Raw genomic sequence first — 70,173 nt, forward strand, 5'->3', positions numbered from 1 at the left:
TTGGTTTGTTTACTGAATTCCTATCTGTCTTTATGGAAGAGATTTCAGCACAGTTTACAACACAATAAAATCAAAGCAAACAACAGAACACTCTCAATAAAAGCCCAAATCAACAAGAATAGCAAAATTGACAACAAAGAAAAAGCGGTAGCCGCTGAGGGCACACCTTGGCATCGAAGCGTCTCAGCTTGCTTGCAGAGAGGACCAAAAGGGATGGAGCCCAAGTATACAATGCATGGAGTGGCGTTCCAAAGGGCTGAAGTGTCAACTAAGAAGGCCCTGCTTCTTCTGGAGGACCATCCTGTCTCCAAATATGGTGGAACATGCCTCAAAAGAGCCTTGTTGTTCCCTGGAGAAACTGGGCTCTAGGCATTAATGTAAGGCAGGGTACACAACCTGTGGCCCTTGGCCTAATGTCATGCAGGTGGAGGGAGTCCATAGGGAGAGAAAGGGGGGGGGGAATGGCTGGGAAGCCAAAACAGGTGGAGCGGTGGAAGGAGGGGAGGGGTGCCCTCTGCATGCCATCAGTTCAGACTTCTGGAGAGGAGGGGAAACTGAAATGGACAGAGTGGTGGCAAGGAGGAAGCCCCCTGCAAGTGATCTGCGCAGACCTCAGATAAAACGTCGCCACACAGTGCCTTGATGGCCTTCTCGGTAGCACAGCCCTCCCTTGGGAAAACTCTCCCTCATGCAGTTGAGGGGGCAGGAAATGTGGCATCTTTGAAACACCTCCTGAAAATACACTTGTTCAGTGTGGCTTTCCCTGGGCTGTAATTAAATTCATCATGCTCCTCCATCTTACTGCTCCTTGTATTCTTTTATCGTAATGGTTCGTAATGTCGTGTTTTTAATACTGTATTTTAAATGTGATTTTATTATTAATATGAGAACCACGTAGGGATTTTATTATATTTAGTGGTATATAAATATCACAAATAAATAAATGAATAATAAGAGAAATCTGGCTCTCTCCAGGCAGCCTGCTGAGCAGGAAGGAAGAGGGGAAGACAGAGACAAAGGAAAGTGGGGGGGGGGGCAGAAGGAAGGAGAGAGTAAAGGGAATGGCAGCAATACATGTCACCATGTGAAGAAGCGAGGTGGCCTGTAAGACCCCTTAAATCCAGAGCAGTGGAGTCTGGTGGCTCTGATGTCAGTGCCACTCTGGGTTTCGGTCAGAGCCAGTCAGGACTCTACAGCAGCTATCCAAGGTGCTTCACACCCACTGACATCAGAGTCACCACTCTCCGCTGGTCCAGAGTCTGAAATTATCCAGCTGGTGTTAAAGGGCAGCTCCGTGGTCTGCCTCAAAAGTAGGAGGTGTGAATCAGCAACACTAGAGCTCGTTGAAGCTCTCTGAACTCCGCCTTGAATTGCGTGTCAACTCATGTCCATTTCAGATGATAAACTTGGCTTTTTTTCTTTTCGCATGAACATTCGCACATATTGTCATGCACGTTTTTCCAGATGTATGCATCCACTGTGCACATTTTTGAAATGTACACATTTTTCTCTCCCATGGATTAATGTGTGTTTGTGTGCATTTTCCAAAAATCCATATTTCTCAAAAGTACACATTTTCATGTGCTTTTTTGAAGTGAACGCATTCTCCAAATGTGGTCTGCGTGTTTTTTCAGCTTTTAGTTTTATTCCACAAATTGCATCGCAAGCTCAGAAAAGTACAAACCAACTGCAGATGGTATTCAGATCTGCGTTTCGTTCCAGGAAGTTCGAACTGGGAAAATTCCGGTAAAACAAACAAAAAAGAACTGAAATTAATTTCTCATTCATCCCGACTCAAAAGAGGGCACCCCAGTCAGTTCTTGTATTTCATTTGTCCATATGTCCAGCTAATCATGCAGATACAGGCCCGTGTGGGGCCCTCCTCTGCCTAGGCTTGAGCACCTTGATGGTTTATAAGAGGAGTCGTCAAGCTGCTCTCACAGCTGCCGGTTGTCATCTGTCTCTCCCCATAGCCAAGAGATGTGCAATCCAATCTCTTCCCTCCTTCTCTTGAATGTTTTGTTTAGGCTTTACAAAGCCCTGGAACTCATCCTGCACTTGATCCTTTGGGCAGCAGGGGCTGAGCCCATGCACCAAGTAAATGGGTGTCCTGTGATGGTAACCTGAATCCCAGACTCAGTTAATTTGTTTCCGAAGAATGGACAACTTAATGCTCCAGATTTATCCACCCTGGATGCCCCCCCATGCACCCCACCCACTCACCCCGAGCACCTGTTGGGAGCCAGAGAAGATGAAGCAGCCCCTCAGTGATTCCTGTTCCCTTTAAATACTCTCAGCAATGCCAGGAATCGTGGGGTCGGGAAAACGCAAACCTGAGTCTAGCATTTCAAAGCCACGCTTTGTTGAGGGGGTTGAACCTGCTGCCCTCAGGCAGAACTTCCACAGCCATTACAGCTGTTGCAAGGACAATAGGATTTCAACTTCTTCAAGGAGGAGGGAATAATGTATCCATAAGGCTATTATGCTACTGCAGGGATAGGCAACCTTTCTGCCTAGGGTGGCCACTTATTAATCCCCCCCCCCCGAGAAAACCCCTAACCAAAAAAGAGGACATCGATTTGCTTCTAACATGCATAAGCTAATTGGGATGTATAGATGGAAATCATTATTATAATTTCAACAGAAATACAGTAGATCTCAGCGTAGTGCAGAAGGCTATGACCAGTTCACCTGTGTGCTGGCCTGCCCAGTCTGCTGTTCAGGGGCTGAGTGTTCATGGGCAAGAGTCCCTCTTGAGGAGGGGCCATGGTTGAGTGGGTAGAGCCCCTGCTTTGCATGCAGAAGGTCCCAGGTTCGATCCCTGGCATCTGCAGGTAGGGCTGGAAAAAATCCTGCCTGAAACCCTGAAGAGTGCTGCTGCCGGTCCGTGTCGACAATACTGGTCTAGATGGACCCATGGTCTGACTCAGTATCAGGCAGCTTCCTATGTTCCTAACAATTCTTATGGTTCTTTATTTTTAAACAGGAATTGGCCAGGTCAGCCTTTCAAATAGAGGTTGCCTTCAAATAGAGGATGGTTCTCTGGCAGCCTTTCAAATAGAGGACTGTCCTCTGTAAAAGAGGGCACATGGCCACCTTATTTCTGCCCACAAGGGCTGCGTGTAGCAGTGGTTTGGGGCCGTGTGTCACTGGGTGGGACCTGGGCTGGTAGTAGGCATGGCCAGCGCAGCTGTCTCCCTCCCCTGTGACAAGTACACAGGTTTCCCCGGTTGGACAATAGGAGCAGAGCACAAAAAGAAGATGCAATAGATTGACAGCTATTAAATTAGTTGTTATTGTTCAGTCGTTAAGTCGTGTCCGACTCTTCGTGACCCCATGGACCATAGCACGCCAGGCCTTCCTATCCTCCGCTCTCTCTCAGAGTGTGCTTAAGTTCATATTCACTGCATCGGTGATGCTATCTAGCCATCTCATCCTCTGCCGTCCCCTTCTCCTTTTGCTTTCAATCTTTCCCAGCATCAGGGTCTTTTCCAGTGACTTTTATCTTCGCATTAGGTGGCCAAAATATTTCAGCTTCAGCTTCAGTATCTGTCCTTCCAATGAGCACTCAGGGTTGATTTCCTTTAGGATGGACTGATCTGACCTCCTCGCAGTCCAGGGGACTCATAAGAGTCTTCTCCAGCACCATAGTTCAAAAGCATCAATTATTTGGCACTCAGCCTTCTTTATAGTCCAGCTCTCACAGCCATACGTTACTACTGGGAAAACCATAGCTTTGATTATACAGACCTTTGTCGGCAAGGTGATGTCTCTGCTTCTTACTATGCTGTCTAGGTGTGCCATAGCTTTCCTCCCAAGGAGCAAGCGTCTTTTAATTTCATGGCTACAGTCACCATCTGCGGTGATCTTGGAGCCCAAGAAAGTAAAATCTGTCACTGCTTCCATTTCTTCCCCTTCTATATGCCAGGAAGTGATGGGGCCAGATGCCATGATCTTAGTTTTGTTTTGTTTTTTAATGTTGAGTTCAAACCAGATTTAATTAGTACATGTTTCCTTTTCAACATGAAATAACTAGGCATATTTTTAAGATGGTACATGAGAAGCTAGATTATCAGCTTGCTCAGAGGCTTAGCAAGGGCAGTAGGTCAGGCAGAGTAGTACTGCTGAAGCTTCATACTGGGGTCTCTACCAACCATAGTAAAACATTTCAACTACTAGACAGTATTGGTAGGGGAGGAGAACATTAGGAATTTCCATAGCCATTCCCTTAAACATGCACATCCATTCTGAACTCACCCCTGATCCTACCAGTCCCTAAATAGGTAACTCCTATTTTATATTTCAGTGCCTCTCCTGGCTCTAGGGTAATTTTGTGTCCTTCAACAGCACATCTGCATGGTTTGGACTGCTGGAAGAGAGATATGTGTGTGTATGATTCCAGCTAAAATTTGGCTCCTGTTGTCCTTTGTTGATATATTGTTGATGAATTTTATATTTTTGATGAAAGTTTATTTATATTTTATGGCATTTTTATTGTCACATATTCTTTCATATTGTTTGCTTGTCTTCTGAAATTACTATATTTGTTTTTGTATGGTAGTATTTGCCACTTCAGGCTTCCTTTTCGGAGGGAAATACAAGGTACAAATAAATAAAATGATATTACACATAAACTCACAGCTAATCATTTTGAATGTGTGTTGTGCCAGATGTGGCAAAGGGGGAGATAGAATTGGGAACTTGTTGTATGGTTATGTGAGCTAGATAGTTCTTTGTAGAATCTCATGGGGCTGAATCTACACATAGCAGTTATACCGTTGTCATAACTATTGGTGCCCATTGGTGTCATGTGTACCAATACTTATGATAACAGTATGATAACAGTATAACTGCTATGTGTAGATTCAGCCTCAATGTTTGAGTTCATCATTTGCTTAAACCAAGTTTCTAGACCTCATGGTTGTGGGGTTATTTTTGGAAAATGTGCAGAGAATGCACATAGATGAAATCCTTTTGTGTGCCAGGAGGAAAGAAAAAAGGGAAATAGCCTAAGGTGTTGTTGTTGTTTTAACTAAAAGCCTCCAGACAGCTGTGCCTGGTGTAGAAAAACATTTTGCACTGCCCTAGTATGGGGTACTACTAAGGAAGAGCAGGACAGAGTTGAGTCATTTGGTTTTACAGATCAGCAATGAATCACTTTACTCCAGCAGTAATTTGCAGAACACTGTTTTCTACAAATGCAACCCTAACAGTGCTGTAACCAGGGAAAAGATGGCAGGACAACTAAAAACATTTGGGGGATGCTGCCAAGTTCTCATTCCTCCTCACTGAGCCAGAGCAGTGGTTGCAGTGAGGGCAACTAAAAATGGGGGGGGTCAAGTCCTCCTCCTTCTCATGCAGCTAGAGCAGCTGCAGGAGCGAGGAGGAAAACAGCACTGGATTAGACAAGGAAAGTGTTAATCCAACCAATGCAATGCATGCACAGGAATGGCATTGTTTAGATACAGACTGCACATGCTCAGAAGCTTGCAATCAATTCTGAATTTGTAAACTGCCAGTCCAGCCTCATTAAAAAGTAAGCATTACAAATGGGCGAAGTTCAACCAGTGAACAGACTAATTCTGAAATTCGGCAGCATCACTAATCATTTCTACACCTTGGGCAGGTTCCAAACTCTGTGCCCTCAGAAAGACCTGGCACAACACAAATTCAAAATAAAAATCTGTGAGGTTATAGGTAATAAGTGATTAAGATAAAGGCAAAACACAGGGGTTAACCTTGAGAAGAGAATGGTAAAATCTTGGGTGAGTTAAAAATTGTTGTAGACATTTATGCACTACTGTGGAAATTTCAAGTATTTAGCAGCTGAATACTCTTTACACTTCTAGGCTGCAGGCACAGAGTCAATGAGAAACTGAAATGGTGCCATTCTACCTGTCCTGCTGCTCTTGTTAAGCCTCTAAATAGGTTTGTGTCTACATCTTGAAACATGCCTAATTGTTCCATACTGAAAGGAAAATATTGCATAGTTTAAACCAGAGGTGGGCTGAAAGTAGATGTCCAGATGTTTGGGACATCAACTCCCAGAAGCCTCCACCAGCATGGCCAATGGTCAGGAATGCTGGGAGTTGAAGTCCAACACTTCTGGAAGAACAAGCCATGGTTTGTTTGCACATCTGCAAGACAATCCATGGCTAAATCAGCAAACCAGGGTTAATATAAATGGTGGCGTAATGCTATATGTGAACACAGCGGGTCACTAATGCTCACTTTAAAGGGCCCCACTGACTCTGTGGCTCAAAGAATCTTCCACTCATTGATGCTGGTACATCAGCTATGTGACCCTTCCTGGATAAAGAATGCCTGGCCACAGCTATCTATGCACTAGTAACATCTCATTCAGATTATTGCAATGCTTTCTATGTGAGTCTGCTTTTTGAGACTGTTGGGGAACTATAGTAGCACAGGGATAGGCAACCTGCTGATCTCCAGGTGTTTTGGACTACAGCCCCCATAAGCCCCAGCCAGCATGGCCAATTGTCAGGGATTATGGGACTGATTACCCAAAACATCTCAAGGGCACCAGGTTCTTTTCCCCTGAGTTAGCATAACATTCAACAGTAAGGTTGTTAACTGGGAATGATTGTGTAGAGCAGATGTGATGGATTAAAACTCCAAACATCCCCAGCCAGCATGGGTTGCCTGGGCACAATTTAAAGTGGTGGATTTAAACTATAAAGCAGCCTTTAAGGTTGTCCTCTCTCTCTCTCTCTCTCCCTCTCTCTCTCTCTCACACACACACACACACACACATACACACACACACTTTGGAGTTGCATTTCCTCTTCTTTTGGGGGGTTGTGTAAGTGGCCGCCCTGTGAGAGCTATAGCTGAAGAGCAGCTAACAAATCCTTCTAATCAATTAAACAAATAAATAAGAGCAGATTAGAATTCTCCTTTCAGCTTTCATAAGAACATAAGAAGAGCTGTGCTGGATCAGACCAAAGGCCTATCAAGCCCAGCATTCTGTTCACAACGTGACCAACCACTGCCAAGACTGACTTGGGACTTCCAGTACTTCTACTCCACTGCCTCTATTGATGAGCTACACGGAGCTGCAGACCAAAAGGTTCTGAGGTTCATTAGGTCCTTGTTCTGGCCTCAACACATGCTGAGTTGTGTGTCTATCCAGGCAGCTAAACTCACATCCCAATCCACTTTCATATAACTCAAATCTCCATCTTTGTTGAAACACAACATAAACAGCAAACCATGAATAAATGCAGGATCAATACTTAGCTGTAGCAGGATGAGGAATGGATGAGGAAGATGAATGAGATGGATAGATATGTTGTTTGTTGTTTAGCTCTGTTCTTTTAAAACTGTTATTGTATTTTAAATCTCTGCATTGCTGCTAGGTTTTATTTTGGTTCGTACTTTTATACTGTAGTTTTAAACTTTTACATTTTATATTTTACAGTCAGGGCCAGAAATATTGGAACAAGAATAACTGTTTTGGCAGTTGGCCTCTGTACACCACCGCATTGAAGTTGAAAGGAAACACACCCAGATGGGAGCCAAGTCAGGACTTTCAGCTGTAACACAAGGGGTGTGACAAAAGTGGGGCACTAACCATTCAGGAAGGACAGCCAGTGGCATACACACACACCCATCGTTGGTGGCTCATAAGTAATGGAACAAACCAACATCATTTCAAACTGAAGGATCGCCTTTAATACCTGGATGAAAATCCTTTGCAGCCAATGACTGCCTGAAGTCTGGAACCCATGGACATGACCCAATGCTGAGCTTCCTCCCTCGAGATGCTTTGCCACACCTTTCCTGCAGCTGCCTTCAGCTGCTGCTTGTTTGTGGGTCTTTCTGCCTTCAGTCTTGTCTTCAGTAAGTGAAAAGCATGCTCTATTGGGTTGAGATCAGGTGACTGACTTGACCATTGAAGAACACCCCACTTCTTTGCCTGGAGAAAGCTCTTGGGTAGCTTTTGCTGTATGTTTTGGGTCATTATCCATCTGCAATATGAAGCGGCGTCCTATCAGTTTGGCAGCATTCAGCTGAATCTGAGCAGAAAGTATAGCCCTATACACTTCAGAATTCATCCTGCTGCTTTTATCAGCAGCCAGGTCATCAATAAACACCAGTGACCCGGTTCCATTGGCAGCCATACATGCCCATGCCATAACACTGCCTCCACCATGTTTGACAGATGATGTGGTATGCTTTGGATCATGAGCTGTTCCTTTCCTTCTCCATACTTTTCTCTTCCCGTCGTTCTGGTACAAGTTAATCTTGGTTTCATCAGTCCAAAGAATCTTATTCCAGAACTGGGCAGGCTTTTTTAGGTGTTTGCTGGCAAAGGCCAATCTGGCCCTTCTGTTCTTGAGGTTTACCAGTGGTTTGCACCTTGTTGTAAAGCTTCTGTATTTACATTCATAAAGCCATCTCTTGACTGTAGATGTTGACAATGACATGCCTACCTCCTCAAGAGTGTTCTTGACCTGGCTAGATGTTGTGAAAGGGTTCCTCTTCACCATGAGCAGAATTCTGCGGTCATCAACTTTACTTGTCTTCTGTGGTCTTCCAGGCTTTTGCTGTTGCTGAGCTTGCCAGTTAATCCCTTCTTTTTCAGGATGTTCCAAACTGTTGTGTTGGCCACTCCCACTGTTTTTGCTATCTCTCTGATGGGTTTATATTGTTTCCTCAGCCTAAGGATGGCCTCCTTCACTCGCATGGACACCTCTTTGGACCTCATGTTGGGAGTTCCAGTGAACAGCTACCAAATGCAAACGTAACACTCAGAACCACCTCCAGGCCTTTTATCTGTTTGATTGGTCATGGGGTACCCAGGAAACAGGCCATGCCTGGCCATGCAGCTGCTTGTCAGCCATTCATTCCATTACTTATGAGCCACCAATGATGGGGGGGGTATGCCACTGGCTGTCCTTCCTGGATGGTTAGTGCCCCACTTTTGTCACACCCCTTGCATTACAGCTGAAAGTCCTGACTTCACTCCCATTTGGGTGTGTTTCCTTTCAACTTCAATGTGAAGGTGTACAGAGGCCAACTGCCAAAACAGTTATCCTTGTTCCAATATTTCTGGCCCTGACTATATTTTATTATGTATTTTGTGGTTTTAATTGTTGTGAATCGCCCAGAGAGCTTTGACTATTCGGTGGTATAGAAATGTAATAAAAATAAACCATTTGGTTCCCTGCAAACACAGTTCACAGATAAAAACCAAATCTAACAAAAGTTTTAATTTAACTAACTGCATTCATTGAAACATTTAAAGTGTTGATATCTCTTAATCCCTTCATGATTGTTCAGAGGCTGAATGTTACTGGCATATCATTGTACTTTGGCCTGTACCTGTGTTTATGAAGGTGTACTGAGACTTTTTCTGTGTTCAAATTTCATTTTGCTCCAATTTGCAATTCATTATTTTTATTTAATTATACTTGACTTTTTGCTCTTAAAATAAAACTGTATTGTTATAGAAGAAAGTCTCATTCTTAAAATAATAATTTTTTAAAAAGCTTCATGGAAATAAATGGTCAGGCTTTCCAGTGAAGTGTGTTTCATGAGAATCAGTCAAGGCAGACAAAAAGGGATGGTGATCTAACTCCCAACTTTGAATTATATATATGACAGAAATATAGACCTGCCCAATCACTAAATTCAGACACCTTGATGGTTGTACTGCAACCTGCAGATTGCCATTTGGCGGCAATCTCTGTAGTAGCCCCCCTTTGTGGAATGCCTGCCCTCTTGGTATGTGGGGGGCACCAACAGTGACATGTTTTAGGTGCCAGTTAAAGACCTTTCACCAAGCCCTCCTTTATTGTGCTGTCCAGCTTGATTGTGAGTTCTTTGATGTGAATATTTTAACTGAGGACGTTTATCTTTTGTTTTTCAGTGTTTCTAACTGAGATGTTTTGTATTTTCTGTTTTTACATTTTTTTACTGTAGTTGCTTTGTATTTTAGACTTTTATGTTGTAAACCACTTTGAGATGTCTTTTTAGATATAGTCGAGTGGTCTATAAATGTAGATGATGATGATGGAGGAGGAGGTGAAAAAACAATGTCAAGTCAGGCCTTTGGGATGTAACCCAGAGCAATAAGGGAGAAGCAAGCCTGAGGGAGACTTCTTCTGAAGTGAGCAAGAGCAGTTGCAAACAGAATTTGAAGTTTTTCCTCAGGACAACTAACCAATTTTATTTATTTATTTTTAAAATTTCTTGACCATATTTCAGGGCAGAAACCTCCCAAGGCGGCTCACAGAAATAAAATACATAAAAACAGTTAAAATATTAAAAGTGATAAAAAAGAAACACAAAATAGCGATAAAAGCAGCAGCAAAACCAGCAACAACAGCAATCATATTAAGAGAAGGCCATGATATAATATACTGGTTTTTCCAAGCCTTCTTAAAAGTCTGCAGTGATGGAGTACGGCGGACCTCTGATGGCAACTTGTTCCAAAGGTGTGGGACCACTGCAGAGAAGGCCCTCTCACGTGTGGTCACCTACCTAACTGCTCTCATGGCTGGGCAGATGAGAAGGGCCTCTCTTTCTGATCTTACAGTGTGGGCAGGCTGATACGGGTGAAGGTGGCCCTTCAAGTAACTTGGTCCCAAACCATTTAAGGCTTTAAAGGTCAAAACCAGAACTTTAAATTGGGCTTGGAAACACTCTGGTAACCAGTGCAGTCTCATCAGTTAGTAACAGATTCACATAGAGAAAACTAAATCAGTTATCAGTGGAAAACCTGGGGGCAAAGTAACAAATAGCAGAGTGCCCAGTAGGGCAGAACAGGCCTACTGTGGTCCAGAGTCAGTCCATCTACCCAGGCAGGTCGTTGTTCCCCACCCACACACACCCAAACCTTGTAGGAGCTATAAAAGCTTCAGTGTCAGGCCCAGCCTTTGCTTCCTTAGATTCTTAGCCCTGTCAGCCAGCTATAATTCAGCTCAGGCCCTGGTCCCAGGGTAGTGGTGGAGTAGTCAGTTTCACAGTGCAGGCACTCATCATGACAGTCTCGATAGCCACACCTCCAAGAAGAGTTCAAAACTGCAGGCAGCTGTGTTGATCCTTATCTGTGGATAAAGATCCATCTATGGGCACACACAAACACATATAATGAACAGCAGTATATACCAGCCGAGGCTGGTGGCTCTGATGTCAGTGGGGCGGTGAATCCACTCTGGGTTTCAGTCCAAATCAGTCAGAACTCTGAAGCTCAGCACCTTGGATAGCTCCTTCAGAGTTCTGCCTGGTTCTCACTGAAACCTGGAGTGGATTCTCTGCCTCACTGACATCAGAGGCACGAGCCTTCATTGGTATATATGTGTGCATGGGATTGCTCACAACAACGTATTGGTGTTGTGAAAATCCATCCCCACCACCACCACCACCTAACAAGCCTATGTTTTTCACATTCAAAGGGTGAATTCTTCTTTGACATCCTAGTAGTGACTGTAGGTGTTTAGCGCATGCCTGTGGACTGGATAGCTAATCTGTGTGTTCCGCTAATCTGCACCAATGACATGAAAGCACAGAAATCTCCAAGAGGAGGGACAAGGGTCTGTGGCTAAGCCAGGCCGTCCGGAGATGGGATTTACCCAAGGATTTGCAGCTCCGCTTCCTTAAAGCATCAGCTGCTGCAGCCAGGGAAAGGTGCACTAGGAAGCCGGTGCAATATGATCCGCATTCTAGCATCCTGGAAGGCATGACTTCTGTGTCTGACCTTCACAGCACAGCGCTCCAGAGCCCAGCAAGGGGAACAGGCTGTCCTTTGCACTCCAGTGCATAGTTCTTGAAGTTGCTCAAGGGAAACAGCCTTTCAGGGTGATTTCCACACCTCTCCCAATGAGTTTTCGGGTTCATGGCATCTGGCACTGCACAAAACAGGGACAGGGTGACTCTCTGGTCCAGCCTTCCCCAACCTGGTGCCCTCCAGATGCTTTGACTTTGACTCCCATCAGCCCCAGCCAGCATGGCCAATGGCCAGGGATGCTGTGAGTTGGAGTACAAAACATCTGGAGGGCACCAGGTTGGGGAAGTCTGCTCTGGTCCCTCAGTGGCAGCTCATGGATGTGATGGCAGCCATTGCTTCCTACAATAATGCCTAATTCTCTCCCCCACCCCGGCCCCCCTCTCTCTCTGCCATCCCTTTTCTCTCTCTCTTTCTCCCTCTGATGTCTCATGGGGTCCACACTATTTATTATACAGTAAGACAAGTAGGGCTGCCAACAAGTTAAAGAGTTTTTAATCAATAAGCTCTCTGACTGTCAACCACTGAACCAATTAATAGGTCAATTGCATGTAATTAAATGTGTATTCCGTTTATTATGAATATATCGATATATGTCGATGCAGGTGCCTTCTTGAAGATCTTGAAGGAAGGGCAAGTTTTTTCTCAATGGGAAATCGCATTACGATTTCATGGATAAAAGCTACCACTCACTGTTAGTGTTGTCTTTTTCATCCACTTTGAGGAAATGAAATATTTCCTAGTATAGCAATACACATACTAGATCAAAAATGGCTTTAAAAAAAAAAAACAAGTTCACGGTCCATCAGCAGTACGGAAGATCCAGATCTAAGAGATGTACTGACATTGGTTTTAGCTGAACAATGCCAGCTTTGATAATGATCAAAGGAAAGTCAGAGGCCCTCATTCAGCTAAAATGAGCTGTGACCAGCTCCCATTGAAAGCAATGAGACTAAGGTTAGTGATGGCTCACTTCCTCCATTGGCTTGAGGGGAGCACAACTAATTTTAGCTGGGGTGAGGCTACCATCTTTTTCACCCCAAAGAGCAAACTATCTGCTAACTATCTGCTATCTGTAACTTTGGATACATACAAGCTGGAAGGAAACCCCATCCAAGTTTATTTTCTCTTTCATCAATACAAATGCACAGAGGACAGGAAGGCAGAGCAGAACAGCAGCAAGCATTTCCACGCTCTTGGTCCTTCGCTGTCATCATGCTCACAAGGCAATGAACCACGGGGCACATTTTAGCCTGAGTTACAATTACATCTTGAGTTGATTAATCTCACCAGTTAAAACTTGCAGCCCCTCAAAAGTGACTTGCTTTTTCTTTTCTTTTTTTAAGTGCAGCTTTCTTCAGCTGATGCTTCTCAAGCCTTCAATCCCCACCCCCCAAAAGATCTGGTAATAAACCACAAAGCATATGAACTGCTAGATGACTGGCAATCCTCAAATCCGTTCCGCTCTATTCTTTTTCAAAAGGCATGTCTCCAATCTGACGACACTCATTCCCCTGTTAACAGATGTTTCAGCTATGGGCTGCTGGTCCCTCTGGGAGCCAAGGCCTGGCTTGTCCTTTATTGACATCTTCTGTCAGAAGTCAATAAACTGTCATTGGGTCTTCAGTAGTCCCAAACAGGTGTTTTCTTCACCCCTCCGTCTGACTACCGAAATCTCTTAAGATCTGCCTATTGATAGTGCCCCTGTTACTGCTTACTGCTTCCACTGACAGGTGTTTCTCTCTATAAGCAGACGACAGGTGTTCCCTTTTTGTCTCCTGCCAAATACAAGGAAAGACTCCCTGGAAAACAAAGCCCATTTGCTAAAATGGATTGTTGTAATTAAAAGGTGCAGAAAATCCATATTGTGATGGGACCAGTGAGCATAAGCGAGGAGAGACTTATGGGCCCCAGATTGCATTGTAGTGCATTTTCCTTCCAAGGCAGTGAACATCCAGGCACAAACCTTCCTTTAATTTTAATGGATGTGTTCAAAGGAGGAAGAGACTCTTATTGTTTGAGTGTGTATGGGGCAGGGGGTGTCCCTCATGTCATAAAATGGAAACAGGCCTCATTTTCCATCTGTTCCATCTAGTGATCCTTTTTGCATGTCAGAAATTGCAACAGCAGCCCAGTTATTACAGGGTCTTCGCAGGGGTGATACCAGCCTGAAATTTTATCGACATGGAGCAGTCATGATGATTTCTTTTTTCCTGGAGAAATTACTCCCATGGTACATTTTGTAGGAAGTGCTGCTTATCTCTCAGTTTCATGAGGATGCTATAACTGCTAACTATTTATTATTAACTAGCTAAGGGCCTGGCAAGTTTGTCAAGAGTTGCCAACTTTGTTTATCACCATACCATGATAATTATCATTTCCATGCTGTGAAAAGCTTCACCTCCTGACTTGTGCAGATCAAACTTCTGTGAAAGGAAAAAGAGCCCACCTAAGGGAGGGAGTGTAGCTCAGTGCTGGAGCAAAATGCATTGCATGGATACGGTCCCAGATTCAACATCTGGCTTTGCCAGTTATTTTATTTTATTTCTTTATTTTTAAATGCATACTCTGATTTTTCTCAGAAATATGAAGTGACTTCTGACAAAAACATATATGAATTAAAATACAAAATTAATCCAACAATATAAATCAAATTAAAATTCAAGTCACAGTAAATGGATGCTGAGGTGAAATGTCAGAAAAGCTAGGTTCCAGGTTGGGTAGGAATGCAATGTGTCTTTGATGCATTACCTTATCCCTCCCCCAGACTTGTTGTTTGTCATATATTTATTTGACATGCACTTCAAAGCCTTGTGGGGTACATGAAGAAAATCCATTTTACAGATAGGTAAATGGGGCTAAGATTGCTGGGAGAATTATCAACAACCTCCGATATGCAGACGATACCACCCTAATGGCAGAAAGCGAAGAGGATCTAAAGAGCCTCTTGTTGAGGGTGAAAGAGGAGAGTGCAAAAGCTGGTTTGAAACTCAACATTAACAAAACTAAGATCATGGCATCTGGCCCCATCACTTCCTGGCATATAGAAGGGGAAGAAATGGAAGCAGTGACAGATTTTACTTTCTTGGGCTCCAAGATCACTGCAGACGGTGACTGTAGCCATGAAATTAAAAGACGCTTGCTCCTTGGGAGGAAAGCTATGGCCAACCTAGACAGCATAGTAAGAAGCAGAGACATCACCTTGCCAACAAAGGTCCGTCTAATCAAAGCTATGGTTTTCCCAGTAGTAATGTATGGCTGTGAGAGCTGGACTATAAGGAAGGCTGAGCGCCGAAGAATTGATGCTTTCGAACTGTGGTGCTGGAGAAGACACTTACGAGTGCCCTGGACTGCAAGGAGGTCAAATCAGTCCATCCTAAAGGAAATCAACCCTGAGTGCTCATTGGAAGGACAGATAATGGAGCTGAAGCTCCAATATTTTGGCCACCTAATGCGAAGAGAAAACTCCCTGGAAAAGACCCTGATGCTGGGAAAGACTGAAGGCAAAAGGAGAAGGGGACGGCAGAGGATGAGATGGCTAGATAGCATCACGGATGTAATGAATATGAACTTGAGCACGCTCCGGGAGAGAGCGCAGGACAGGAAGGCCTGGCGTGCTATGGTCCATGGGGTCACGAAGAGTCAGACACGACTGAACGACTGAACAACAACAACAAATGGGGCTAAGGATATTGACGTGCCTTGCTAGAACTTTGCTTGCTCATCACCCTATATACTGGGGCAGGGAACCTATGGCCATATATGTATGGAGAGAGAGAGAGAGAGAGAGAGAGAGAGACTAACAGTGCATTCACCAGGTGTGGGTCGGTGGGAGATTCAGGACAGATAAAAGGGAGTACTTCTTCACACAGCACAATTAAACTATGGAATTCGCTACCACAGCATATAGTGATGGCCACCAATTTGGATGGCTTTAAAAGGGGGTTGGACAAATTGCTGGAGGAGATGGCTATCAATGGCTACTAGGCTTGAGGGCTATGTGCTACCTCCAGAACCTAAGGTGGTATACCTATGTATACCAGATGCTGGGGAACATGGGTGGGAGGGTGCTGTTGCACTCATGTCCTGCTTATGGTTTTCCCATGGACAGCTGGTTGGCCAGTATGTGAACAGAATGCTCAACTAGGTGGACCCTTGGTCTGACCCAGCATGGCTCTTCTTATGTTCTGATTATCCTTATGTAGCCAAAATGGCACCATCCACACATAAGAGGGGGATATCAACAGGCTTGGGGAAACCCAAAGTTTTGCAGAAGCATATATAAAAAAACATTGGGGGGGAAACTCTAAGGAAATCCCCCAAACCAAACCAGTGATGACTGAAAATGCTTAGTGGCCATGGAGTGCTGATTGGTTGAGATGGGAATGGAAAAAATGGGAAGAGGGGGAGATGGAATGTATACTGGAAGATGACATGTCTTACAGGCTGGAACCAACAGAAGTACTCAGTACTGAAACATTTTGTTGCAGGTCCCATTTATTATTATGTATATAGTGCTGTCTATGTACATGGTGCTTTATAAAGAACAAGTTTGACCAGTCCTTTCCCCAAGAGTCTTACTCTGAGTTGTTTTGTCTCAGGGAAAAAAAACCCTCTGCAGATTAATTGCTCTTCATTTGCAGGTTGCTATAGGATACATTTCTACTGTTAGACATTTCTAATTAAGCTGGAATCTTTTTACTTAGCAGAGAGGCATATCATTTGTAAAATCATTTATAATCTTTTGGAACTTCATTTTAGAATCAGAAATGGGAGGGGAAAAAGTAGTTGGATAGCTCCTTTAGAGTCCTTACTGGTTCTGACTGAAACCCAGAGCGGATTCACTGCCCCAGTGATACCAGATAGCTCTTTTAGAGTTCTGACTGATTCTGACTGAAACCTGGAGCGGATTTACCACCCCACTAACATCGGAGCCACCAGCCTCCACTGGGAAAAAAAGGAGTGGGAAATGTCAGCCTCAAACATGAGAGGAAAGCAGGTGGTGTCCTGTAATTAGCACCCCTCCGACTGGAGCAGATTCTCAAGTGGAGGTTTAAAATGTAAATTGTAGCAATTCAGACACCCCAAATCCCTGTCAAACAGGAGTTTGGGCCTGGCTTGACAGGGGCTTGTTTTGGCCCCCCACTGTGTGCCCTCATGGCCACTGCAGCTTTCCATTTCCCTGTCCCCAAATTGTCTAACAGTAACAGGCTGAGCTCATGAAAGGCCTCCACCAGTGCAAGGCATTGCTGTGAGACTGGGCAGCACAGCATCCAAGGCCAGCAGGAACCACTAGGAACTATGTTTCCCATGGTTCCAAGTGGCCCAAGATACTGGTGCACATGCTCATAATGGTGCCATTTCCAGGAAAGATTAGGAAAGGAAGGAGGGTAGAAGAGTGCCATAATATAATTTGCCATAATAGAACTGAGAGCACGATAAGGCAGGGATTTGAAATGGGCTGTGAAAGCCAGCCAGGAGTGGATTCAGGGGCAGAGCAATATACAGAAGAAATCCCAAGATAAGGGAAAGGGGGCTGTGCTGGACATAGCCAAGGGCTAGTGAAGAAATTAGGAAAGGGTTAAGAATTGAAAGTGAGCTGGATGTGGGGTGGAGTCAGGAGACAGAGCATCTAAGATAGGGGTGCACAACATGGCCACACGCAGCCCACGAAGGCCATTTCTGCAGCCCCTCATGAGTGCCCTGATCCCTAAGGCTGGTGTCTAGGTAGGCATGGCTGGGCACCTAGCATGGGCCCAGTGACAAGAAGAGCCCCCTGGAGTTGTTCCTCTTCTTCACCATTGCAGCCTAGTGGATCCCCAACTCTGGCCCAGACAGCAGGGGCGGTGAGAAGGAGGAGCAGGAGATGCCATGGCCTTTGGTCCCTGGCTCTCTGCCCATCAAACAAGCAAGTGGCAGCAATGATGAGGAAGTGGAGGAGGAACAAGAGCGTCTGGCAACAACAGTGCTGAGAAGGGAGACTCACCGAGGGAGGGGAGCCCAGTGAAGGTGCCTCGTCCAAGGGACCTCAAGAACCTGGAGCCAGCACTGCTGATCCCCCCCGCCGCATCAAACTCCAGACACACACACTGATTTCCCTACCGCCTCTGCCCTCCACAGCTTCTCCCAGCGATCCTCATATGAATTGCTCTTTCCCCGCTGCAGGCAGTCATTTAAACGTGTGTCAAACACTACTTTTGAGAGTCATCCAAAGTGCATATTTTGGCTGCAGTCTTCATGGCAATTCATTCAAGCTAATGAGATATCTCTGTAAGAAATGAAGGAGCTATCATGTATTATTGCTGCTAGTGTCCAACAGCTTTATCCTCAGCCCAGTTGCACCCTGAATTACTTGGACGTTAAGGCTGCAAACCCATGCACACTTACCTGGGAGTGAGCCCCATTGCGCAAAATGGGACATACTCCTGTATAAACATGCACAGGATTGTGCTCTTAAAGCACTTTCAGTTAACCCCAATACACCATTACAAACCATATCCTGCCCTCGTGCCTAGTTTACTTTCATGATTTAGTGGACTGGACATGGTGTTGTTATCATTGTTCACCCACCCTACAATTACAAAAAAAGAATTCAAGCAAAATATCCTTCCACCTCAATCCACAGCCCATTTCATTTCTATAATGCAATGAACTGGTGGGGAAGAGAAAGCTATGAATCCTACCCAGTGGGCTGTATGCAGTGTTTGCAAGGAAAACCAGGTTTTGCTCACTCTGGGTGTTTTTCCCCCCAAGCAGGGAGAAAACCCAACTTCTGTGGGTGGAGAAAGGGAGCATCATTCATTGATTCAGACTGCATGCTGCCACTCTCAGCATTTGCTCCCAAAGGAGCTTACAATGAAAACAACATTACATAAGTAATCATAAGGATTATAATTTTGCCAATAAGGATGGCAAAATGATAACAGATGACAAAGAAAAGGCAGAGGTGCTCAATTCCTACTTTGGCTCAGTCTTCTCCCAAAAGAGGGTCTATGAGCCCCCTGGCAAAGGAGAAGTACAGGCTGAAGGGGCAGGATTGCAGCTTGAGATCGACAGGCATATGGTCAAGGAACACCTAATTACTTTGAATGAGTTCAAATCTCCAGGGCCAGATGAACTGCATCCTAGAGTCATAAAGGAACTGGCAGAAGAACTCTCAGAACCGCTGTCTATTCTCTTTGAGAAATCATGGAGGACGGGGGAAGTGCCAGATGACTGGAGGAGGGCTAACGTTGTCCCTATCTTCAAAAAGGGTAAAAAGGAGGAACCTGGGAAGTACAGACCAGTCAGTCTGACATCAATCCCTGGGAAAATTCTGGAGCAGATCATAAAGCAATCCATCTGGAAGCACCTTCACAACAATGCCATGATTACTCGAAGCCAACATGGATTTGTCAAAAACAAGTCCTGCCAGACAAATCTGATCTCATTTTTTGATCAAGTCACCTCCCTTGTAGACCGTGGGAATGCTGTAGACATCATATACCTCGACTTCAGCAAAGCTTTCGACAAAGTGCCCCATGATATCCTGATGAGCAAACTTGCTCGAAGTGGGCTAGATGAAACAACGATCCGGTGGATCCACAGTTGGCTACAGAATCGGACTCAAAGAGTGCTTATCAATGGGACCTTCTCAAGCTGGGGAGAGGTAACGAGTGGGGTACCGCAGGGCTCAGTCCTGGGCCCAGTGCTCTTCAACATTTGTATTAATGACTTGGAGGAGGAGGTGCAGGGAATGCTGATCAAATTTGCAGATGACACAAAATTGGGAGGGATAGCTAATACTTTGGAAGACAGAAACAAAATTCAAAGTGATCTGGATAGACTGGAGTGCTGGGCAGAAAACAACAGAATGGCATTTAATAGGGACAAATGCCAAGTTCTGCACCTAGGAAAAAGAAACCAAATGCACAGTTACAAGATGGGGGATACGTGGCTCAACCACACTACGAGCGAGAAGGATCTTGGAATTGTCGTCGATCACAAGCTGAATATGAGCCAACAATGTGATGTGGCTGCAAAAAAGGCAAATGCTATTTTGGGCTGCATTAATAGAAGCATCGCTTCCAAATCCTGGGAAGTACTAGTTCCCCTCTACTCAGCACTCGTTAGGCCTCATCTGGAGTACTGTGTCCAGTTCTGGGCACCACACTTTAAGAAGGATGCAGACAAGCTGGAGAGGGTTCAAAGGAGGGCAACAAAGATGATCAGGGGACTGGAAACAAAGCCCTATGAAGAGAGACTGCAAGAACTGGGCATGTTTAGCCTTGAGAAGAGAAGACTGAGGGGAGATATGATAGCACTCTTCAAGTACTTGAAAGGTTGTCACAGAGAAGAAGGCCAGGATCTCTTCTTGATCATCCCAGAGTGCAGGACACGGAATAATGGGCTCAAGTTACAGGAAGCCAGATTCCGGCTGAACATCAGGAAAAACTTCCTGACTGTAAGAGCAATACGACAATGGAACCAATTACCTGGGGAGGTGGTGGGCTCTCCCACACTGGAGGCCTTTAAGACGAGGCTGGACAGCCATTTGTCAGGGATGCTCTGACTTGGATTCCTGCATTGAGCAGGGGGTTGGACTCGATGGCCTTGTAGGCCCCTTCCAACCCTACTATTCTATGATTCTATGATAAATAATGGCTTTGATCCTAAGATCCAGTGGGAAAGTTTCAATTCTTTTCTTATCCCTTCAGTCAGCTGTGCCCCCCAAAAGCCTCTCCGGAGGGTCAGAACCCCCTCCTACACCATGTGAGATGGGTTGCAGAAGGGCTGCTGAGGGAGAAGGGGATGGTAACATTTATTTTGTGGTGTCAAGGTGTTCAAAGTACCTGTTCAGATTTCATTTGTATCCTTAAATCAAATACTGAAGAAGGAGCCTTAAATTATTAAATGGGACCCAACTTCAACCTCACCCAAATCAACTTCAACGTCACCCAACTCATCTGTACACCCCAAAATAACCTTTGGGCCAACCCTATCATATATCCATTTACTGGGATACATAATAGGGATGCCTTAAAAAGGTAAAGGTGTCCCCAACCAGTCGTGTCCGACTCTAGGGTGTGGTGCTCATCTCCATTTTTAAGCCGAAGAGCCAGCCCTGTCTGAAGGCGCTTCTGTGGTCATGTGGCCGGCATGACTGAACACCGAGGTGCACAGAACGCTGTTACCTTTCCTGCCGAAACGGTACTATTTATCTACTTGCAATTTCTTGCTTTTGAACTGCTAAGTTGAGCTTTCTCTGTCTCCCAGAGTGCACACGAAATTGTGCATATCCAATGACTGGTCCCCAGTTGTGGGATCTTTGTAAGTCCATTCAGCCCTTGTGAAGATTTACAGTATAGCTGGCCGGGGGGGGGGGGAGCATTTGGGAGCATGGCTTGCATTCTTGCACATGTCCCATTTCCACTTTAGCCCTACTCATATTGCAGGTGAACATCTGCATGGGGCAATAGAATCCCTTTGCAAAAACCGGAGTATTGGCAGCATTCCAGCTTCAGATTTAAACTGAGCATGCACTGCATAACTTTGCCAGCAGTTGCTGCCATAGGCTTTAATGAGCAGGAAAACTATAATAACTATTGAACTGCTGCTCAGAATTTCACCAAACGAATGACTAATTTCCTTCCTTGACAAGTCTGAATAAAGTACATCAGTAGTTTTCTGCAAAATTTGACAGATATGCCTGCTTAAAAATTGGAATAAAAAGGGTGACTGTTCCAATGTTCGAAATTTTCTAACTTGCACCTGTGGCATTTTTTATCAGATCAGTTTGAAATTTGGGACATTTGTAGATCTCATCAAATAGACCTTGGACACCAGATTTCAGGTTATTAGCTCAACAGGTAGCATTTTTATAAGCAATAGAACTTAGGGCGCAATCCTATGCATGTTTAGACAGAAAAATGTTCCACAACTCCCAGCATGCCCCAGCCAGCCATTTTTTTTCCATCAAAACACACATACGATTGTGCTCTTGATTAAAAACTTTTGGAATCACTAAAAAGTGCCCCTGATAAATTTGGACAACAAGTGGTTAAAAAAAAAAAGCAATAACTTCTAAAATACTTATTGAAAGTAAAATGCGATGGCTGCCATCTTGGAAGAGAAATTGTTTTTTCTCATCCAGGAGAAAATGCCTCTTCTAAGATGGTGCCTGCTGTAACACAAGCATGCAGCTTCTAAAAGCAAGGATAGCTCCCCCAACCCCACTCTTAGAGAGCTTCCAGACAAGGCTTTTATCGTGCCATCACCATGCCTCATTCATGGAATTTTGGGGGGAATCCAGATGTCATTGTTGTCTTCTGCTCATAAACTTCCCATGTTTTCATGCCACTTCTTCCATCTAGTTTCGTAGCAAACAACGTGGGACCAGAATACCTGAGAGACTGCCTCCTTCCTTACCAACCTGCCTGGTCACTGAGGTCATCAGAGGGCATGTTCCTGGTGGTTCCACATGGACCCATGGCCCGGTTGGAGTCCACCAGGGAAAGAGCCTTCAGCATGGTGGCCCCCTTTTGGTGGAATTCCCTGCCTTTGGAGGTCAGGCAGGTGCTGACATTGTATTTCTTCCAGCGCCTCTTAAAGACATTGTTATTTCAGGAAGCCTTCCTTGAGTGATCGGCCACGGTTTATTGAATTTTGCCTTATCAGAACTTGGCTCTTTTAAATTGTTTTATCAAGGTGTTTTACTCTTTTATCCTTGCTGTTCATTGCTCCAAAATCTTTTGATGTGGAGTGGTATAGAAATGCTGTAAATAAATAAATAAATAAAGAAAGAAAGAAAGAAAGAAAGAAGGAAGGAAAGGCTTCAGGCATTGCTGCCTCTTCAAAAGTTAAATTTATTTATGAATGAGTGTGTGTGTGTAATTGTCCTTTGGGAGGCATTCTTTGTGTATCTTTCTGGTTTAAACTGCTAAAAAAAATAAAAAAGAAAAAGAACCATCTGAAGAAAGGAGATGAGATGGGGAAGTCATAGAGGAGATGAGTTGGGGAAGTCAGGTGATAGTGGAAGAGTAGGTAAGATGGTGCTACAGTGGTGACATATGAAACCTCCAGGAGAACATCTGCTTTCAGTTCTGTTTGTTGACGTTCCAATCCAGACAGGAAAGTTCTGTGAAAAACCCACCAGCCTATTTTGGCTGCTTCCATTTGTCCTGCCATTCCTTCAGGGTGCTTTCAGACAAGGCTGTTATCCTGCCATTGCTCTGCTTCATTCACAGAATTTTATGGGTGTTCCAGATGACAACACCTTCAACTCGTAACCCTCTGTGTTTTCCCACTGCTTCTTCTGGCTTTTTTCTTACAATGGAAAATCTGTTAAGGAAAGAAGGTAAAATATTCCTTACTCATCATTGCTTATGGGTTGTTTAGACAATGTCCTGACTCTTCAGTTTCACTTCTGTGTCTAACCAGCATTTTCGGTGAGTGTTTTTAGAGCAGGGAAATGTGGAATTTAATTGTGAAAGCGAAAGAAAGTGTGATTTCCACAAGTGTAATTGTGCTATTCCCTATACCACAGTTCCACCTAGAGGTTATGTAGTGGAAAATCAGGAAAGGAAATGCTCCTTGTATAGTGCTTGGATCTCAATTCTGTGAAGAAACCAAAGGTAGATACAGCAAATTAACTGCCATGTCTAGAAAACCTCAATGCCTCCTGGCGATTCACATTAGGGCCCCTGTATCTGGAAGCACCCCAATAATGTCAGCTTTCTGATGTTTCAGAATGTCTCATGTCAGCTTAAGGCCCAGGCTGTTTCTGCACATGTTCAGTTCACTCACTATTGCACTGCATGATGGGTTTTGTAGTCCTAAGGCTGCATAAACAGTCATCCTCGCATATGAATCTTTCGCTCATGAGAACGAAGATGGTGTATCATGAGGGAGTTAAAAAATAATCACACTGACACAGATGGTTTGGCACAAAAGAGGTTAAAATAGCACAAGAGAGCACAGATGGCTCAGTGCAAAAAATGTCAAAAAATATTGCGAGAATGCAGATATTGCAAGAACACATAATGCTTGTTCTTGTAACCACGACTCGTAAGCGGATTTGTCAAAAGTATGGAGGATTTCTCTGAACAGCTGCCAATGCTTTTGGATTCAGGATTCAGAAGTGGCAGAACTGCTACATTCAACACAAATTTCTTGAAGTTTTGAATTTCAGGAGCAACCCTAGGCTGAAGTGTTTCGGGGGGGAGGGGGACTGCTAAAAAAGCTCTGGAGGAAAATCCTTGTGGATTGAAGGCCATGTGCGTGCATACATACCTAGGATGATAGATGCTGCTATACATGAGAATCTTCAAACAGAGGAACTTATTTTGTCAATAAACTTGTGCTGGATACTTTGTACTCAAAAAGAGGAATATTCCAGTTCACTTGAGGAAGGGTATACAGAGGATCGAAGCTTAAAGCTGTAATCCTAAAACTTCTGTCTCAAGCAATGACAAAGTACTTGGAAGTGTCCTGGTGAAAATAATGGCTCCTTCTTCCATATCTTAACTCTGGTACGGCTAAAATAAGTCATGACTCAGCCCCACGGAAGCCAAAGGAACAAGTTAGTTGAGACATACAGCCTGATCTGATGTGTGTTTACTTAGAAGTAAGTCCCACTATATTCAAGAGGACTTACTCCCAGAGAAGTAAATGGGTATAGGGTTGCAGCTTTAGGGTGCCTCTGAATGGAGGGCTCCTAGCAGCAGTACCACTCAGAGGGTATGGTGCAGCTATTCCATCTTTCCTATAAGATTTTCTAAGGCAAAAGAACAAAGAAGCAGTGGGAAAACATGGAAGGGTTACAAGTGGAAAACAATCTTGTCTGGACCTCCTGTAAAATTCCATGAATTGAGGCAAGATGGTGGTGCAATAAAATCCTCATCTGGAAGCACATATCGGGTACAATCCTATGCATGTTTAGACAGAAAAAAGTCCTTCTACTCCCAGCAGAGAGTTGTAGGACTTTTTTCTGTCTAAACATGCATAGGTTTGCATCATTAGTCATGCTTCATTTTAGCTGGAATAGGGCCATACTCTTTAGGACCAAGATGAAAGGCATCCTTAGAAGTCTGCTTGTCTGATTTCAAATGGAACTTTACTCCCAAGTCCATTATGTTTAAAACTGGAGTGCCCATGGTTTTAATCTCCATCTTAATTGCTGTGTGGATCCAGCTTTAGCCAATAATTAAGGCCTTCCCTTAGGATCAGCCTAACACCTCAGTCCTAAAGACAGTTGAAAGAAACAGGACGTACATCCCAGGGAAAACCTTAGGATGTTCTAGCCAGAAAAGGATCAGATGCAAGAAGCGTGTGCCCCGGCCCTTGCTAGAAAGGACACTGCTCCAACTGTCTGATGGTGCCCTTCATGGGACCATAGAAGCAAGGGAAAGGCCCCTCTAACTTAGGGGTAGGCAACCTTTTTGGGCTGATAGGCACACTTGTCATTTTGGGGGTGCTTGAGGGCACATTTTGTCCCATGGCCATTTTGGCACACACATGTTTGTTTTGGGGATTCTTTCTTTTTTGGCCCCCCTGCTGGGGTTCCCCCTCCCCCACTGGGATTCTCTTTTTTCTTGTCCCCACTAGACTCTAGCTTCTGCCACCCCCAAAAATAACAAAGTTACTTGGCAGTGTTTTGGAATTGTTTTGATATTTCCTAAGGTACCTTGGAGATTATTCAATCAAAAGGCAAAGTATACATCTGTAAAAATAATAAAGAAATAATTGAACAGGCTTCAGTCTTATTAAACATTAAAGGTGAATTTAAATTCCATGGATATCATCTATGAAAGGGATCAATCGGCTAGGCCCCCAGAACTTAATGGGCATTGCCCTGGAACTGATGTTTGATACCAGGCCTTCGTCTCAAGGAGGTAAAGTCTTTTATTAACACATCCACTATTAAACTGAACTGGTTGCCATTCTGGTTTCCAACGCAAGACATAGAATCATAGAATAGTAGGGTTGGAAGGGGCCTACAAGGCCATCGAGTCCAACCCCCTGCTCAATTCAGGAATCCAAGTCAGAGTATCCCTGACAGGTGGCTGTCCAGGCTCGTCTTGAATGCCTCCAGTGTGGGAGAGCATTCTGACCAATCCCTAGGTCATTGGTTCCATTGTTGTATTGCTCTAACAGTCAGGAAGTTTCTCCTGATGTTCAGATGGAATCTGGCTTCCTGTAACTTGAGCCCATTATTCCGTGTCCTGCACTCTGGGATGATGAAGAAGAGACCCTGGCCTTCCTCTCTGTGCCAACCTTTCATGTACTTGAAGAGCGCTATCATATCTCCCCTCAGTCTTCTGTTCTCATGGCTAAACATGCCCAGTTCTTGCAGTCTCTCTTCATAGGGCTTTGTTTCCAGTCCCCTGATCATCTTTGTTGCCCTCCTCTGAACCCTCTCCAGTTTGTCGGCATTCTTCTTAAAATGTGGTGCCCAGAACTGGACACAGTACTCCAGATGAGGCCTAACCAGTGCTGAGTAGAGGGGAACTAGTACTTCCCGGGATTTGGAAGCGATGCTTCTATGAATGCAGCCCAAAAGAGCATTGGCCTTTTTTGCAGCCACATCACATTGTTGGCTCATATTCAGCTTGTGATTGACAACAATTCCAAGATATAAATGCTCTCACCACAGAGGTGCCAGGGAGAGCATGAGATGACTCTGGCCAATAAACAATTATGGCTAATGGTAGCTTGCAATTAAACTTAGAGGTTGAGTCAGTGGTGTGATTCTCCCTCCCTCTATGGCATAGAGTCAATGCTCAGCCCTGGTACATGCACAAGAAGCATATATGATGTGCAGCAAATCACATGATTTCCTAGAATCCTAGAGTGTTAGAGTTGGAAGGGACCTTGGAGATCATCTTGTCCAACCGCCTGATCAATGGAGGATCTACAATGCAGAATCCAACTACAGCATGCTGGACAGACAACCATCAAGCCTCCACTTAAATAGTGAAGGAGAGCCCACTGCCTTGTGAGGCAATCTGTTTCTCTGTCAAACAACTCATATCACTAGGACATTTCTCCTAATGTTCAGCCGGAATCTGCTTCCCTGTAGTTCCTACCCATTTGTTCTAGTCCTGCCCACTGGAGCAACAGAGAACAACTCTGCTCCATCTTCAGTGTGACAATCCTTCAGATACTTGAAGACAGCTATAATGTCTCCCCTTAATCTTATCTTCTCCAGGCCTTCATTACTGACTGGCCATGCACTTCCAACACCGGAGATCAGAGGACCCATGTCTGAGCATCTAGCCAAACTCAAATGCTGGTACCTAACAGCACTTTAACTTTCTCTGGATGTTTAGGGCCTGGTAGCAGAACTGCTTCTATTCGGATTGGTCCTTGTTTCTCTCTTTCTTCCTTCATGTCCATCTTCACAAGTCACTTTTTCAGCTTAACCTTGAAGTCATTCTCTGCAACCCAAACAAAGCTGAGTAGGTGTAATTTCACTTGATCATTTTGCCCAGAATTACCCTTGATTTCTCCTATTCTTTCCCTGTCTCACCTTCCTCTTCCTTCATTTTGTAATCTTCCCCACTTGAAATTTAAATTGTAATCTCCCTGGGGCAGAGGCCTTTCTCTCTCTCTCCCTTTCTCTTCTGTCGATACTCTGTAAAGCTCCATGTACTCTCTGATAGAAAGAAGAGGAGGGGGAATGATGCAGCACTAGAGGAGTCTTCCACATCCAGATGTGTGGCACTGCAACTCCCATTATCCCCAACACAGCTGGAGGGCACCAGCTTGAAGAAGACTGCTGTAGGGTGCACTTCCCATACATCATCTTCTTATTTTCTTTACATCAAACTGGGTAAGGAAGACAGGCCATTATTATCATGCCCCTATTGTAGGAGGTTGTGGGAGGATGAATTTGAGAGAGTTTAGCCTTTATAAGGCAGCATGCAGGCAGAGTGTAGGCATGCTTACTCCAAGGTAAGCCCCACTGTGGAGTAAGTGGAGCTTACTCCCAAGTAAAGGTACATAGGATAGGATTGCAGCCCTAATGAGTTTGTGGCCTAGGTGAGATCTGAACTGCTTTCATAGGGAAAATGTGGAGGTAGATGTCTGAGACAGCCACCGTGGTGAAAGTGTCGGACTGGGAGCCGGGAGACCCAGGTTCTAGACCCCACTCGTCCATGAAGCTCACTGGGTGACTTTGGGCCAGTCACAGACTCTCTGCTTAACCTACCTCACAAGCTTGTTGTGAAGATAAAATGGAGAGGAGGCGGCTCATGTACACCAACTTGGGCTCCTTGGAGGAGAAGGCAGGATATAAATGCAACAAATAATAATAATTAATAGAATTTAAAGTTAAACCTCATCACCACAATCCAGCACAGGGCGAGGACTACCTAAGGCCTTTGAAATCAATGTGTGGGGTTACACAGGAACACAGGAAGGCACCTTATACTGCGTCAGACCCTTGGTCCATCTAGCCCAATATTGTCGACACTGAGTGGCAGCAGCAATGGCTCTTCAGCGTTCTTTCCTTGTCCTACCCAGATTGGCACCTTCTGCATGCAAAGGGTGTGAAAACAACAGCTTCAGGCGGACCAGAGAGGCTCGTGGCGCAAGTCCGAACAGTTGCCTCTTTTTTAGGCGGAGCTGCGCTTCCAGAACTGCCGGCCAGGTACGGACGGCCCGATCAGTGACAGAAGGCGGTTTGATCACGCTCAGGTCTGGAGTGCGCGCGCGCGCGAGTGCTTTAAGGCGGCGCGCAACTTAATGACTCTGACTCATGCACTGTGGTCCCCCCTGGGAACGGGGGGAGGGAGAAGCTTCCCCCAGCCGCTGCAGACGAGGAGACAGCCAAGGTCTCACGCCCAGGAGTGGGCGGCGGCGCGCGTGTTTGATCATCGCACGCGTCGGGCGAATAATTCCTTGGCCGGGTGAGAGGCGCGCGGAGCTCCACGCAAAGCAACTCCGGGCGAGCCTTCGCAGCCTTTCCCAACCGTGGGTCCCCAGATGTTACTGGACTATGATCCCCATCATCTCTGACCACGGGTCACTCTGTCTGGGGATTATGGGAGTTGTAGTCGGGGCCCGGAAGTTGGGAAAGGCAGGTAGAGACAAGAGCCGCGATCCTCCGCCTGCACGCATAGCTGGGAGTCAGCCTCCTTGAGCTCGACGGGACTCACCTCTGAGAAGGCGCGCAGAGAATGGCACCCGGGATGCTGTGGCAATCTCCGTGGCGGCTGGTGCCCATTGAGGCTGGTGGGGCCGGGGCCAGGGCAGATGGATCGCTGGAGGACAGGAGAAGTGACTTCCAAGTGATGGGCTTCAGGACTGCAACCTCCACCCGGTTTCATCCTCTTCACATCAAAGGACCTGGGACTTCTCTCCACCGGCAGCTCAGTTCAATCGGCTGCGTGGGCTGTAGGCCGATTTGCTCCCTCGACGCGGCCCGATCCATAACGCACTTGAGCCAAACAAACTGCGTGGAGGTGCCATATAGGTCAAAGTAGCAGTTTAAGTTCCCCGGGGTTCAGTCCCGGATCCCGTCTGACTATGTCGTCCTTTGACATAGGAAGCAGTAATAAAGACGAGCCCGCATCTGAGCATGTGCAGAGGGGCATCTCTCGTGGGCTTAAACTTTCGAGATTAAGTGACTGGGGGGCCCAACTCGGAGGACATGAGCTAAGTTTGACTCTAGGCATCTCTTTCCAGCAGTTAAACCCCTACGTTCAAGATAACTAATTGAAATCAAGGGATTTTATTCCAAATATCTGATTTCCTAAAGTCTCCTCAAATTATACACAACTGGAAAGTCTCACCGACACCAAGCTCAGTGGGAATTACTTCTAAGTAAAATCTCCACGGGATCGCATGGATCGGGGTGCCAGTGAAACAATGGGACGGTCTTCCCCGATTCAATCCAAACATCCCTGCTGAGTTGGAAAGTCAGTCCCAGTCCTGAATTGACTTTCCGCCTGAATTCGACCTTCCAGTGCTTTCCCAGCTAGGAAAAAAATAAATTGTGCTTTCAGTTTCGCTGCTGCCACTGAGACCCATCCCCGCGCGCCTCTCTTCGCCCTCCCAAGCTAGGTTGCAACGTGATCCACTCCCTAGTGAAGCCAGATCCGACGGCCCAGCTGCTTCACGCTCCAATCCTCAACACACACACTGGGGCAGCCTTTCCAAATCTGATGCCCTCCAGATGTGTTGGACTACAACTCCCAGCACCCCCGGCCAGCATGGGAGTTGTAGTCCAGCACATCTGGAGAGCACCAGGCTGGGAAAAGCAGCAGTGGAGGCTGATGTCAGCGGGCAGTGAATCCGCTCTGGGTGTCAGTCAGAACCAGTCAGGACTTTAAAGGAGCTATCCAATTGACATCGGAGCCATCGACCTCCATTGCTGCTCGGCTTAAAGCCAGATTCTATAAGAACATAAAAGATCCTCCTTGATAGCCCCAGGTCAGGATTCTGGTTCTAGAAACCAGCTACAGGCAGGGCATAAATGCAACACACAAACCCTTGGTGGAATTTTTGGGTGGGGAAGGTGTTACACTCAGCATTCAAAGATAAACTGCCGATGAGAATGGAGGCTCCACATAGTCACCACGACCGATAGGTAGAGAGACGTCTCCTCCTCCATGAAGTTGTCTAACCTCCTCCCACCCCTCACCCCCCCCCCCCGCCGCCTCCCGCTTGCAATGCCATCTAGGCTATTTATTTATTTGATCTGTACCCTGCCTTTCTACCAAGAAAAATGGCACTCAAGGCGGCTTACAATCACAAATGCTGGCTAGTGGCCACCGGCCTTGAATTCCGTGGGACCCTTCTCGGCTTAGATCGAGTCATTCCGGGCTGCGTGGTTTGAAAATCCGCCTTCTTTCCCCAGAATCACACAGCCGGAGAGACCTTTTGGATCCCGTTCGTTCGCCTCCGGCCAACGTGGACTGCAGGGGCTAGGGCATTCCCTCCCCGCCATGGAGGAGAGCCCCATTTCCCTCCCCGCCGCCTCTCCCTCCCCGCTCTCCAGGGAGCCCATTTCGCTTGTCTCCGCGTATGAATTATTCGCAGCTCGTGAGTCTGGGCTGGGGGGAAATCAGCCCGCCGGTGCGTAAGAACGCTGCTGGAGCCCACGGCCGCGCGTCCCCGGTGCGCTCTGAGCCTTTCCAGCGTGGCCAGGGGCGACCCTCGCGTCTCCGCCGTCCTCCTCCTCCCCCCCCCCGCCTCCCGCCCGCCGGGGGTCCTGCGAAGCGCCCTCCCCCGCCTCCCCGCCTCCGAGGGGCTGGCGAAGCGAGCCTCCTTTAGACTCCAGGCATGTAGGGAGAGCTGTGAGATCACCCGGGTTATAAATATCGCCGTGCCAGCGCGCCGCGCTCTCGGATCGCGCTCTCCCTCCAGCGGGCCGACGATGCCTTCCCAGCGCGGCGGAGCGCACGCCCGCCCGTCCCAAACGTGCAGGAGCAGCAGCCGCCGCCGCCGCAAAATGCCCTGCGCGACCCTCCCTCTGGAAGAATGAGCTTGTCTTTCTTCCTCTGCCTTCTGTTTCTCAGCCACCTGATCCTCCTCGCTTTGGCACACAAGGAGACGCTGCCTCCCAGAGCGCAACTTGGAGACGCGGCTCTCCGTGCCAAAAACAACAGCAGAAGCAGCCGTGGAAGTAGAAACACCCCTTCTTCCTCCTCCTCCTCTTCAGCACCTTCCTCTTATTTTTCCCCGTCTTTGGGAGTTCAAGGCAGCGGCTCCGAAAGGAGCAGTTTCCAGTGGAGCCCCTCCGGACGTCGAACCGGCAGCCTCTATTGCCGGGTGGGCATCGGTTTCCATCTCCAAATCCACCCTGACGGGCATGTCAACGGCTCCCACCAAGGCAGTCTCTTAAGTAAGTGCGTTTTGCTCCTCTCCGCCCCTTGCTTGGGGAATTGGGTCCAACTAGGATCATTTAATGCAATGTGGCATTTTAGGATGTTTTACTGCTTTTATAAGTGTGCGTGGGTGTGTGGATGTGTGTGTAAATATGATTTGTAATTCATTGTACACAGTTTTAGAGGAGACTCTCTTTTTTTAGTGTGGCTACCCACCCCAGTCCTAGGGACTGGAGGGCTGGGTAGTTACTACAATAACTATAAATTCTGTAAAGATGAAATGCTGGCTTCCATACTTAAGTCCAGGCACAAACAACAAAGAGTCCTGTGGCACCTTAAAGACTAACCAATTTATTCTGGCATAAATGTATGCCAGAATAAATTGGTTAGTCTTCAAGGTGCCACAGGACTCTTTGTTGTTTTTGCTGCAACAGACTAGCAGGGCTACCCTCAGGAAATGAAGTTGATGTGTGCACTCTAGACCATTTAAATGGGAATGCCTTAAAGGAATAGGAATTTTGCCACTAACTTCAGCCTGATATGTAGATTGCACCCCTTGTCAGTGGAAATCCTAAGAATTTGGCTTTAGTATAGCCTGAACCAAAGTCTGTGTTAGGAGAGGGGTAGAGAGATCTTAAATAATCCCACTCACTATAAGTTAATAACCTGGTTTGAGAGAGCTGGGAACTGAGGTCATGCTATACCAGTGCAATGGAATAATGGGTTCAAGTTACAGGAAGCCAGATTCCAGCTGAACATCAGGAAAAACTTCCTGACTGTTAGAGCAATACAGCAATGGAACCAATTACCGTGGGTGGTGGTGGGCTCTCCCTCACTGGAGGCATTCAAGACGAGGCTGGACAGCCACCTGTCAGGGATGCTTTGACTTGGACTCCTGCATTGAGCAGGGGGTTGGACTTGATGGTCTTATAGGCCCCTTCCCACCCTACTATTCTATGATTCTATGATTCTAAGGCAATAGTAAATGGGGGAGGGGAAGAGATCTATAGCATTATGATCATGGAAAAAAAGAAAGAACAAGCTAGCCTAGGTTCTTGCTTTCCATATTTTTGCCTTTGAATCCCCTCTGCCTTTATTCCACCTCTGTCCCATTTGTACTCCAGATTAAGGTTGCAATCATATACCCACTCACCTGGGAGTAATCCCCATTGAACTCAGTGGGACTTACTTCTGAGTTGACATGCATAGAATTGCACTGCATGGCTGCAATCTCCTGCACACTTACTTGGAAGTAAGGTCCATTGAACTCAGTGGGATACACTTTTGAGTAACTGTGTACAGGATAGGGCTGCAGGTGATTACAAAGCAAATGCAGCACCATGAGCTACAAAACAATCACAAGAGAATGTAAATGTTTTTACATTTGGCCGATAGGAACAGTTGGAAGTGGACTGAACATTCTGAATGCAAGTAAGTGAGTCTTTGGTGAGGGACAAGGCACCTGAAACTGCAGGGATAGCAAGGGGCAGTTGATATATCCCACTGAGTCACATGTTCAAGCTTTTTCCTGGACTGTGCCACTTTAGGCAGGATCACGTGTTTGAATGTTGCTCCATCCTCCAAACATTGCACTTTTAAAACTTGCACGTCAGGGAGAAGGGCTCTGCCTAGGCTTCTCCTTTGATATAGAGTAACAAGAGATGAAGGCAAGCAAACAGTATCTCCCGTACTTAACCTTTGTTTCAATGAAGGATGAGGAGTAAGGCGATGAAAGTGAGGGGGCACCACGTATGTATTCTAGAAGAGAGTTCTAAACATGGAGGAAAGCAAGGAAGAAGCAAATGGAGATATGTCAATGATGGTGCTGTCGTCATTCCACACACCCCCCCCAGCTATAATCATGAACATGCTTATCAGGAATTGTGTTCAGTGATATTTCCTTGCGAGTAAATATTTTCAGAAATGAACTGCAGGTGTGCCTAGAGTCCAAGTATATCAACTCTTAAAGCTATGTGCTGATCCACTGATCAGCCAAGATATTCAACCTGAAAGACTGCCTTCTTGCATATGAGTGTGCCTGGGTCCTAAGATCCTCAGGGGAGGCCCTTAGAATCATAGAATAGTAGGGTTGGAAGGGGCCTTCAAGGCCATCGAGTCCAACCCCCTGCTCAGTGCAGGAATCCAAGTCAGAGCATCCCTGACAGATGGCTGTCCAGCCTCGTCTTGAACAACTCCAGTGTGGGAGAGCCCACCATCTCCCGAGGTCATTGGCTCCATTGTCGTATTGCTCTAACAGTCAGGAAGTTTCTCCTGATGTTCAGACAGAATCTGGCTTCCTGTAACTTAAGCCCATTATTCCGTGTCCTGCACCCTGGGATGATCGAGAAGAGATCCTGGCCTTCCTCTCTGTGACAACCTTTCAAGTACTTGAAGAGCACTATCATATCTCCCCTCAGTCTTCTGTTCTCAAGGCTAAACATGCCCAGTTCTTGCAGTCTCTCTTCATAGGGCTTTCTTTCCAGTCCCCTGATCATCTTCGTTGCCCTGCTCTGAACCCTCTCCAGCTTGTCTGCATCCTTCTTAAAGTGTGGTGCCCAGAACTGGACACAGTACTCCAGATGAGGCCTAACCAGTGCTGAGTAGAGGGGAACTAGTACTTCCTGGGATCTGGAAGCGATGCTTCTATTAATGCAGCCCAAAAGAGCATTGGCCTTTTTTGCAGCCACATCACATTGTTGGCTCATATTCAGCTGGTGATCAACAACCATTCCAAGATCCTTCTCGCTTGTAGTGTTGTTGAGCCACGTATCCCCCATCTGGTAACTGTGCATTTGGTTTCTTTTTCCTAGGTGCAGAACTTGGCATTTATCCCTATTAGATGTCATTCTGTTGTTTTCTGCCCAGCACTCCAGTCTATCCAGATCACTTTGAATTCTGTTTCTGTCTTCCAGAGTATTAGCTATCCCACCCAATTTTGTGTCATCTGCAAATCTGATCAGTATTCCCTGCACCTCCTCCTCCAAGTCATTAATACAAATGTTGAAGAGCACTGGGCCCAGGACTGAGCCCTGCGGTACCCCACTCATTACCTCTCCCGAGTTTGAGAAGGTCCCATTGACAAGCATTTTCAAGACTTCTTTATTCAGAGGAGTATTTGGTGGCTACCTGATAGAGGGCCTTTTTGGTGGCCACTCCCAGGCTAAGGAACTCCTTCCCAAGGGAAGCTAGGTTTGTGCCCTCTCTGCTGTCCTTTGCCAGCAGGCAAAGACTGCTCTATTTAAGAAGGCCTTTAGCCTGTAGGTGGGTCTGGTGGGCTGGGTGCTGTTTTTAATAAAAATAATAATCTGTAATTCTTATGTTTTTATTGTATTTTAATGTATTGTTTTAATCAACTTTAATTGGTTCTGCAAGCTGCATAGGGGGCATTTTTGGTAAAAAGGCAGGGTGCAAATAAAATAATAAAGAACTGGGGGAAGGGGGATCTGATAAGCAGCTCTGTACCAATTACAGCCTTAAGGCTTTTTCGCTGTGCCTCTTTGTGTGACTTGGGGAAATTTTATTTAAATCAGAATTATTTTCCTCACTTTCAGGCCTGAACTAAATTCTCTTGGAAGTTACTGTGATGAAGTTCATCAGTGGAATAGAAGGCATATTTCCATTATAGCACTGTAAGGAAAAGGGCCAAACAAGAAAGAAAGAAATAAAGAAAGTTCAGAAAAGAAGCCTACAATCTGATTGATGATGCAGGCCTCTACCCTCCAGATGTTGAACTACAACTCCCATCATCCCTGAACATTGGCCATGCTGGCTGGGGTCAATGGGAGTTAGAGTCCAACAGCATCTGGAGGGTTGCAGGTTGCCCACCCCTACCTTTCAGCATCGGTGTGATGTGGTGGATAGAGTGTTAGATTCCTGGGTTCAAATCCCCCCATCAGTCATGAAGTTCCCAGGGTAACCCTGACCTAGTCACTATCTTTTACCCTAACCAACCTGAGAGGGCTGTTGTATGGATAAAATGTTGGGGCGAGCCAAGTATGCCATCTTGAGCTCCATGGAGGAGTATAAATATAAGCAAGCAAGCAAATGAATGCAGGTCCCACACCTACTGCTCTGAATACAAAGGTTTGAGGAAATGGCCCCTGGCCCCATTGATGTCTTTGTATGACTTCACCAGGGAAAGCGTAAATGCTGAAACACTGTATGGTAGAATTCTATGCGTGTGTACTCAGAAGGAGTTCCCATTGAGTTCAATGGTGTTTATTCCTGGATACATGTTTATAGGGTTGCAGCCTGCATAGTGGTTGCAGTTGTCAGATGCCATGAGACAGCCTGGGAGCTGGGGGGGGGGCAGGCCGCAAGGGTTGCCCTACCATTAGGCAGAGTGAGGCAGTTGCTCTATGATTTTATGCTAATTGGATCCTGCCTGTTCTGCAATAATTCCCCATTTATTATTTTATTTTATTTTGATATTTATAAACCACGCTTCATCAAAAGCTATCAAGGCGATGAACAATAAATCACAAAAAATAATCATAACATACAATAAAACAATAAAATACAATTCCCAAAATGACATTAAAAGACAGTAAAAAGAAGAGAAGAGACAGACCAACTTAGGGAGCAATCCTATGGCAGCTAGTCAGTGGCAGGCAGCTGGGAATGGCTCCGCTGTCCATTGAAGAAGAGTGTGGAGCGGCGAAAACGGGGCATTCCGGGGGGCATTCTGGGGTGGAGAAGGTGGAAATGCCAGTATGACACATCCTATGTGTCATTCCAGCAGCCGCTTCCCCCGCTCCGCTTCCCGTGGCTATACAGCCAAAATCGGCTGTCTAGCCGCAAATGCAGGGTGGCTGAAGTGCGGAGTGAACGATCCCCTCCGCGCTTCTCCTGCCCTGCATTGGATAGGCAGTTGCCTCCGAGTTCAGAGGCAGCCACCTATCCCGATAGGATTGCGCCCTCCAATGCCTAGGCAAACAGAAAAGGTCTGCCCTCTCGCCTAAATTATTACAAGGTTGGTGCCATTTGCTCCTCTGTGGGGAGGGTGGTCCACAACTAGAGCACCATAACAGGGGAGAATTCTTCCCTAGCTGCTAAATAATGTAGGGATGGACAAAAGTCCCTTACCTGGTCCCACAGCTTTTTTTGGGGGGGGGGAGGCGCTCCGTTTCTCCCCCTGAAATTCTTGGCGGGTGGGGAGGCGCCCCGCACCTCCCTGCCGAAATTCTGGCTGGGGGGGAGGCGCCCCATCCCTCCCTGCCGAAATTCTGGCTGGGGGGAAGCACCCCACCTCTCCAGCCGCGAAAGAAAAAAGTAAAGTAAAAAAAAAAAAGTGATAGGCTACGTAAAGATTTACGTAGCCTATCACGGCTAGATTTTCAAAGTCAGCCATGATAGGCTATGTAAAGATTTAATGGCCCGTCTTCCCACAGGAGCCCCGGGTTGTACACAACACAGTTAAAAATGCAACATTACAGATCATAATCAAAACCGCCAACCTTTTACATACCACAATGTACACAGTCTCAGACATTCAAGTCACAGGGGCGGATTACATCCCAAAAGCCTGGGTGAAAAAATACGTGTTTCATTGTCATCTAACATTCAACAATGTGGGGGCCAATCGTGCTTCTCCAGGGTGACACCACAATTGGGATGCCACTGCTGAGAAGACCCTGTCTCAAGTCACTACATCCTGGCCCATGCCCACTGGTGAGATCACGAGCAGGGCCTCCCCAGACAATTTTAAAGCATGTAGCACAGCATGAAAGTGCACTGAAGGATAATATGAGCAGACGATCAGACTGATCTTGGGACAGAGAGTTGGACTAGATAAACTTTAGGAACCCTCCAATTCTGAGACTGCAGTAGAATTATTCCAAAATAATTGGTTTCGGGGTAGCTAGATTTTCTTCCTGCTACCAATGCATTCTTATATGCCACACAGGTATTGATGCTCTTTAACCAAGCCTTTTATTTACACAGCAAGGACTAGAACATGTGTGGCACTGCTGAGCGCTTCCTGCTGAAAAAAAGCTTATTGTGTCAGCAGTTTACTGCTATTCACCCCACTTTTCTGAGCCTCTGTATTTCACCACATTGTTCTCTTCTCATTGAGTGCCTCATCTGAATTATCCATCTGCCTCCAGCTGTTTGATGTCAAACTCCTTTTTTATATTTTATCTGCTCATTTCTTTACAGTATCCATAAATATTTGCGCAGTGAAAATTAATTGTAAAAATAGCAAGGCCCAAGCAAAAGCAATCATTCCCAAATGCCAGCATCTATTGCCCCCCCCCCCACACACACACCCCAAAAATGAAAGCAAAAGAACAAAAAATGAAGATATGCATTCCTCTGTATTTATTTAGGCTGCAATCATATACCCACTTACCTTGAACTCAGTGGGACTTACTTCTAAGAAGACATGTGTAGGATTGTGCTATGAGTTGGGCTTGCATTATTCCTATATTATTGGTTCTTAGTTTAATGTTCGTATTGACAGTCAGTATAGTCCCATAAATAGGGATGGGTGAGAAATCTGTTTGGTTCGTATTTCAATGTAAACTTACCAAGTCTCCACTTCCTGCACCTAAACACAAACTGAAACACAGTTTGCCATCAAAATCCATACATTTCCAAAGGTTGCAATGCAGTTTACAACAACAACAACTAAAACAAACCAGCACAAAAATATGTATATTTCAAAAATATGCACACAAAACACATACATTTTTTAAGAAGTTCATTAAAAATGTGTATATTTGGGGGGAATGTGCATGAAAACTACTTTATTCATTGAAACATTGCTCGACAAAAATGTATACATTTGCAAAAGCACACACAAATTTGTGCACATTTTAAAAAATGCATAGAAAAAATGTGTGTTATTAAAATGTGCATGAAATACATGCATTATTTTGTACTGACTTTTTAAAAATTGCAATCCCATGCAGAAATGGGATGGAATAAACCTAAAAGTGGAGGAAAAAATGAGAACCTGAACAAAATTTCAGCTTTACAGATTCACCAACTCATAAACAGATTCACCTACAGATAGCATCACTGATGCAATGAATATGGACTTGAGCATGCTCCGGGAGAGAGCGCAGGACAGGAAGGCCTGGTGTGCTATGGTCCATGGGGTCACGAAGAGTCGGACACGACTGAACAACTGAACGAAGCAAACAAACAAAGCAACAGATTCATCTTCCCATAAATAGTCCCTGCCCGTAAATAGTTATCTAGTATGGGTTCCAATGCTTTGTCACCCATTCACATGGGTCATCATGGCCAAATCACTGGGTGTGTTCACATTAGCAGTTTTGTGCTAGTTTTCTGCTGGCTGTTCTTCTACTGTTATAGGGTCTATGCCTGACCAAAAGTAGTTAACATTTCTTTTCAGCCAAGCAAGGGACAACAAAGTGGAACCACAGCAACTTCTTTCTTTGGTGGCAAAGAACTACTTTATCACTGGTGTAAACTACTCATGCTTGAAAACGTAGGTGCAAACACACTGACCGTTTCTCCACACCAATTGCCCATCCTTAATAAAGCTGGAAAGCATTACAAGTTTGTTGTGACATGAGCATTACAAAGTGCTTGCCCATTCAATCTACTAAAGAAGTCATCAATACACATAGGACTATTGCTGTTACTGTTACTGTTATGCAAAAGTTAAACTGTGGTCCAGCTGACAATTGTGTATTCCAGGTTCTGGCCATATATGCACATAATATCCACCTGGGACAATGGTGAACCATCCTACTTTGTCAAAGCCAGCTCAAGTTTTCTGGCTACCTTAAGCAAATTACATTTTGTCCATCTCATCATTTCCCATGGGAACAGGGGTTGAGGGGACACTGGGGCTCACAAACCAGGTACTGTGGCAACCAGATTTAAGCACCTTATCCTTTGCAGCACCAGCATGTTCATTTGCTGGAGAAGAAAGCCTCTGTGTTGCTTTCTGCTCCATTAAGCCTCCACCAATGCCTTTTAGGAGCATGCTGTATATAGTTCAGCAGTTATTAGGTGACCCAAGAGGACCAATAGGTTTCTATTTAATTCTATACAGGGGTGGGCAAGTTCAGGCCCATGGGCCAAATCCAGTCCTCCAGGGTTCTCCAGTTGACCATGTTCCCCTTTCATTTGATGGTTTCTCAGATTTTGCACGTTTTTTCCCCATTCTGAAAGGTTGAAATGCCTCTCCTAAGGCTTTATTGCTGGCAGTAAGAGTTTTAAGCTAACATATGCTGACATTTTTTGTATTTGGGGTCAACCCCTTTTGCCTTTGACCCCACTCACCAATAGAATGCAGCCCCCAACAGCTTCTCCAAAAATGAATTTGGCCCTCTGGTTGAAAGAGGTTCCCCACCCTTGCTATAAAGCCTCAGCCCTAGACCTGGTTCCTGAAGTCTGACCAATGTATTGCTTGAGTGAAGCTGTTGCCAGGGCCAAAGGCTTCCCCTGAATTGCAAATAGCAGCTCCACAGAGGCAATTTTCATCACAACGATGGCAGGGAGAGGAAGAGTTAAACTCTCTCACCCCCATGGTCTTCAGACTGCTCAGGTTCCCCTAGGACTGCTATATACATATAAAAAAAACCCCTGTGCATGCTCACTGCATGCATGCAGTTAACACTGTGCCTCGTTTAGTCCTCAGACCAGCTAAGCTTCCCAGTGATTGCTTTAGCACCAGACCGCCAGTCCTGACGGACATGAGGACTGAGGGTTTCTCTCTTTCAGTTTTGGTCTTCTCTTACAGGGAGAGAATGCAACATAGATTTTTTTTAAAGTGTAGCCTGCTTTTCAGGGTGAAAGAAAACCTCACAAAGCGGATGATAAAATGCTTTAAAATACAAATTATATATTCAAACCATAAAAATAAACAATATTCAATACAGGAAACATTAAAAGAGCAAATGAGACAGCAGCAGATTAAACAGCAGATTAAAGAGCAAATGAGACAGCAGCAGATTAAGCAGCAGATTAAAAAGCAGATCAGTTAAACGCACAGTATGCTAAAGCCAATCAAATGCAGACTGGAACAAAGAAGACTTTAAAATCCAACAAAAGGCCAGCAAAGTGGGGAGGGCATTCCAAAGATGAGGGTCCACCACAGGAAAGCTCCAGGCCTTTCTTGTGGTGCCTGGTACCAGGGATGTACAGACCATATAAAATCCATTCCATCTGCATTTCGCATTGTCAGGTGCCTTTCATTCTGCTATGCACTCATTGAAGGAATCAGTTTTCTTTGAGTTTACAAATTTGCATGAATTCATATTCGTGCAAATTTCATTTGTGAAAATTTGCACTGGTGAAAACGTGCAAACCCACCCAAAATGTGCAAATCCCCCCAAAATGCACATTTTCATGCTTTGGCCTATGGGGAAATGCACATTTTCAGCTGTTTTTTCAATGCATATTTTTCTAGGGATGGGGGAGAATTGCTCCCCGAAACTTCGCAAATAGCGTTGCCCTTATTTTCGCCGTAGTCTACGTAAATCTTTATGTAGACTACAGGGACCAAATAAGGAACGTGAATGGCGGCTCCCTATGGGGGCCGCCATTTGTGTACGCACTTTTTTTTTTTTTCAAAGTCACCCATGATAGGCTACGTGATGATTAACGTAGCCTATCACGGCTGACTTTGCAGATCTAGCCGTGATAGGCTACGTTAATCGTTATGTAGCCTATCACAGGGGCGTTTTTGTTTTGTTTTTTTCTTTTGAAGTTCACGGCCAGGGAGATGGGGCGCTTCTCCCCGGCCTGAATTTCGGCCGGGCGAGGTGGGAAGCCTCCCCCCCTGGCCTGAACTTCAGGGGGAGCAGCGAAGCACCTCCTCCCCACTGCGAAACAAGCTGCGAGACCAGGTAAGTGACTTTCGTGCACCCCTATATTTTTCTCAAATTTGTTCAAAATTCTGGAAAGTTAAAAAACGGTCCACAAGTCTGCAGAATCCACCCGACTGGGGAAAAGCCAGTCTGCTGTGGAATCAACAGGTTAGAGTCATAAAAATCCAAACTGATTTGATTCCATTGTGGATGCCTCTGACATCTTGGTACTCACTCAACTCACAGCTCTCGCTGGTGGAACAGAGAGCAGGGCCTTGGATGCTAATCTTAAAGCTCAGGCAGGCTCAAACAGGTGCAGGCGGTCCTTCAGATGACCTGGTCCAAAACTGTTTAGGGCAGAGCTGGGGAACCTGTAGCCCTCCAGATGTTGTTGGATTCTGGTTTCCATCAGCCCCAGCCAGACTGGCCAATAGTGAGGGATGATGGTAGTAGTAGTTCATCAACATCTGGAGGACCACAATTTCCACACTCCTGGTTTGGTGCTTTCAAGGCTAATATCAGCACCTGATAGTTAAAAAAAAGGTAACCAATGCAATTGGCACAGAAGAGGTGTAACATGATCCAAAGGCCTAGCTATAGCAGTTGCATTCTGCACCAGTCCTAGTTTAGAACTTTAGAACTTTCAGCATCGAGTAATAATACTCTTTACCCATTTGGGCCATTTTCTTTTGCCAGCATATTCCCCTTTCATCTGATGACCTCATCATAACTAGCACTTAGATTGTTCCTTCCATAATTTTGTAGCACTATGGGGGTGATTCAAAAACCTGGCACCACTATGTAAAAAATAGTACCTGCTCTCTCTCTCGCTTTTCCTTTCTCTCTCTTTTAAAAATAATGTATCTTTATGCAGTTTCTGAATCACCTTTGTTCACCTTCAACACAAAGTAAATCTATTCCTATTTTTCTTCCACTTTTGATAGCCCTCTGAAGCAGAGCAGCAAAGGCAAGAGCAAAACGCATTCCCTTCAAAAGCAAATCGCCAAAAGAATTGGGTGGCAGGATGAAGTGAGAACAGGAGGAGGAGTTCTGCCAGAGAAATTCATAGTGATAAAAGGCAGAGATACAGCTTGACAAAATCACAAAAGGGCAGTTATACTGATTGAGACTCAGAGGTCCTGATCCAGCTTGAGTTGTGCTTCCACACGTACAACTAGGATGGGTATGTGTACCCCGATTCACCACAGGCACATGCATCAAGCTCTGTGGGGACCAGATGTGCATCAGAATGCACATCTGCATCACCTGCACATATGGATCACTCATGCTGCATAGGAGAAAGAGCAGAAAGAGTTGCAGCAGACAATTATGTAACTTCCCTGGAACAAAAGGGGGCAGGCTTTAAGTTCTGTAAAGCTTGTGTAAATCCATGTGTTGCATACCTGAAATGCATATAATTTAGCTTAATGCATGCTTTTCTGGGTTCAGAGTAGAACATGAACTAAGCACTTCCTTTCATTTCTGAAGGAGAGATGGTGCAGCTTAGTGTCACGGATTGAGCTGGGCTTCAGGTGGCTATACTTGAATCTTAACCAGGAGGATCTCCTGTTCCAGGCTGGAGCCTGTGGGGATATTCTAGCCAGGTGTGTCAAGGTGCAGGACAGGCAGCCAAGAATCAGGATCACAGGGAGTTCCCTAGGAAGCAAACTTCAGGATCAGACCAGAGTCACTGAGAGCTGGAAGTGTTGCTTCAGCACTGGTTGGAGCTGACTAATGGTTAACCAAGGGAGGGGCAGATGTTGCCTTCACATTTTCAGAGGGCTAGGCCCTTCCCCTTTGCCAACATGTACAGCAGTCACACAGATGGCCAGGGTGCATGAGAAAAGCACTATATGCATACCGACATGCACATGTAGAGGTTGTCTACGTGAGGGAGGATCCTGGACCAATCAGAATCCCCCCTTGCATGAAGGAGCTCCAATCACTTGTGTTAGCTTGTGCATAGATCCCCTTCTTGCCCGCACCAAACATGAAGAGGGCAGGGGAGGCATAGTCACCAGGCACATTAGTGTCCTGTTCCATTGTGGATTCCAGCATCCCTCCTGGGCAACGGCTCAAGCCAAGGGGACACGGGGCTGGGCGGTAGCTGAAGTAGGTCTGGAGAAGAGCCAGTGTGGTGTAGTGGCTAGAGTGTTGGACTGGGAGCCAGGAGATCTGGGTTCTAGTCCCCACTCGGCCATGGAAGCTCACTGGGTGACTTTGGGCCAGTCACAGACTCTCAGCCCAACCCACCTCACAGGGTTGTTGTTGTGAGGATAAAATGGATGGGGAGGATTATGTACGCCGCCTTGAGTTCCTCAAAAGAGGGGAAAAAGTGGGATATAAATGTAATAAATAAATAAATAAAATAAGAGCAGGTACAGAACCCAAGACAGAACTGTAGGTACTGTCACCGGGACTGTGGACTCAGTTTCAGCACCATGGAGAGCAACACTGCAGCTAAATCAGACAATTTACCCTAGAACTGGCTTAGAGCAACTGACTGAGGGGTGTTTATATAGCCAGGCCAAGAGCTCCACCTTCTCAAGTGCTGAATCTGTTTGTTTGTCCTTTAAAGGGCAAGTGCTCTTTCCCACAATCACTGGCTTCTTCTGCGTGGTGAGGGTCTGGAGAGTGAGGATCTGGTTGGGAAATGCTCTGCAGGGCTTCCCTGCTCACTGGGCGAATCTGAGGCCCATTCCTTGGAGCCAGAGGGTGGCGGTGCCACCTAGGGATTGAGTGGACAGGGTGCAGGATCAAAAGTGGAGGGGCCCTTGCCTGAGAATGGGTTCTGACTTCATCTTGAAGTTGCTGCCACTGGAAGCCTCAGTCGCAGAGGGCTCTCAGCCCTCAGCCATGACACCTGGCAGCGAAGGGCAGACAGATTGCCTGTGTGCCCAAGTGGCCCTCACACACATCCTTTGAAAGCATGTCTGAGCCCCATAATGTGTGGCAAAGAGAGGTCTGCATGAAACTCCAATTCTCCACAGACAGCTTGTTCGGAAGATAAAGGGGTTGTGTTCTCTTATGCAAGTATGGGCATCTGCAGACATTTTTCCAGGGGGTGGGGATGGGGGTTACATACATTACTATACATTTTTAGAAGGACAACTTTGAGCTGCACAGTGGTATGTGATTGTCATTGGCGCGCACAGTGCATGCTGCTGTAACACTTCTGCACGTTTTCCATCTTACATGTCATGTCATTTAAAAGCCTACAGAGTGAGGCTGAAAATCATCAGAACTGGGAATTTGACAGCACTAATACAGAAGAGTGTTATATTCAGGCTTCACACAAGAGGCATTCGGCATGCCAACACAACTTTGTTTGGAGTGAGGGATATAAAAAGACTAAGAGCAAGAGGTGGCAGCGGGCTGGCGGTGGGGGGGACTCAGATCAGCAGTTTCTGTGAAGCATGTTGTCTTGGATATTTTTTGGCATCACTGCCCTTATCATATCATTAACAACTTCAACGGACTTGTCGGAACAGAGGTCACCATCATCTAGAACAGGGGAGCAGCACCTCAGGCTTGGGGGCCAAACCCAGCCCTCTGGCATTCCTCAGAAGGCCACGCCCCCTTGCCTTGGCCCCACACCTTTTGCTGTATTAGGGGCAATGGAGGCTGGTGGCTCCGATGTCAATGGGGTGGTGAATCTGCCCTGGGTTTCAGCCAAAGCTCTAAAGGAGCTATCCAAGGTGCTTCACACTGACTGAAACCTGGAGCGGATTCACTGCCCCACTGACATTGGAGCTGCCCCACACACACACACCGGTTAGGGGGCGTTGTGGGGAGAAGGTGATTCCCCACACTATCATTTGGCAGGTCTATATGGACTCTTCCAACCCTCTCTTCACTTTCATGGGTGAATTGCCCCATGCTTGGCTTGCAGGCCAATGGTTGCTAACAGAATATCCATGGTTTACCACATCAGTACAAAGATGTCGAAAGTGGCGTGGGTGGTGCAGAGGTGCTGGGCATGAGTGAAGTGATCACCCAGTAGTTGCAGCATGTTCTGAGGTCTGCACAAGGCCGTTCAGTCCAGTTCATAATGCACTAGTCTGTGAATGGGACCTAGCTTGCTTCAGATGCACCTGACTCAGTTCAGATACAGCTTTAAAATGTTCATGGAAGAACCTCTTCTTCTCCGGTAGCATGCTTGGAGACCGGTAGAGCCATTGCTGCACTTCTCAGCACTGTGCAAAGCAGCTAGGTCCTGTGAGGTCATGTGTGCATGTGCGTGTGTGTGAAGATTATTTGCAACTGATGAAAAAATGTTAGTTGGGGCATGAGTTAATGAGAAGATGCCCAAGGCTCAAGCTGGCCTGGATAAGGTGCTCTTTATTTTGAAAGCACTTCTCCAGATGCATGGGGACCTTTGGCTATTAGCTGATAAGATAAATGCACTCTGCACATCCTCAGAGGCCCTCTCATCTACATAATTACTTCAGTTTTCCCAGCATCATTAGGCCCAGCCATTTAAAGCTGTTTCCAGGACTGAGGTCACAGGATGCAGGATTCAACGGGGGGGAGGGGGCAATCCTGTTTCAAATGAACCTTCTTGATTTTGAAGGCTCCTTCTTTCTCCCCCTCCATGATGCCTTTACTGATATCTTCCCATTGAGGCAATTGGCTAACACCACTGGAAGCAGCCATTAAATCCCACCCCTCCCCATCCTACAGCGGTCATGTTCTTAAAACTTCAGGACGTCTATAAATAAATGTATATTCAGATAACTCAAGCAGCAAGCAAGAAGCAATCAACCATGAAATCACTGGTTAAGCCTAAAATGGCAAAGCTGGGGGAAAATTTTCCCCTTTTTAAAAGGAAAGACAATGCATAAGATTTCTTTCTCTCTTCTTTTTTTCTTTTTCTTTGCAGTGCTGTGAAAAATGAATTGTGATTTATTTTGGGATTTCTGTCATCCTAGGTATTTTGGAAATATTTGCTGTGTCTCAGGGGATTGTAGGAATACGAGGAGTTTTCAGCAACAAATTTTTAGCGATGTCAAAAAAAGGAAAACTCCACGCAAGTGTAAGTAAAACAAACAAACAAACAAACAAAAAATTGCATTTCCAGATTATGTTGAAATGGTTTTTTTTGGGGGGGGGAGAGAAAACATTGCAGCAACATCACCTGTGTATCACAAGATTTGATTCTGCAGACCTGCACATACTTATGAAAATTCAGGAGAGGAAGAATGAGACACTTCCCTTTAACCTTAAATACCTCACCCAGATCTACCTAACATTTGACCCACCATGCTGGATATAGCCCACCAACCAAGTATGGCAAGGGTGTTGAACCTCTTTCAGCAAGGGGGCTGAATTGCATTTTGGAGAAGTTCTCTGGGGCTGCATTCCAGCGGTGGGTGGGGCTGAGGCAAAGGGGCTCACTCCACATCAGGCCTACTGAAGCAGCATGTGCACCCTTGACTAACACAAGGGATTCTGGGAGCATCCTTTCAGTTTGGGAAGTTCCTCTGACCTTACTGGGGTTCCATGTGAAATACAATTGCAGGTCAGAGGACTCTGGGATGCAAAGATGAAGATGGCTGGATACTTTGTGGGTTCCCTAAAATGTCTCCTTGGCAAGTGCCTGGCTAAACTTTCTGCTTATGCAAGCCATGCAAATATATGCTCGAAGCAAATGCATTGTGAATGCTGCTTCACTTTATCGTGCTTTAAGACTGAACAAAAGAATTGGTTTTATGAAAATGTACTGTGTTTGTTAATTCCCCTGGGGTTTGGTTATCTCCTGCTTAGATGGCTGGCAGAAGAACTAAGGTATGCTTGCAAGACACTAAAACTGAGCTACAGTACCTGGCTTGGTAGCTCTGGTTTAGCAGTTTATTTTAATTAACCTTTAGGGTATTGTACAGTCTGCTTTTAATGGTTTAGAACCGAGTTTTCTACCAATTCGGGCTGGCTTTTCCAGAGCTTGAACTATAGCATGCCCAATGGCTGTGAGAATAGGAGCCGTTTTCTCCTCCCTCTCATTCTGAAATCATTTTGCTATTTCATGTTAAAGCTTTGACTTACGATTCAGTGGCAGCCAAAATTAAATTAAGCCCCTTCCTTGGTTTCCAGTTAATTGCTGTGAGCAAGATGTGGGGTTATAGATGGACACAGAGGTTGAGACAGGTCAGCCTGAAAGGTTAGGACCTGCAATTTTTCAGCCAAAGCAGTGCGAGAAATTAGTCGAAACCCGAGCCAAACATCTAAAGATCACTGGGCTAAATAATGCCGATAATACAAAAACAGCATCTGTTGTTCTTTCTTTCCTGCTTTGGCAGGATGAAGTTATTTTGCAGGCTAATGAGTTTGAGGAGGAACAAGCAAGTGCTGTGTCTGTCACTCACAGAAGCTCTTTGATATCAACATTTTGATTACTTCTAGCTGAACTACAGATAGAACTAAGTCCCACCATTATTGGGGAAAGGCAATTTGGTGGGCTCTGATAGGTTTCACCTTCCTTATCTGAGCTTTAGCCTTCCATTTAGGTGGTGATTTAATTAAATCATAAAGCTGTTTATTTTCAATAAGGAAACGAGATTCAGAAGCAGTGTGGTGTACTGGCTAGAGTGCTGGACCAGGAGTCGGGAGATCCGGGTTCTAGTCCCCACTCGGACACGGAAGCTCACTGGATGACTTTGGGCCAGTCACAGACTCTCAGCCCAACCTACCTTGCAGGGTTGTTGTTATGAGGATAAAATGGAGAGGAGGAGGATTGTGTATACGGCCTTGGGTTCCTTAAGGAGGAAAAAAGGCGGGATATAAATGTAATAAAATAAATAAATAAATAAATAAGCAAGCAAGCAACATTAATCCAGGCAATTATCAGCTCCCTGCATAGATGGTGCCATTTTCATTCTTAAACACACACACGAACACACACACACACTTCGTATTGTGCATTCATACATGGGAATACGTGATATTGGGTTAAATACAGATTTAGTTATACTAAATTATTTCAATAGATGTACTCAAAGTAGGATTAAATCTAGATCCACCCTGCTATTCTCAGATTACTTCTGAGTAAACTTGCATAGGATTGGGCTGTAAACTGCCTTACTGTTGTTAATGTAAGAAGAACTCTGCTGGATCAAACTAGACGTCTACATAGTCCAGCATTCTATTTGCACAGTAGCCAACTAGATGCCTGTGGGACACCCACAACAGCAGCTAGTGTCATTTTTCAGGTGCCTATAATTGGGATGAGGAGGGGCAGATTACAGTAACTCCAGAGACAAACAAAATAGATATTTAACTGTATTTACTTAACTTTAGAATGTTAGGTAAGTAACAATATTAAGAAAATGATTAATAGAACTATAAAACAAATATGAACAACTCTAACTTTAGGCCACAGTCCACTCTAAAGTGCAGCGTTGGTTGCTATACCAACAACACTTGTTTGCCTCAGTTCCTTTCTTGCCAGTCTCTGTTGCGGAGGTTCACGCTTCTTCTAGTTGAAAGCTGCTTTATCTGTGTCCTTCTCTTCTTCACCATACTGCTGGTTTCCCTGAATTTCCTTCTCAGCTCTCCTCCTTCCCTCTCCTGCTGCCTCCTCCTCTTATCACCCACCAACCACCTTACCTTCCCAACTTGCATTTTGCTCTCCTCCCTCCATTCCACGTCCCTCCCACTACGCACAGCCCACATTCCAAGGCCCTTAGAGGCAGGCATTACACTAGTATTCAGAGGCATACTGCCTTTGATACTAGAGGTATTATATAGCCATCAAGACTAGTAACCACTGATAGCCTAGTAGTCACTGATATGTCTTTTCCTTTTGTGAGGTCCTAATCCCTACAGAAATTTTAACAATTGTATTATTGTAGCAGGGGGACTTTTTCCCAAAGAAAAATGTTCTTTCCCTTCTTTTTATATTTAAGTTCGCAGGCAAAAAAGGGCAAAAACAGAAGTAACTTTCATGGAGCAGTAGGGCTTGTCCTCACTGCGTTCAGTTCAATCATTCCTTTTCCTTTTTCTCTTCATAGTCAATCTCTGGCGGAAAGAAACACTTCTTCAAATTTGCAGCAAAGAGGCTGTAGACAGTGCCAATTGGCTAGCACCTGTGTCATCACCTCCCCCCCAATCCAATTACTCAAGCAGCCTTGAAAATGTTTCCAGTTTTGTTTTGTTTTTGAATAAGGTGAAGGATGAACATATAATGAACAAATAGATATGTGGTGTTTAGAAAAACTAAAAGGTAGGCTGCCTTTCTGAAACTTCAAGGGTGTAGAGCAGTGGTGGCTGGTACTCACTGAAGCTGGTGGGGTGGAAGATAGGCAGATATCACTGGAGGTGGACAGGAGAAGATCATGCATGGTATTCAGCAGGTGGGTGCATGCCATGCATTGGAGCAAATGTACTTGGTTGTGGTTGGGATCTCTCTGCCACATTTGGCTGGGGGACAGGCCCCATTTGCCCCAAATATAGAGCCATCTCTGGTGTAGAGTGAGAGAATGGCAAGACAGATCCAGCATTTGACTTGCTAGAAAGTATGACTGTCATACAAACTGAGAGGAAACTGGGCTCATACAACCTACTTGCCATTAAACTGAGATTCATGGAGATGTCTTCTTTCTCATCCTTTTTTTTAAAGAAGGAAAATGATGGTGTAGTCACTGATGTGACCCAGTATAGATTAGAGAGTATGTAGTGGAACACAGGAACATGGGGCCATAGTAAACTATCCTATTCCAAGTAAGAACATTGGCCCATCTAGCTCAATACTGTCTACATGAGGGTGGGCAGAGAGTAGATTGCCAGGTGTTTTGGACTTCAACTCCCAGCATTCCTGACCATTGGCTATCCTGGCAAGGGCTTACTGGAGTTGGAAGTCAACCTTCTGCCCACCCCTGGTCTACACGGACTGGCAGCATCTCTTCAGGGTTTCAGAGAGGAGTCTCTCCCAGCCCTATCTGGAGATGCTGGGGTTTGAACCTGGGACTTTCTGCATCCAAAGTATGTGCTTTACCACTGAGCTGCAGCTCCATTTATGGCTCATGATCCAGCAGCAAAAGACCAAGGATGTTTCCAGACAAGGCTTTTATTGTATAATCATCCTGCCTCATTCACTGAATTTTACGGGGGTCTACATGTCACCATCTTCAACTTGTAACACTCCTGTGTTTTCCTACTTTTTTCCCATCCATCTTTTTTCTTACTACAAAACATCTGTTAAGGGGGGAAAGATGGAATACTTGCACAATGTCTTTAGATTGGTGGCACTAGGAGTTGTCTGTCTGGAAGTGCCCCAAGAGTCAGATGATAGTGAAAGAGCAAGCAAAGTATGGTAAGAAAATATTCAGGCTCTTGAGGAAGGACTTAAAGGAGGAGAAGAAAGTGGTGAACTGAGAAAGGGAGCTTGCACTTAACACAGAGAATGGATTTGAAACAAGGCAAGGAGGTGAATAAGATCTAAAGAGCCTCTTGTTGAGGGTTAAAGTGGAGAGTGCAAAAGCTGGTCTGAAACTCAACATTAAAAAAACTAAGATCATGGCATCTGGACCCATCACTTCCTGGCATATAGAAGGGGAAGAAATGGAAGCAGTGACAGATTTTACTTTCTTGGGCTCCAAGATCACCGCAGACGGTGACTGTAGCCATGAAGTTAAAAGACGCTTGCTCCTTCGGAGGAAAGTTATGGCAAACCTAGAGAGCATAGTAAGAAGCAGAGACATCACCTTGCCAACAAAGGTCTGTATAATCAAAGCTATGGTTTTCCCAGTAGTAACGTATGGCTGTGAGAGCTGGACTATAAGGAAGGCTGAGCGCCGAAGCATTGATGCTTTTGAATTGTGGTGCTGGAGAAGACTCTTACGAGTCCCCTGGACTGCAAGGAGGTCAAATCAGTCCATCCTAAAGGAAATCAACCCTGAGTGCTCATTGGAAGGACAGATACTGAAGCTGAAGCTCAAATATTTTGGCCACCTAATGCGAAGAGAAAAGTCACTAGAAAAGACCCTGATGCTGGGAAAGATTGAAGGCAAAAGGAGAAGGGGACGGCAGAGGATGAGATGGCTAGATAGCATCACCGATGCAATGAATATGAACTTGAGCACACTCCAGGAGAGTGGAGGACAGGAAGGCTTGGCGTGCATGGGGTCACGAGAAGTTGGACATGGCTTAACGACTGAACAACAACACAAAGGAGGTGAATGCGCACTCCAAGAATGTAGAGTCATGCACTACTAGAGACTGGTTGCAAGATGTACATTGCTTTCTTGCATAAGTTTGGAATTCAGGGTAGGAAAAGTCTGTGCCATATAGCACACATTTTAATAAAGAGAAAGTTTCTTCAGTGCTTCTAATCTCCTTAAATACTTTTGGTGAGACATGAGACCATTCTATATACAATCTCACCTATGCCATATCATGTAATGATTGGGGAATTTAACAATGCAATAATAAACTTAATTGGCATACCTGTTAGAAAGAAGTGGGCTGACTTGCTGATGTTTCCAAGTTGTACAAAAACACAATTTACCGAGGCATTTTCAGCGTACCATCGAGTTTAATCATTCTTCTCTCATTGATTGCAAAGGCAGCTGAGCAAAATTAATGTCCCAAGAGACAAAGGATTTGTTCTTCTGGTTGACACAGATCTTGGCAGGAAACAGAGGACTTGCTTCAGTAGCCTCAGACAAGATCACATCAATAGTTTTTCATTCTTTTGTTCTAGCCTGGATGGCCAGACATAGATTAGAGGGGGGAAATGACCTTCACAATAGACATCTGTTGTGTTGGATGTAGCCACTGCAAATACTCTCTTGGGATCCATCAGGCAAACTGGAGTAGTGTTAGAAATCCCAGCAATATGTTTCTATGGAGCTCATGTCTAAAAAAACTGCAATATCTAGACATCCCCTCCCCCATTAAATAGATGAAGTTGGACAGAGAGGTAAAACAATAAAGAAAAGATATGGCATTTGTTTGCATCCTAAGGCCGTGTTTGAACTGGTGCTTAGGTTGTGCCTGTATAGGGGTGAGTCTTGGGCTTACAGAACTTCCTTTATCACCTTTCCTTGCTTTGCCTTTACTTTCTGGAGAACTAACCACAGAGATATCTACCTCTAACACAGAGCTCTTCAGGGTGCACAATAAGAATTACTATGAACATCACTTTGGGACACCCAAAGTTCACCAACTCAGCTCAGTTCCTCATCCCTTAAATACACAATTCTAAAAGCCCAATTATTAGTGAATCAAGGGAGTTACATGGGATTAGGAGGAGCACATTGCAAAATTTAAAAAGTTTGCAATGCAAACCACATCTGGACTACTGCTGGAGATGCTATAACTTCTGGTGTTCTTGCTTCTCCTGTTATGACCTCAACCTACACCCTGCTAAGATAAAAAGACCAGGATGCTGCCTAAATACAGCTTTTATTAACCATCAGGCCTCATGGCTTCCCCTACCCCAAAGAGGTTGTCCTGTGAAAGCTTTGTTTTCTCTTCTGACTTAATGTATTTCCATTGCCAATCTGTGGTTGCACAGGTTCTAAACACCCCAGGGGTGGACAACTTGTGGCTCTCCAGATGTTTTGGCCTACAACTCCCATCAGCCCTAGGCCAGCATAGCCAATGGTGAGGCATGAAGGGATTTGAAGGCCAAAACATCTGGAGGGCCACAAGTAGCCCACCTATGCTGTCAGTCAGCTTTTCCCTCATGTTTTGGACTTCCAACTCCAGTAAGCCCTTGCCAGGATAGCCAATGGTCAAAGGGGGAAGTCCCATTCACCAGCTTTAGGGAGACATATGGCTGTACCTTTTCTTTTCATGTGCTGGCAGTACTGGGAAATCTATCAGACACGAGGAAGGCAACCTGAAGTAATCATGTAGAGCTGAAGAAGTGAGTTCTTGGCACATTTACGTTTCTGGGAATACTGTGGGTAGGGTGGCTATGTGTTCTACTTTACAGAGGACAGTCCTCTATTTGAAGGCATCCTCTATTGGAAATGCTGTCCAGTCCAAGTCTGGCTTAAAGATAATGAACCATAAGAAGGGAGAGGAAGGGACTTGAAGTTGTCCATCAACAGTTAGCATCTGGATAGCAGACTGATCAGGGGTTCATCTGGTCACAGCCTTCCCCACTATGGTGAGATGTATTTAATGTTTAGTTATAATAATTATTTCCAAATGTGCATCTATACATATACTTAAGCACATTTTATACAAATCTTCATCCCCTTTTGTCCTCTTTTTTGGTGATGTCTTTCACTTTTCTTGGCAATGCATAAGTGGCCGTTTTAACTGTGGGTCACAGTGGGGACCCCTAGCCCTGAGAATCCCTGGGGTATCACAAAATCCAGGATCCCTAGAGGGTTAAGGGAGGAAATTGTCAAAGGACAAACCCTCATTGTAAACAGGGACAGGAAGGGAGGATATTCAGCCAGTGAGGTCTCTGTTACTTTTCCTCCTCTCTCTCTCTCTCTTAATGAGTAGACCCTTGACATCAATACCCCCTCCCATCTATCTAGACTGAAGAAGTCCTATTGATAGATGAGACACACATTTCCGTGCCAAAACAATCCAAAACCCTTTGGGAGGTAATCATGTGGAATTGTCTTCTCAAATTTATAGTGAACGAGTCAGGAGCAGGAATTCATTGCAATGTTATCATCTTTCAGCTCCTCTCTATTGTTAGTAGCTATTTAACTCAGTCTTTTGGGGAAGGAGGGAGCAGAGAGGGCAAGCAGCAGAATTCTTCTTTCACGCATAAGCTGTCATGGTGAACAATAAGCGATAAAATCTTTGCATATGCTTAATTAAAGCCATTGTTTCCTTTTCTGCCACACAGCCTTTCCCAACCTGGTGCCCTCCAAATCTGGTGTGCTACAAGTCCCAGGGATGATGGGATTTGTAGTCCAACACTTCTGGAGGTCATGAGGTTGAGGGAAATGGTCATTCTGACTGAGGATGGTGGGAGTTGCAATCCACCACATTTGAAGGGCACTGGGGCTAGATCTACACTAGTGCTTCTCATCAGTATCAAAGTGCACTGATAACGGTTGGAGCACATTCCGTATTCCGTATCCCACTCTTCTAGCATTATGTCCTGCTATTTATTTCGTATGATCCAAAATACCACAACAGATGTCCTTGTGTATGCTATGAGGTATAAATGCACAATATAGGGATATAGTGTCAGCATGATGGGATTTGTATCGATATGACGTGAGGTATAGATCTGGCCCAAGTTGGGCAAGGCTGGTTAAAGGTTGAAAACCAGGTTGTTAGGAAAACTTGTACATCAAGAGCTTTCTCAGGCAAAAAGATTCTCTCCCTCTCTCCCTCCTTATTTTCATTCTAATTGTTCTCATAGGTAGGCATGTAAGGAGGGCTTCAGATACAGATCTCAAAGTGTGGGCAGGTTGATACAGGTGAAAGCAGTCCATCTTTGGGACCATGTTCAGGTAATTGTGGTCCCAAACCACTGAAGGCTTCACAGGACCAGTGAGCAATTTGTTGCCCCCCAGATATTTTGGCCTACAACTCCTCCCATCATTCGTCATGATTGGCTATGCTGGCTAGGACAGATCAGAGTTGTATGCTGAAATATGTGGAGGGCCGCACATTCCCCACGCCTGCTCTGTTGGTCAATACCAGCAATTTATATCGGGCCCAGAAATGCACCAGCATTGGCACAATATAGGTGTCACATGATGAGGCCGCCTAGCCCCCATTAGCACTTGGACAGCCACTTGTTGCACCAGTAGAAAGGTCTGAACTGTCCGTAAAGGCAGCCTCATGAAGAGCACATTACAGCAGTCCAGGCTGGATGTCCCTAGCGCGTAGATAACTGAAGCAAAGTAACTAGCATGGCGTAGTGGTTAGAGTGTTGGACTGGGACTTGGGAGACCTGGTTTGCTGGTCTTGTGATTGTAATAAACTATTACTTACTGGGAGACGTGGGTTCTAGAGCCCACTCAGCCATGAAGCTCACTAGATGAATTTGGGACAGTCACTGACTCTCAGCCTAACCTACCTCACAGGGTTGTTGTGAGGACAAAATGGCAAGGATGAGGAGGGGGATTGGGATCATGTATGTTTCCTTGGGCTCCTTGGAACCAAGGTGGGATATAAATGTTACAAATATAAATACCCATGTGTCATGAGAAAAGTAAATAGCATACACAAAATCAAGTAAAATAATTATTGTCTAAAAATGTTTAGCATGTCACTAAGGCTACAGAATATTCATGCACATGTTGTTCATTCATATCGATGGTTCAAGCCATACAAGTCTGATGGATGATTATGTGTCACAGTAGTGAGCTCTTCCATTAAGAAGATACGTTACAATCCATTGTACTTTTACACAGACTAAAATTGGCTTTACTGATGACTTGAAGCATCAGTATGCTGAAATGCGTACTTTATATGCCCTTTATGGTTGGTTAAGTGACTGTTCCTTATCTTGTATTATGCTAGTCTTGCAAAAGTGAAAAAGAAAAAGAAAATGTTTCTGCAGCATCATGAAAAATGTGAGGGAGCTACTCAGGAAGTTTGGACAAGAGAGGGTCTACTGAAAAATTTGAAAGCTGAGAGTAGACAACCAAAATATGTTGTTGTTGTTGTTAGTATATAGCATTAGTATAGCATAGTGCTTTCAAGTGTTCAGCATTCTTCCCATGCATTGTCTAGTTACAATCCTTTCAACAACCCTGTAAGGTTAACTTCTCGTCTGGATTACCCAATGCATTATATGTGGGGCCGCCTTTGAAAACGGTCCAGAAACTTCAGCTGATCCAAAATAGGGCAGCAAGATTGTTAACAGGGACTGGCCTGCGAGCTCATATTATGCCAGTACTTTTCCAGCTGCACTGGCTGCCAGTCCATTTCCGGGCCCGATTCAAAGTGCTGGTGTTAACATTCAAAGCCCTTAACGGCTTGGGGCCAGGTTACCTGAGGATCGCCTCCTCCCATATGTGCCTGCCCGGACCTTAAGATCATCGTCAGCGGCCCTTCTCCGTGAGCCCCTGCCAAAGGAAGTGAGGTGGGTGGCTACTAGGAGGAGGGCTTTTTCTGCTGTGGCACCCCGGCTCTGGAATGAGCTCCCTAGTGAGGTTCACCTGGCATCTACATTGTATTCCTTTCGGCGCCAGGTAAAGACCTTTTTATTTTCCCAGGCATTTTAGCATTTTAGCTTTCTAGACTTTTAGCTTTGCTGTTTGAAATCTGTATTTTAAATCCCTGCACTGCTGCTAGGTTTTATTCTGGTTGTATTGTTATACTGTGCTTTTAATGTTTTGTATATTTTATATTGTTTTATTGTGTGCTCCTTGGTTTTAATTTTTGTCAGCCGCCCAAAGAGGTTCAGCTATTGGGCAGTATAGACATGAAATAAATAAATAAAGTAAATCAGCATTATTATCCCCATATTGCAGGTGGAGTAATGAGGCTGAGAGAGAATGACTTGCCCAGGGCTTACCTAGTGAGTTCATAGCAGAAGCAAGATTCAGAGTTTCAGCCAGGAACTTCCAGATTCATACATCTTTCTCTTAGCCGCTATGTTACACCAGCTCCATGATGTTTGTAGCTCTACGTTTGTAGCTCTATGTTTGTAGCTCTACTTCCAGATTCATACATCTTTCTCTTAGCCACTATGTTACACCAGCTCCATGATGTTTGTAGCTCTATGTTTGTAGCTCTACTTCCAGATTCATACATCTTTCTCTTAGCCACTATGTTACACCAGCTCCATGATGTTTGTAGCTCTACAATTGTAGCTCTATGTTTGTAGCTCTACTTCCAGATTCATACGTCTTTCTCTTAGCCACTATGTTACACCAGCTCCATGATGTTTGTAGCTCTACAATTGTAGCTCTATGTTTGTAGCTCTACTTCCAGATTCATACGTCTTTCTCTTAGCCACTATGTTACACCAGCTCCATGATGTTTGAAGCTCTACTACATGGCTATGATGCTGTGCCCTGCAGCATGAAATCTAGCTTCACTGCATGAATTCTGATACCAAATCATATCAGATAGCAAATGCTGATCAAAAACCATTGCAATATTTATTTTAAAAAGAAAATAATATATTTCTAGTCCCTATGGTTTTGGAGACAAGACTGAGGCAGCAACTCTAAGCACACTTACTAGGGAGTAAGTCTCATGAAGAGCCGGTGTGGTGTAGTGGTTAGATTATTGGACTGGGACTTGGGAGACCCAGGTTCTAGTTCTCACTTGGCCATGACACTCACTGTGTGACTTTGGGGCAGTCCCTGACTCTCAGCCTAACCTACCTCACAGGGTTGTTGCGAGGGTAAAATAGAGGGGTTGAAGGTAACGTACACCACCTTGGGCTCCTTGGAGGAAAGGCAGAATAGAAATCTAATGAATAAATAAATAAAGCTTAGTGGGACTTACCTTTGAGTAAATATGCTCAGCATTGCACTAGAAAGGTATGCAGACAATGTCTAGCAAAGCCTCTGAAACTACTGCTTTCTTGGTGGAACTTCCTTCGTAAACTCCCAACAGTGCCTTTCAATTGCTACCACTTGCCATTCACTCCTATCCCAAACATATTTGAAAAGCCAGCCTTCTCCAGCTTGATGCTCTCCAGATGTTTTGGACCACAACTTCAAGAATTTCTGACCATTGGCCATGCTGGCTGTGGCTGATGGGAGCTGATGTCCAAAACATCTGGAGAGCACCATTTTACAGAAGGCTGGTCTAGGATGACACAGTACACAACTGTATGATGCTCTGTCAGATCACAGACCCTGTATAAATAACAACCTTCTTCAACCTGGTGCTCTCCAGATGGGTTGGACTATAACTTCCATCAGCCCCAATTGGCATGCCCAATATAAGGTCTTGTACAGCTCAGGACTCCAATAACTCAAGGACCATCTTTCCCCATATGACCCTGCCTGCACTTTGAGATCAACATCTGAGGCCCTTCTCTTTGTGTCCTCTCCAAGAAATGTTTAGAGGGTGGTGATGAGGGAATGGGGCCTTTTCTGTGGTGGCCTCCCAATTTGGAGGGATTATGGGAAACTTCCTTGGCCCCAGCCTTGCAACCTTTTCAGCACTAGGTGAAGGTGTTTCTCTTCTCCAGGGCTCTTGGTGGCTATTTTTGTTGTTCATTCTTATGTTGAATGGGGATATGGTTTCAGGTAGTCTTTTGGACGGACACTCTTAATGAATTTGCATGGTTTTAATGAATGTGCTATTAGATATTGCTTTTTGTATTTTATTTTATTTCTGTAAGCCACTTCGGGACTGCTTTTGGTCATATGAAGTGATATATACATTGAACAAACTAAACGGTGGTCCTCTTGTTGTCTCTTTGGGTACCCCACGGATGAGGGGGAACTCAGGCAGCCCCTTCCCAGCACCCTTCACAGACCCAATGTGATCAAGATTGGTAAACTGGTACCCCTGAAAACCCTTTTTGTAAATCTCTCCTGTTGCCTTTTTTCTCTCTCTTTCTAGGCCAAATTTACAGATGACTGCAAGTTCAGGGAGAGGTTTCAAGAAAACAGTTATAATACATACGCCTCAGCAGTTTACAGGACTGAAAAAACAGGAAGAGAGTGGTACGTGGCTCTGAACAAAAGGGGCAAAGCAAAAAGAGGGTGCAATCCCCGGGTCAAACCCCAGCATATTTCCACTCATTTCCTCCCAAGGTTCAGACAAGATGAGCAGCCAGAACTCTCTTTTACCGTCACTGTCCCTGAAAAGAAAAAGCTGCCTGCTGTCATCCCAGCAAAGCCAAAGGTTTCCTTGCCAGTGCCTCGGAAGAACTCCCCTCCAGTCAAATACAGACTCAAGTTTCGCTTTGGATAGTAACAACCGCAAAATTCTTAAATGGAGGATTGACCTCTTACTCAGGAGCTGCTGCTTAAAGTAATTCCATGGTGCAGAATGACTCTGCGGCACATTCACCTCCATTGGGAGATCCTCCCATCGGAAAGATTCACGTTCATTTGGGGCCTGGCATCCAAGTGGAGTGGCTTGTTTGGTAGTTAAAAATGAAGAGCAATTCTTCAGCTACGTTAAGGGGGAAAGCACCAAAAGGAGTTCAGGTGAAAGGAAAGGCATATGGGGGGTTGCCTTAATTCTCAGTCTCCTCTTCCTGCTTTCCAGTTGTTGAGCATGGATTGTCCTCTGCCAGTTTTGAATGGCTGTTCAAAAATGGCAAACAGCGAAGTTTAAAATGACTTTTGCAAGATGTGAAAGATTACCTCATATGTTGAGTTTTGTTTTTACTTGTACTAATTTTAATTGATTTCTTACTGTGATCTTTTTCTGTGAGGAGGGGGAGGAAATTGCTCCTGTCATTTCTTTGCCCCCATCACTTTTTTCTGCACTTTTAAGAAAAAGTTTGAAAATACCTCAGACAAATAGATGGTTGAAGGTGGATTCACCAAACTGGCTCATCTGGTGGTCTAGATTTTAAATCATTCTCAAGCCTTGGAATTTGGTGGGAGGAAAATAGTGATGCAATAAATTTGTTGGGATGAAAAGGTCCCATGTGGATTAAACTGCAAGACAAAGCCTGTGTGTTAATGTTTTGCAGGCTCTGATCCCAATTCCATGGTTCTGAGGCACTCTCATAGGGTGCTTCCAGACAGAGGGCTCCCAGCACTCACAGTCAAAAGGCACTGTGCCATTATTCCATCTTTAACAGAATAATTTTGACTGTGCCTTTTGACTGTGAGTGCTGGGAGCCCTCCATCTGGAAGCACCCTGTGAGAGTACCTCAGAACCATGGAATTGGTTCTGAGGCACTCAGAACCAATTCCATTATTGGAATTATTCATTATTCCATCTTTAACACCTTAACAGATTTTTTCTGGTAAGAAAGAAGACAGAAGAAGTGGTAGGAAAAGACAGGAGAGCTACAAATTGAAGTTGAGATCAGCTGGGGGTCCCATAAAACTCTGTGAACGAGGCAGGGCAATTGCATGATAAAAGCCTCCTCAGGAAACACCAATGGCCTCCAATGTATTTGTGAAGTTTTATATGTGCAGGAACTGCCCTGTTCTCCTCAGATGTCAGGGAGCACATTGTATTGGTGTTGTCACAAAATTTTAGCTGAAAGCAAAATTTAAAACCAGTTTGGTGTGTGTATGGTTCTTTTCAGTCAAAACATCCAAGAAATTTTAGAGAAGATTCCAAACAGTTTAGACTAGAAACATTTCATGAGGGGTGTGGTGGGTTATGCATCCCCACTTTATATTCAAGGGAGGGATGGGGGTGTTCACTTATTACTTTCCTGGGAGAAATCTCTATCTTGTATGAGTCTTGGTAAGCCTGCAACCTTCCTCTTTTCTGTAGGAGGAAAGTAATGGATGAATCCAGCTGTATCAACCTGATTTGAATTCCCCTGACCACCCGATTGAAAAACCTAGTTCTGGGATAGATCAGCTGGTGAGGGAGGTATTGTGTTCCAAATAAACATCCTAGTTAACTAGATGCTTCTGCCCCATTGCCATCCTGGGGAGGGGAAGTGGTACACGAGGGCCCCACATCGGATTGATATTTCTCCCCCCCAAATTAAGGAGTGAACAAGCCCAGAGATACTCTCAATATAAATGTAGGGCATTTCCCAGTAGAGAAGAAAACAGGGCAGCCATCGCACCCCATAGCTCCACATATATATTAGAGCCCTAGAAAACTTTGGGCAGTGTTCATAATGTGAAAAAACCGAACCACAGCTGTGTGACTCCATCTCTAACTCTGTTGTGTGTGTTTTAAAAAGGTTGATTCCGTTCCTTGGAGAATTTAGTTCATGTTTTTAAATATACCTACCTTTGTATTCTATGCCATAATGTTAATTTCCACCTGTTAATTTCTTGCTCTTTTCGTGGGTGTTTTAAGGTAGCACAGGGGTCTGTTTTATCTCCTCCTCCCTAGGGAGGCAAATGGGGGAGGGGAGATCAAGATCAAGGAAGGGAGTTCTTCCGTTCCAAATGACCCTGATTCCATTCTCTCTCCCACTGTTCCTTGGACAGCTGGAAGAACAAGTCTTATTCTGTCCATCAACCTCATTGCTCCAATGTCTGTGTTTAAAATACCTCTGCCATGACCCTGTGGAATTCCTGCTATTATCGGTCCAAAGAGAGTGAGCTGCTTTGTAGGAGAGGTGGAGGGAGGCAAGACCCATCCTATCAGTGGATCAGAGAACAGCCATCTCTGCCATGGCCTATTAAAAAGTGTTTTACTCAGTAAGCAAAACCATCTCCCGAGACTCCTTTTCCAAAGGTGAATGTTCCCTGTCATTCTTCCTGCTTATGCAACTATTTAAAGGCTGGCTAGCCATGTACCACAGAGTCTACCTCTGAGGATACTTGGGCTGTTCTTGACATCTAAACCAAAGGGCGCCACCAGGCTCTTTGGATATGCCTGTGATGATGAGTGAGCTTTTGCTCTAAGCTGGCAACCGTGGCTGAGGGCATCTCTACACCAGCCTAAAATCCTGCATTTAAAACAGGGCTTTCTGCTTCTGTTTTAAATGCAGGATCACAATTACTTCCTTTTTCACCTGCTTCATTTCCCCCCTCCCCTTTCCCCCTCCTTCTCCCCATATCTGAGTCTTCCATTATCTTTCTTTGATCTCACTCCTCTTCTTGAGTTCCCTCTTTTCATGGAGTGAACTCAAGCCGAACACAATGGGGTAATTTGATAGTTCATTATCTGAGATCTATTTTAAAATGGAACAAACGGCATTTAGTGCAGGAGGATCATGGCGGAGTCATATCCCTCAAACTTCCTTGAAGGAGCAATCTCAGTAGCAGGATAAAAGCTCTGCGTGAAGAAAGCCTGAGTCAGGGACAAGTAGACCCATAAGAAAATAGGGATATTTCCCAGTGAGACTGAATCATGGATCTGGTCAGAATTTTTTAGCTTGCCCAAGGAGCTCAAGGCCAGGGCTGAATGCCATCTGCACTTAAAAAGAACTAGTAAAAATTCTATGCCAAGGCAAAACTAATTCTACACTAAGGACATCTAGATTCTGCAACCTGCATACAGTATGCAAATCTGCCTGATTTCTTTTACTTCACATACTTTATTCTGCTTTTTTTGCATGCATATTTTGTGGTTTTGTTGGGCACAGGGAAAGGCAAGGAGGGAACTGAAGTGAAGCCCAACTCTCTGGCCAATGGAAACCTTATTGTTCAGCCACCTCTGGCTTCTGACATTTTATCAGATACTTCTCACACGCTTCTAGACCTATCCTTGCATTCACAAGGGCTAGAAAGTTCATTGGGGCGGGGGTGTATGGCATACACACTATTTCCCTTTCCTTAAAATTAAAAAGAGCATGTCCATATTAGAAGAGGGTATTTATTTTATTGGCCTTTCCCTCTGCCCTTTGAGTACCAATTTTCAGTCATTATTGTTGTAACAGTGAGGGCCAATATTCCCATGCATCTCTCAAGGGGCCTCACCTCTCACTCTGCAAGAAGCCAAGAGCTCATTCTCCATCATCAACTCATTGCTAGTTTCCACTGTAGTCTGGGTGATTACAGACAACCATTTCCCAAGAACAGAAAACTTCAAACTTTTCTAATCTGGCCACTTGAGCCAGTACAGGAGACCAAAATTCTCTGGGGGTGAACGCAGGGTGGCCATGTGTCTTCTTTTACAGAGGACTGCCCTCAATTTTGAAGGCATCTTCTATCTGAAGGGCTATCCAGTCCAAGCCTGGTATAAAGACAAAGAGCCATCAGAAGGAGGAGCTGGGCCTTGAAGTCGCCCATCAACAGCACCTGGGCAGCAGACTGAGCAAGGCACACAGGTCACCTGGTCACTGTCTTCCACACTATGGTGAGATGTGCTGTGTTTATATTTAAGTATAATTGCTAAATTTGCATCTATACATACAAATTAGCAAATTTTTGTCCTCTTTGGGGGCTGTTCATAAGTGGCCACCCTACTTGGTCATCTGTAACATTCTGCAAAGTGGTTAGAATTTCACCACATATCCGTACCCAGTTAGAAATCTGAGGAAGAGGTAAACATTCTCACTGCTTGGCAGGATATTACAGAGAGTCAAGTGGAATACACGCATGCTGCGGTAAACTACCACCATCTGGAGTCAGCCTCTGCAGGAGTCAGTCAGAAAACACACCACCTAACCCCATAGATGTTTTCCTACTATGGGGCTCGTGATGCATATTTTTTCTGTTGGCAGCAGAAAATACAGAGGGAAAAATGAACCATGGGGGAGGAAAGGGCAGTGCTTGAAATATAGGGGGCAGAGAAGACCCCCCCCCTTATTTTAGTGATGGCATGACTCCCTTAGCTATTGTTTTTTGAAGGCTACAAGGACCACAACAGTTGACTAAAGTTGGTGGGGGGAACAGAGGCTGGGGCTTGTGGACTTCTTTATTTACACCCTAATGTTCCCCTTATAATTCAAGCACTGGAAAGGGTGAGGGAATTTATGTATCCAGCTCCAATCCACTTTCCCATCACTTAAAAAAAAAAATTATTATCACATCTATATTCTGCCTTTCCCCAAGGAACCCAAGGTGGCTCACATGATCCTCCCCCTCTCCATTTTATCCTCACAACAATCTCCCTCACAGAGAGTCAGTGATGGGCCCAAAGTCATCCAATAAGCCTCATGGCTGAGTCAGGGCTAGAACCTGAATCTCCTGAGTCCCAGTCCAACACTTTAACCACTACACCACACAGGCTTATCTTCTCCTGTCCATTCCCTCCCCGGATGGATCTGCCTCCTTCTTGCAGCTGCAATGGAACACACCTTATGACAGGGGATGGGGAAGGAAGGGGCAGATCAACAAGAGAAGTAGGGAAGGAATGGACAAAGGCAGCAGTGGAGGCCTTGCCTTCTACTGCATTGAGAGGACGTAAAGCAGACTCCCTCAATTCAGCGCCCTCTAGATGTGTTGGACTACAACTCCCATAATCCCCAGCCATTGTGGGCATTTGGGAGTCTGTCTTAGAGATGGTGGGAGTTGTAGTCCAGCCCAAATAGAGAGGGCCAGCTTGGGGGAAGGTGCCATAGGCTGAAACCTGGAAACCTGCTTTCTAAACCTTCGGGGTTAACAGAACAGAGAGGTGAGACTCAGGGGTACTTTGCACTCTCAGCATGAGGGAAGGTAGAAGTGAACACATACAACTATGAAAATAAAGACGGGATGTGCTTCATGGTGAAGGACACTGGAGAGGCATGTGGCAAGTGTAGTAGAAAGATGTCATGGAAGCCTTAAAGGACACATTGGTTAGGATGGGACTCAAGTGAGAAGAGAACTTTATTGTCTCTCCCCAACACGAACAGAAGTGTTACAGGAAACTCTCCCAGATACAACCAACCCCAAAGCCACATGACTAGATTATACAATGACTGTATCTACACAAAAGGATTAACCTTCTGCCCAGCGCTGGATGATGTCGTCAGGAAGAGACAGCTTTGTTTGTGAGTTATAAAGCAGTTGGAAAAGCCAAATGTATTAATAGCCTGGCTTTTCTGTGTGCTCTACCACAATAATAACCAAGTCATTTGGTTATGGGCCATAGTTCAGTAGCTGTAGAGCACATACTTTGCACCCAGAATCTCCCAAATTCAATCCCTGACAACTCCAGGTAGAGCTAGCAAAGATTTCTGCCTGAAAACCTGGAGAGCTGGGTCCAGTCAATCTAGACAGTACTGAGCAAAATGTCAGACTCAGCACAAGGCAGCTTTTTAACTAACTCATCATCCAGTTGAACAGAGGTTAACCTGTTCTACTGCAGTGATAACTCCAACTTCCTTGTAAGGTTTGATTCTGTCTTTATGTGTCAGGTACAGGGATCTAGTTACACAATCATTGCGCCAGACCACCCCTCAGTCCAGGCCTATGCCGGCCCCTCTTACCTTCCTTCAATTTGAAGTTGTTACCGTAGTGCCATACATTAACTCCAACTGGAATTTACGCCTGGCAGGAAGAAGGAAAGAGAGAGCAAGTTGCTTTGACTTAGCACCTATAGAATTTGTAATCCAGCCACTTCCTGGCCATTGACTTGGAATCAGTTGAAGAACATGACCTATAGTTGCTAGGCAATGTCACCCTGCTTCTTTCTTCTCTTGGGCCTTGTACAAAGTCAGACTAGGAATGAAGGCACTAATGTCACATGGGCCACTTTTACATAAACTCCCATCCTGGCTTACCGTGGATGAGCTGCATGCCCATTCACTCCCAGTTGGATCTTCCCACCAGTTTGACCAGCTAAATAAAGCAGAAAGTGTATGTTTGACATGTTGTCTGAATACAGGATCCTAGCTTGTTACTCCCAGACAAGGCAGAATTTGAAAGCCAAGAACAAACCCTGGTTTATGATCCTGGCTTCTAAAGGAGCCTGGAGCCTGTTTGCACAACATGCTTAACAACCATTCCTGGCTTGTTTAGATGGTTGCACCAGCAGGAGGGCCAAGAGGGAGCGAATGGGCTGTGCGCATCAGCACATCGCTCATTCATAGTAACTGTTCTGTGCAAATGAAGCCTGCGTTGTCCACTGCACTCTTGATAAGCTGTCCCGTTAAGCAGACCAGTCCTGCCCAGAGTGTTAAAAGGCTGAGGGCGCTGGTCAGTATTAGAGAACAATATGCCATAGAGCCTGAAACTGTGATGTTACCTTTTTATATACATATCTCAAGGGTTCTGTTTGGAGAGGTATCCCACACTCAACAGAGTACCACATCCAGGCAAATATACGAAGAGGTTGCTTGTGGTGCAAATAGAAGGAAACCTTGGGGATGCTTTAAAAATGACAACCAATGTGAGATTTGCTTCATAATTAAAGACAGTGGTGAAGTGAAACCTCCATGTTCAGGAGCAATATATCTCTTAAATACCAGATGCAGGCACAGACAACAGAAGAGGATTCTTGCATTCATGTCTGGTCTGTGATCTTCACAGAGGCATCTGCTGGCTGCTGCCAGAAACAGTATGCTGGACTAGATGGACATTATTTGGTTTAATCCCTTTTTATGGACTTAAAAGGGAAGTTGTTCCATGGAAAACTTAACAACTTGCGTGATTTTTATCATTTATTCTCTGTAATACTGCATGATCATCCCAGAGTGCAGGACACGGAAAAATGGGCTCAAGTTACAGGAAGCCAGATTCCAGCTGAACATCAGGAAAAACGTCCTGACTGTAAGAGCAATTCGACATTGGAATCAATGACCTAGGGAGGTGGTGGGCTCTCCCACAATGGAGGAGTTCAAGACGAGGCTGGACAGCCATCTGTCAGGAATGCTCTGACTTGAACTCCTGCATTGAGCAGGGGGTTGGACTCGATGGCCTTGTAGGCCCCTTCCAACCCTACTATTCTATGATTCTATATAAGAAAATATGACTTACTTGATTTTAAAGAAGGCAATAAGCCAGCCTCCCCAAACCTAGTCTCCTCCAGATGGGTTAGATTACAAGTCCTATGCTGGCTGGGGATTATGGTATCCAACACATAAGGGCCCAGGTTGCGGAAGGCTGCAACAAACAATGGTGTAAATATCTGAAAGGCCCTTTCCCAATCCACTGTAAATCTGTGCAGCTTTTACATTTCAGCAGTGAAACCATTGCCATACATTCAAAGTAAATAATTATGCATAAAGCCCAGCTATGATCTATTTGTAAAATACATATCAGAAACTGGAACCAATCACCAATTAAGCCTTAACAGATTTTTTTTTCTTTGTTTAGAGTGGCTGGCACTTAGCATGGTCAGCTTCTTCTGTACTGGCCATGCAGCTGTCCTTCTTGCCATGAAAAACCTCATCTGTTGGGTTCTGTGGATCAGACCTCTACTGAAGGCACAGGCATAGGCCAGGTTTCTCTCTCTCTCTCTCTTTCGCGCTCTCTCTCTCTTTCACTGTCTCCTCCTCCTCTGCTATCTAGCAATCCTAATTGCAAAATAGTGGAACATATGCTTTTCTCTTGTTCGTTGTACTAATATCCTTCAGTTGCATATCAGCAATAACAACGCCATTTGATCAATTTAAAGGGTGACTGCAACATGAGTAAACCTGCCAGACAATACATTTTCCACACTTGGGGGAAGCTCGACTTCTCATCTCTCTCTCTTTTCTGAATGATGATTTACGATCCCTTTTTTCTTACAGTGTCTCATTTCATACTGTTTAAAAATGGTGTTATATGTTTCTAATTTCAATAATGGATTAAAAGAAACTTTCATAAGCTCATCCACCACTAAGCATATTGCAAATGACAATAATGCCATAATAAAGTACACCTACGCTGACTTGTAAAGAACAATGTATAATTGTGAGCCCTTTCTTTTACGCTACCACAAAAAGGTTAATTGGTATGTGCAGTCATGGGTGTGTGTGTATGCCACTGGCTGTCCTTCCTGCATGGTTAGTGCCCCACTTTTGTCACACCCCTTGAATTACAGCTGAAAGTTCTCACTTCGCTCCCATCTGGGTGTGTTTCCTTTCAACTTCAATGTGGTGGTGTACAGAGGCCAACTGGCAAAACAGTTATCCTTGTTCCAATATTTCTGGCCCTGACTGTATACAGTTTTTTGTTTTGTTTTTTAAAAATCCACATGTGCAAATCAATAAACATAACACATGCAAATAAGCAGAATATTAAGTTAGTTTAGCACTTATTCCCTATCTGCAGGGAATCCCCTGGGAACAGTTAGTTCTCTGAGAAAGACGTTAGGGATCTCTAATAGCAGTGGAGGCTGGTGGCTCCTATTTCAGTGGGGTAATGAATCCACTCTGGGTTTCAGTTAGAACTCTAAAGGAGCTATCCAAAGTGCTGAACCCTATCCCCAAAATGCATTCAGCACCTTGGACATCTCCTTTAGACTTCTGACTGAAACCCAGAGTGGATATACTGCCCCACTGAAAGAGAAGCCACCAGCCCCCACTGTCTAACAGAGAATTCTCAGCACCATCACTAGACTACATTTCCAAGGATTCTTTCAGGAAAACAATCTTATTAGTGTTGCCACTTAAGTTTTTTAAACTTGCCCCCTACTTGTACCTTTAATATAAGAGATTTTCCAGGTGAAGCTTTCCCCATCACTTACAGCACAATCCTATATGTGTCAGTGTAGTGTAGTGGTGAGAGTGATGGACTGGGAGCTGGGAGATCCAGGTTCTAGTCCCCACTTGGCCACGAAAGCTCACTGGGTGATTTGGGGCCAGTCACAGACTCTCAGCCCAACCTACCTCACAGGGTTGTTGTTGTGAGGCTAAAAGGGAGAGGAGGAGGATAATGTAAGCTGCCTTGGGTTCCTTGCAAGAGGAAAAAAGGCGGGATATAAATGCAATATCAGATATGCAGACGATACCACCCTAATGGCAGAAAGTGAAGAGGATCTCAAGAGCCTCTTGTTGAGGGTGAAAGAGGAGAGTGCAAAAGCTGGTCTGAAACTCAACATTAAAAAAACTAAGATCATGGCCTCTGGCCCCATCACTTCCTGGCACACAGAAGGGGAAGAAATGGCAGCAGTGACAGATTTTACTTTCTTGGGCTCCAAGATCACTGCAGATGGTGACTGTAGCCATGAAATTAAAAGACGCTTGCTCCTTGGGAGGAAAGCTATGGCAAACCTAGACAGCATAGTAAGAAGCAGAGACATCACCTTGCCGACAAAGGTCCGCATAATCAAAGCTATGGTTTTCCCAATAGTAACGTATGGCTGTGAGAGTTGGACTCTAAGGAAGGCTGAGCGCCGAAGCATTGATGCTTTTGAATTGTGGTGATGGAGAAGATTCTTACAAGTCCCCTGGACTGCAAGGAGGTCAAATCAGTCCATCCTAAAGGAAATCAACCCTGAGTGCTCATTGGAAGGATAGATACTAAAGCTGAAGCTCAAATATTTTGGCCACCTAATGCGAAGAGGAAACTCACTGGAAAAGACCCTGATGCTGGGAAAGATTGAAGGCAAAAGAAGGGGACGGCAGAGGATGAGATGGCTAGATAGCATCACTGATGCAATGAATATGAACTTGAGCACACTCCGGGAGAGAGCGGAGGACAGGAAGGCCTGGCGTGCTATGGTCCATGGGGTCACGAGTCGGACACGACTTAACGACTGAACAACAACAACAATAAATACAATAAATAAATGTCTACTCAGAAGTAAGCCCCATTGAGTTCAATGGGGCTTACTCCCAGGTAAATAGGTATAGAGAAAGTCATAATTGCCTCTGTGCCATGAAAAGTTTCACTGGTAAATTTCTCTGTCTGAATCAAGGTGTTGCTAGAGGCACAGGTGCATGGCTGTGAAGAGGTAGCAACTCCATGTCTCTCACTTAAATCAAGCTGAGCCCTGTATTTCAGGAAGCAGGCAGGCAGGCAGGCAGGCAGGCAGGCAGGCGGGGGCATTACTTCCACAGAGGGTTTGCAACATTGTATAAAGGCACAATCCTATGCATGCTTAGACAGAAAAAAAGTCCTACAACTGCCATCGTTCCCCAGATAGCCATACTGGCTGCGGAATGCTGGGAGTTGTAGAATTTTTTTCTGTCTAAACATGCATAGGATTGCACCGTAAATATATTTAAATGCAATCAGTCTGTTAATTGCCCAACTAAGCAAAATTTAAACTAACACATACTGTATCCCAGAGAGGGATTAACAAAGATGTAATCTCCCAGTTCATCACCCATTTCTCATGTTGTGATCCAGTCTCAGTATAGAGGATGCTCTGAAGGGTCTAGGACCAATGTTGCCATCAGGGCAGGAATTTGGGGCAGACATTTAGGGCCCCACTCAGATGAATGAGCAGGAGAAGCCCTCAAAGGCAGTAGGGCTGACTTCCCATACTGCGAAGTCGGGGAGGTAATATACATTACCAT

The 70,173-nt window shown here is 45.1% G+C and overlaps 1 protein-coding gene across 1 annotated transcript; it reads left to right on the plus strand.

The window, feature by feature from the left end:
* The first annotated feature begins 31,216 nt into the window (after window positions 1–31,216).
* FGF5 (fibroblast growth factor 5) lies at window positions 31,217–59,168 on the plus strand. Its single transcript, XM_084860207.1, has 3 exons — window positions 31,217–31,580; window positions 46,286–46,389; window positions 58,815–59,168. The coding sequence occupies exons 1-3, from the start codon at window positions 31,217–31,219 to the stop codon at window positions 59,166–59,168; spliced, it is 822 nt and encodes a 273-aa protein (XP_084716333.1).
* Window positions 59,169–70,173: the final 11,005 nt, after the last annotated feature.

Source organism: Heloderma suspectum, chromosome 5 (assembly GCF_057233095.1).
Source record: "Heloderma suspectum isolate Gila_16-S chromosome 5, 16-S_ref, whole genome shotgun sequence".
NCBI classification, from domain to species: domain Eukaryota; kingdom Metazoa; phylum Chordata; class Lepidosauria; order Squamata; family Helodermatidae; genus Heloderma; species Heloderma suspectum.

Excerpts from the sequence above, each read along its gene's own strand:
- FGF5 (XM_084860207.1), top strand. The coding sequence starts at position 31,217 with ATGAGCTTGTCTTTCTTCCTCTGCCTTCTGTTTCTCAGCCACCTGATC. Across the intron at positions 31,581-46,285 it reads CCACCAAGGCAGTCTCTTAA|GTATTTTGGAAATATTTGCT; the intron begins GTAAGTGCGTTT and ends CTGTCATCCTAG. Across the intron at positions 46,390-58,814 it reads AAGGAAAACTCCACGCAAGT|GCCAAATTTACAGATGACTG; the intron begins GTAAGTAAAACA and ends CTCTCTTTCTAG.